Source organism: Miscanthus floridulus, chromosome 12 (assembly GCF_019320115.1).
Source record: "Miscanthus floridulus cultivar M001 chromosome 12, ASM1932011v1, whole genome shotgun sequence".
Taxonomy (NCBI): domain Eukaryota; kingdom Viridiplantae; phylum Streptophyta; class Magnoliopsida; order Poales; family Poaceae; genus Miscanthus; species Miscanthus floridulus.
In genome coordinates, this window is record NC_089591.1 from 46286042 (window position 1) to 46356926 (window position 70885).

Sequence of the window (70885 nt, forward strand, 5' to 3'; positions counted from 1 at the left end):
CCAGAAGCAGCAGATGGCTGTTGAGAAAAAGATAAAAAATATAGTTGTTGCATAAAGTGGACAACAGCTACAAATATGACCACCACACCACTCCCTCGTTCACTAGACACCAGTCCACAACCACTGCCTGATTCACACAAGACACCACTTCCTCATTCACTAGAAAAAATGTCAACTGACTCAGATGATTCTATTGAGTCTGAGCTTGAAGCACAGATTGAGGCTGAGCTTGAGCAGGAGATTGAAGCTGAGATTGAAGCAGAATCAGCTAGGTCCTCTATTCGACGTGGGGGTTATACAAGGAGGTACATCAACAGAAATCATGAAGATGATCACAACAGACTAGTTGGTAAATATTTTTCAGATACTCCCTTGTACACAGATAATCAGTTTCGTAGAAGATTTCGCATGAGGAAGCATTTATTTATGCGCATAGTTGAAGCTTTAGGTGTTTGGTCTCCATATTTTCGTCTACGCCGAGATGCATTCAGCAAAGTGGGTCTATCACCATTACAGAAATGTACTGCTGCCATTAGAATGTTGGCATATGGTTCACCAGCAGATCTTATGGATGAAACATTTGGGGTTGCCGAGAGTACAGCAATGGAGTGTTTGATTCATTTTGTTCATGATGTTAGAAGCTTATTCGGTGCACAATATCTACGCAAACCTACTAGTGAAGACATCCAACGCTTACTGCAAGTAGCAGACCAGCGTGGTTTCCCTGGGATGTTGGGTAGTCTTGATTGTATGCATTGGGAGTGGCAGAATTGCCCTGTTGCTTGGAAAGGGCAATTCACTCGAGGTGATTATAAGGTACCTACCATAATGCTAGAGGCTGTCGCGTCTTATGACCTATGGATTTGGCATGCATTCTTTGGAGCTTCTGGTTCAAACAATGACATTAATGTGCTTGACCAGTCACCGTTATTCACAGAACAGCTACAAGGCAAAGCACCTGAGGTTCAGTACACTGTTAATGGGTCACAATACAACATGGGTTACTATCTAGCTGACGGCATCTATCCAGAATGGGCCACATTTGTCAAGACAATCAACCGACCACTAAGTCCTAAGCATAAATTGTTTGCAAGCTATCAAGAAGGAGAAAGAAAAGCTGTGGAACGAGCTTTCGGGGTGTTGCAAAAGCGTTGGGCTATCATACGTCACCCAGCAAGACTTTGGGAACGGGAAGAACTCGCCAATATTATGTATGCATGTGTTATATTGCACAACATGATAATAGAGGATGAGAGAGGCATCTATGACATACCAGATGATAACACATATGAGCAAGCGCAATCTTCTCCAAATTTAACCGGGCTTGCACATGGACCAATCTATGGATTCACAGATATACTAGACAAAGACAATGAAATTCGCAATCGATCAACTCACGTTCGTCTCAAGGAAGATTTGATAGAGCACATTTGGCAAAAATTCAGTACACAGCAACATGCACCCGGCCAAGAGTAGAGTCTCATCCATGTAAATTTAGGATCGTGTGTTTTCTTAAATTTATTTGTACTCGTATCTGAAATAAGGCAATTGTACTTTTATTTCATTGTTCATTCATACTTTGCAAAAAGAAGTAGTACTATGCACGGATCGGAGGTTACGAACTCAACCTCGTTAGGCTAGTTACGCTACAAACTCCAACTCTCATTTTTACAACTATATAAAAGCTAAAGCAGCTGCTATTACTATGCACGGATCGGAGGTAGGAAATGATTATACCTGCTGCTGAGATGAGGAACGGGTCGGTGCCCCGTGAGTCCTGCTCCCCTGCCGTCCGCATGCCCCAGCTCGGGAGTCTGTGCACGCGCCGACATCCCGGCCAGTGCCTAGCGAGATCTACGAGCCGGGTGTGCACGCGGGTGCCACCGGACGGTGCACGCCAGGTCGCCGTGCCAAGCGTTCATGCGGGTGCAGGCAGTCGGTGGCCTGCGAGGACGCCAGGTTGCAGCGTCGGCCGTCCACGCGGCTCCCTAGGTCGCCGCCCTGGGCGTCCGTGCCCCTGCAAGAAACGTCCGATCTGAGTTGGTTGACGCCCGATCTGAGCACGGAAGTTGGAGATCTGAGGTGGAAGGGGAAGGCCATGGTCGGATTTAGTGCGAGGAAGGAGATCGGTGGCGGAGAAGACGGTGCTGGAGATAGGGGATACGGAGCTACATCGCCCTGGACTTCTCCGTCGCGCGAACAGATGGGGGAAGTTGGGGATGTGGGATATTTTACTGGCTATGGGACCTAGCCTTATGGACAGCCGGTCCAGATACATTGTGACCTCCAACTTAACTATAGACCTCTGCCATGAGACCCATCTATATGGACCGGTTGGTCCATATACATTGACCTTGCTCTAAGCTCACGCGCCCTATTGACTTGTTGACATTGGAACTCTGGAAGTGATGTGTAGTTATGCCTGAGGCTCACTTCAAGTTGCGAGACTATTTGTGGTGGTAATGATGCTTCATTAGTGCACACGTACGATTGATCGCAGGGTCCGGCCATCCTTCCTTGTCGTCCTATTCGCCTGTAGACTTCTCTTAACCAGCCGCTACATGCCCCGTCCTTTTTGCCTGTAGGAAGTTGGAACCGACTGCCGAGCGCCTGCGGGCGGTCCATATCCGCAGATCGTGCACACCATCTTGTGCAGTGTCTCACAAGGGACGATAGATCGCAACCTACTCTAGAAGGGATGTTTTTTCCCCCACCCGGGCTGTAGAGTAAGCAGAGGACGTCCTTGAGAGCTCCGTAAACTAGTGCTGCTTAAGGCTCGGCTTTTCAAGAAAACGAGCTAAAACGGAATTGGAGTTGGAAAATCGGGAGGCAAGGACCACGGCGGGCGTAATGGAGCTTTGGGTACCAGTACGTCCACTTGGACAGTTCGGTCCATCGTTCTTTTATTTCCAGCGCGTGATACGATACCATGCAAAATTGCAAATGGAACGAATTGAACAATATACTAGTAGGGAGTGAGGTGGAGAGATCCAGGTCCTGCCTCAGTACCCAGTGAGTACCACTACCACCACAGCTCTTGCTCAAATCCCTGGTCCTGCAACCGAAAAACGATGCGATTTCGAGCCGTTTTCACTGGAAAACGAAAACGGCCGGAGCCCGGAGAGACGGCAGATGCGACGAGACGAGCCGAATTAAAAACTCTGATAAGTTGGCGAGGGCGACGTTGCGCGCTCTGGTCTCTTCGCTCCGGGAGCAAAAACGAGTGGCCCTGCAGGCTGCCTCCTCCCCGCCGGAGCCGGTTGGTAGATTACGATCCATCGTATACGATTATAAACCCAGCCGAACAGCTGCCCCGGACTGCCGGACCCCTCTCGCCACCCGCCGCACACAGTGATAGCGGGCCCCGCGGAGACACGGCCCCACGACTCAGCGGAGCACCCTGGCCGCCACGACCGAGCACGGGTGCTACTGGAAGACGGGGCCGTCGTCGTCGTCGTCGTCCACCTCTCCCGCTCCTCCTTAATGACGCGCTAATCAGCGAGCTTAACCCACCGGCTCGGGCGAGCGCGCGGCAGTGCTTTGCTAGCGCACACCGGCGCAGGGCGCGGGCGGCTCGTCACATGGGGTGGGGGTGGGCCGGTGGGGCTTGTACGCTAGCCATTAATACGGCAGGTCGCCCATCCCATCGCGGCCGCCGCACCCTCCCGTCTCATCTCTCGGTCTCCTGTCTCCACTCCCCCGGCTTAAAATCCCGCGTCCCGGTCGTCGCACACTGCGCACCCCACTCCGCCTCCGCTCCCCGCTCGCCGTCGCGATTGTTGGATTGGCGGCCGCCAGCGCGCTCCCGTTCCCGTTCCTCGCGGTGTTTGGTGGTGGTCTCTGGAGTCTGGACTGGACTGGACGCCGCGGCCTGCCGCCAGGTCGAAGAGATGGACTCGGTCATGGCCGCCGCCCCCGACTCGCCGCCGCAGACTGTCGTGCTCGTCTCCGCCGGCGCCAGCCACTCCGTCGCGCTCCTCAGTAAGCCATGCCGCCTTCCTAGACAACGCATTCCGTCGAGCACGCACGATTGTCACTTGTTGTTGCTTGCGCTTTTCGCTGACAAGTGGCCGGCCCTGCCTTTTCTTTTCTTTTCTTTTCTTTTGTGTCTGGCTGTCCAGCTTGCCAGCGGGCAATGTCCTGTGCTCGTGGGGCAGGGGCGAGGACGGGCAGCTCGGCCACGGCGACGCGGAGGACCGGCTCGTGCCCACCGTGCTCAGCGGCTTCGACGCGCCCGGGATCACGTCGGTCATCTGCGGCGCCGACCACACCACCGCCTACTCCGAGGACGAGCTTCAGGTCTACAGCTGGGGCTGGGGAGACTTCGGGAGGCTGGGTCATGGCAACTCCAGCGACGTCTTCACGCCCCAGCCGGTCAAGGCGCTGCAGGGGCTCAAGATCAAGCAGATTGCCTTGCGGGGACAGCCATTGTCTTGCCGTCACCATGGCCGGAGAAGTGCAGAGGTGAGCGGGCTACCCACAGTTTTAATTGCCGAGCATGTTATAACTTGTTGGGAGTATATACTATAAGCCTATTCATGAAAAAAAAAAAATTGATAAGCACTGCTATCAAGTTTTACATCATTGTATTCTGTTGTTCTATTTGAGTTCTGTGCATAGCTGTTGTATTATCTGATCCCTATTCCTTTATGCGTACCGTAGTTGGGGCCGTAACCAAAACGGACAGCTGGGTCTTGGAACCACTGAAGACTCGCTGCTTCCACAAAAGATTCAGGCTTTTGAGGTAACAAAGGGGATAACGAAATCTTCATACAGAGTGATCTGGATCATGCTAGGAAAGTCTTAGGACCACCATTTTTAACTTGGACACTTGTTCAATGCAACATGCTATGCGTAGAACATGTGTAAAATGCTAAAATTGTAAATCACGACTATTGAGTTGAAGTGTTGGATTCGTATCTAATAACTACCTATGATTTGGTTCACAACAATATATTACCTAAACTACTATAATCATGAGATGCACCATTTATGTGCTGTCATTATGTTCCTCAGTAATGGTGATGTGAACATTGGCCCTCACCCATCCCACCTTGTTCCTTCTGGAGCAGAATTGTCACTATTTGTCAATGTCCTGTGCACTGCACTTTAGTGCTAATGGTCCTATGTTTGTAGGGTGTTTGTGTGAAAATGATTGCTGCTGGCGCTGAACATACTGCTGCAGTAACTGAAGATGGTGACCTCTATGGATGGGGTTGGGGTCGATATGGAAACTTAGGTCTTGGTGACCGTAATGATCGTTTGCTTCCTGAAAAAGTATCTTCTGTGGAGGTAAATTAGTCTAATTTGGCTCAGCTTGTTTTTTCCAGTTTAAAATCAACAGATCCAAGCAACTGAACGTCTACTAACACCTACAGCACTTGATACTGCATGAAAAATGATCACATGTTACAAAATCTAAATGCACTCCTTATTCCTTACTTAATCTCTGAGACTGTCAGCCAGGCATATGTTTAGCTGTGACTTACTGCTGTGGCATGTTTTTCATTAAGAAGTAGAGTTAAGTACAAGCCTCAAAAGTCAAAACGGTAATCACCTGATTACCGAGTTAAAGGCACACATCAGCGTTTACAGCGGTTTAAATTACACATAACACATTTGTGACCTTTCCGAAAAAGACCCTAGCGCTGAGCCACAATCAGGTGTACTCATAAGAGAACCATCAGCGACCTGAGCTGTTTGAAACCAGCCATTAGCCAAACATTTGTTCTGTCGATGATCAGTTGCGTGAGTTCCGCAGGCGAGGCGCTTGAGCCGTCAAACGTCCACATGTTCCTTTCTTTCCAGGTCATCCACCCAACAAGGAAAAGCAGGGAGTCGAAACCACTCTGGATGTTGTCATCTTGAAACATCCCTTAATTTAAAAGTGTTGGGGGGTCAATATTTTTTGCCCTGATAGAAACCATCAAATGCATAAAATTCTTTCAGCTGATTGAAATACCCTCTGTTCTTCTCTATACATTATGCTGGTGATTTTCTTGAAATCAGCATGGAGTGCATCCATTTTACCTTTTCTAGTCCAGACAAAGTAAGAAGGGCGGGCCTGGTGCAAGCGGTAGAGTCTTACTGCCTGTGACCGGAAGGTCTGGTTTCGAGTCACGGTCTCCTCGCATTGCACAGGCGAGGGTAAGGCTTGCCACTGACACCCTTCCCCAGACCCCGCACAGAGCGGGAGCTCTCTGCACTGGGTACGCCCTTTTTTAGTCCAGACAAAGTAAAGCACTAGCACTAGCCTGACATCATCCAAGCACAGATCAGATGTCTGCCATCATCCAAGCACACATCAGAGTTTAAATATTTGATTTATGGTTCAGTTGTAGGTGAAAAGGGAATTCCTTACTCTAATAATTAATAACAACTTAACAGTAATCAGATGTGAAATAAGATTCAGTTTTCCCTGCAGCTTTATCTTACTCCTGCTTTAAATAAGTTAACGGAACTGTCACAAAGATATGGCCATTTTGGTCCTCTTCCCATAGATAGTTATTTTTTTGCTGTTATTTCTGTTTGTTCTCTTGTTCCAGGTTTCTGTAATTCTTATATTTTTGTCCTTCTGTAGGGTGAGAAGATGGTGCTTGTGGCATGTGGATGGCGCCATACAATTACTGTGTCCGACTCTGGTAATCTGTACACTTATGGTTGGAGCAAATATGGTCAACTGGGACATGGTGATTTTGAAGATCATTTAGTTCCACATAAACTAGAAGCTTTGAAAGATAGCACTATATCCCAGGTAATACCTTCTAGAAACATTCTGTGACATGGTTTTATGAAGGATTAATGCAATCAAGAACTTCATTTTCACTTTACTGGGATTTAGAAAGATGATGGTTCCATACTTCCATGCACAGGTTGACATAGACACACCTTATACTGATGGTTTGAAGAATCTACTTTTTACATATTGGTATATATAGTCAAGTTTACATTAAAAGTTCAGGAAACTCCCAAACAAACGGGAACATATCCTATGCTACTTAGCCGAGAGCCCCAGACAAAACGTCCCTGTCGGAATAAATTAGCATGTCCTCAAGTCTTTATTACTATTTGACTATTTGAGCTTTGGAATAGAAGGTTTACATACACAAGTTCTGCTGATTTAGATTTCAGGCGGTTGGAGGCATACGATGGCACTTACATCAGAGGGAAAGCTTTACGGATGGGGATGGAACAAGGTCGTTATCATCTTTGTGCCTCTACTTGCTTTGGTACCCAATTATTGGTGTCTGATTCAAACCTGTACATGCAAAATTCTATCATGTACTTTTTATCGATGGATAAAAAAGGCAAACATTGAGCAATGAATCTCTTGCGTGGATAAGAACATTTTTTTTTTGTGTGCACATGTATAGTTGCTTAGGCATGGTGAAACTCGGCATGATGATTGGGAAGTTCCTTTACACAACAGAAACAAGATGGACTTTTTCCTTGGTCACCTTGGGAAATTGAGTTCAGACAAAGACTGTTCTTGTTTCTATGAACATGATTGCTTATTTGCAAAATCACCATTCTTCTCCAGAAGAGGGACATATCTTGTCTACACATATGCTTACTTTGGGCACAACTATGTACAATCTAGGCACATCGTGACTTTCATGCAGAGCTTTGCTTGCGTTCCATCTCTATTGTATTCTATTTTCACTTGCCCATGTGGATTTTTTCTACCATTTTTTACACTGAATGTTTCTCCTATATTGAGGCTGCAGTTTGGACAAGTTGGAGTCGGCAACAATGATGATCACTGCTCCCCAGTACAAGTTCATTTTCCAGAGGATCAGGTATGGTGTGTTCGTGGGAGGGCTAGTGCATAATACTGACTTTTTCCTCAAACAAACCATCCTTGTACTACATGAACCAAAAAGTTATAGCCCCAAAAATGATGGTCACAGTTTGTTAATTGATCCATTTAAATGATAATTGCCAATTTTGCTTACTACTGTGGTTACCGCAGAAAATTTCCCAAGTTGCATGCGGATGGAGGCATACACTTGCCCTTTCCGAGAAGAAAAATGTTTTCTCCTGGGGAAGGGGTACTAGCGGACAGCTCGGCAATGGTGAAATAGTTGACAGGTGGTTCTTATCTAGTGCACGAGCTCAATGTCTTCTCCCTTGCAAAACACTTGTTTATGCTAGTCTCTGCTACTTACTCTTCTGATCTGACAACTTATCGACTTATATCATCCTGAAGGAATACACCTGTGCTGATTGATGCCTTAAGCACCGACGGTTCTGGCTGCAAGAAGTTGGAGTCATCGACGGCAGCCCCATTTGCCGGTTTGTTTCATTTAACTCTAGTAGCTGCAGATGCTTTTGCAAGAAGACAGGCAAGTAACGTGTCTCTATTTTTTGCAGCCAAAGTTTGGGTATCGCCAGTCAGAAAGATATGCCATAGTTCCTGACGAAAATGTGAGTTCAGTTCACCGCAGCGTTTAATTTGAAGCAAATTGCTTAAACTGCAGCATTAGTGACACACAAGAAAAGCTCTTTTTTATAACACCGACATATCCATCTGGTTATTGTCGCTGAATTTTCCTGTGTTGATCTTCAGGTTCCTAAAGCAGGCGAAGGCACAGCACGAGGCAACGGCGCTGACGCGAATGTACCAGAGAACGACGTGAAGAGAATGCGCGTGCAGTCGTAGTTCTACCATCCACTCCACCGACCTCCCTTAACCCTACTAGTAGTACTATGAAGACCGGGTGCCCCATCTAGCGGGCGCCCGATTTTTGTGCATTATGTTGTGCCGAAGTGCTTTCCGCCAGTTAGCAGTAGCACTGCCTCGCATCGCAGCGATGATGTGTGTGTGATGTCATTCACCTCTTAGAGGTGGCTAGCCCAGTCGACCTGCACTTGCTGTGCTGTTAAGATATGTCCTGGATCTTTGACATTGCATGAAGGATACAATAAGTGCTTCATTCCCGTTTCTTCTCACTTGCATGATGGCCAACCGAAGCCATCAGTCTTTTCGGCAGATGCTCTGTTTTTCTTGGCGAGAAATACTATGATAAGTAAACTGAATTTTGGGTGTGAATGTGATTGACTGAGGCCTTGTTTAGTTACTCCTAAAGTTTACCTCCTGTTTCATCGAATGTTTAGATACATGTATGGAATATTAAATATAAACTAAAAAATAACTAATTGCACAATTTGCGACTAATTTTTGAGATAAATTTTTTAAGTCTAATTAATCAATGATTTGACAATGTGGTGCTATCGTAATATGTGTTAATAATGGATTAATTAGGTTTAATAAATTTGCCTCGCGGATTACTGACGAATTCTGTAAATTTTTTTATTAGTATCCGAACACTATTGGAGATATGCTACAGGGGCAATCTGTTCGAGATATGCCCTAGAGGCAATCATAGAGATGATGCCCGAGAGGCAATCATAGAGATGATGATATTTCATTGCATCCATGTTTCATATTGTGTTCCTTGAATATCCATTAAAGGCTACCTTGAATTGATTTGCAATTATGTGAATTGTATGTGAAACTCTTTACTTGTATGGTTATTCTAAAGTTGTCCTTAGTCGGAGTTCATGTGAGGACACACATGAATATTAGACTAGTACATGTATTAGCTGATGACTATGTTTCACAAGTCATGGATATGCAGATGTCAAACTAATAATGTGGGCACGTGTAGAGACATGTGCTAGGACCGACCCAACACGAATATAGTTATATAGTTCTCTTTACACAACGTGTACGCTTTGTCCTTAGTCCTGAGATTGTTGCATGCACTCAAGATGTGAATCGACTTACTTAGGGGCTGTCAAACGCTACTCCGTAACTGGGTAGTTATAAAGGTAGCTTTCGGGTTTGTCAGGAAGCATGCTGTGAGGTATGATCAGTCAAGATATAATTTGCCCCTCTCTACTTGAGAGAGATATCTCTGGGCCACTCGAGTGATCGAATCCGGAAATGCATGGCCATGCTACGCGAGGTTAAGAGTTAACCTAGAAAGGGACTTTGAATCACAGGATCGAGAAAGAGAGGTCGGCTTGGAGCTAGACCAAATATCGTGAGGCAAAGGGAATATCATGTACATGATGTTATGATGGTTCGTCTGATATGATCTTCGTGTGCATATAGGAGTTGGCATGTCTTGCTAGAGGCCGCTACCAACTATTGACCGAGTAGAAGTACTCACGTCATGTCTATACGTATGTGAACCTATAGGGTCGCACACTTAATGTGCTGGAAGCCCAATGAGGATCTGATCCGAATTGGACCAGATTTAGGAGTACCAATGGGCCTCGGACCTAGAGGCCTGTTAGGGACCTCTATATATTGAGGGGATAGGGGCGGCTTAGGGTTTGGACCTTTTTGGCGCAGCTGCTGCTCTCCCACGCCCAGCAGCTGTCCATCTCCCACGCCCATCAACTGTCCATCTCCCACGCCCTCATCGAGTTGCACTCGCGGATCTAGCAGTCCGGTTTGCTGACGCTTCCTCCCCGCACGTGTGGATACCTTGGAGGTGTTGCATCTGCAACACTTGGACGAGCCGCTGCACGAGGAGGACGCCGTTGAATGTTTGACGTGGTGGTGATCGACTACACTGCCCCGACACGCTTCATCAACTTCCGCATCTGTGTGTCTAGTGATAATCCCGTGATCTATAACAACAGTGTTCCTATTTTACGCAATAGAATTTTTTTTGTGCTAGCGTAGCCTACCTCGTATTGTTACAGTGGTATCAGAGCCGATGCTGTTTAGTTATGGATTTGGGATGTGTGCATATGGAGATATGCGGGTTTTCAGATTGATCTATGATCTGGTTTCGTGATCTTGCTGCAATGGTCGTGTAACGACGTACTCCTACCGGTCAAAATTCCGCCATCGGAGTTAAGTGATACACGTAATGCCAGTTGCAGCGAGCGAAGATCAATGTGATTGGTCGAATCGAAACCTAGATTCATACGCCAGACGCATATGATGCGCAGTAGTCGATTGGATCTACTACTGGATCGGATAATTTACCATGGTCATGTGTTTTGGTAAAACAGCCGTAACTTTTCGGTACGATCTCGGATCTCGGCGAATTTTATATGAAAATTGATCTACAGAAAAAATTACACATGAAATTCAACCCTTTTGGTGTTTTTGGCGAAATTAGATTTCCCAAAATCGGCTTGGAAGATGGAGTTTTGAGCCTTTTAAGTTTGGACGTTAGAACGCCTAACTCTATTTTCTAGGATTTTGTGATCAATATGGCCCCTGCATATGTATTGTCAAATTAATGTAATTGATGACCTGTGTGCCAATCTGTGATGATCCAAGCAACTATGTAACCTTGTTTACTAGCTGATTAGATGTAATAGCTTGTATTAGTTCTTGGAGGACTCATCACTAGGAGGATGGCGCACATAGATCATGGAGATGGAGATCATCATGGTGAACAGGTTCTATGGAGATGGAGATCACCACTAGAAATCGGGCCATACTGTGTCACAACTATGTGAATGCTACTCTTTTGTTTTACTCTACATGATGTGATGTTACAAGTAGAATGATCCCTCGCAAATTTTAAGTTATGTATGCCCTCCCAACTAAAACTTGCACCATCCCATGTCTTGTACAATTGGTGGTGGGTCTATGAAATTAGAGTATCACTAGCTTTCCTTGACTAGACGGGTTTGTATCGGATACTTACACGCATAAGGGTTGGTTTGCTTAATAAGGTCATCTTAACGGTTAAGGAACTTTGGGGCATGAAGGTTGGGCGTCGAGACATGGAGATGTCACCCAACAACAGGAGTCATATGTGATATGATTAGCAAAGAGTTGCTTACCGATCTACCTTGACTGCTAGCGGTGATGCTAAAGTTCACTAGTAGACTTGTTAGTTGTGGATCCTGAATCACTAAGTATCAATAGAGGGATATTGATTTTAGTGGGAGTAGAGTCTGTTAAAAGTTTAATGTGATTTACTCTATCATGGATACTTTTGTCTTAGTATTTTGCATTATTATTTGTTGTAGATAAATGACACCTAGCAACACCACACCGTTTGCTTTGCGTTCAGTCCTTGAGAAGGACAAGCTGAATGGAACAAACTACATAGATTGGATCCGTAACCTAAGAATTGTTATCAGGGCTGATAAAAAGGAAGATGTTCTGGACACTCCATTACCAGAAGAACCTGCTGATGATGCACTTGCTGCCGTTAAGAATGCTTACAAGAAAGCATGTGATGCTAATCTTGAAGTAAGCTGCCTTATGCTTGCTTGCATGGAACTCGAACTACAGATGTAGTTTGAAACAAATCATGAGGCGTACGATATGATCGTGGCGCTTAGAGACATGTTCCAGACACAGGCTAGGACTGAAAGGTTCAATGTGTCTAAGGCTTTTGTGGAAAGCAAGCTAGCAAAAGGCGCAGCAGTAGGGCCACACGTAATCAAGATGGTTGGTTATGTTCAACGGTTGGAGAAGCTGGGCTTCCCACTGGGCCAAGAGTTGGCCACTGATTTCATTCTTTCGTCTCTTCCGCCTAGCTATGGGAACTTCATCTTGAACTACCATATGCATGGGGCGGAGAAGGGTCTAAATGAACTATGTGGCATGCTTAAAACAACAGAGGGTGACATTAAGAAAAGCGCTGGCAGCAGCCATGTGATGGCAATACAGAACAAGCCTAGCTTTAAAAAGAAGGGCAATTCTTGGAAGAAGAAAGGCAAGGCTGTGAACTCTAAGCCAAACCCAGCGCCCAAGGTTAAAGCTGGACCTGCTCCAAACAAAGAGTGCTTTTATTGACACGAACTTGGTCACTGGAAGAGAAATTGCAAGCAGTATCTGGCTTCGTTGAAGAATGGCGGAAGTAAGAGTACTTCCACCTTAGGTACACTTGTTATTAATGTTATAGACAACATATTTCTCGCTGATACAATTATTAATTCTTGGGTATTTGATACCGGATCAGTTGCTCATATTTGCAATTTGATGCAGGGACTGATAAAAAGTAGAAGCGTTGAAAGAGGAGAAGTTGATTTTCGCGTGGGCAATAATGCAAGGGTTGCTGCGTTGATCGTCGGGATGATGCAACTTCACCTCCCGTCAGGATTTATCGTGGAGTTGAATAATTGTTATTTCAGTTCCTAGTTTAAGTCGAAACATTATGTCTCCTTCATGCTTGATGCAGGATGGTTATTCATTTGCGAGTGAAAACAATGGTTGTGTGATCTCTAAGAATAATATGTTTATGGCTTTTGCACCCATTGTTAATGGATTGTTTGTTTTAAGTCTTGATGATTCACCTGTCTATAATATAAGTGTTAAAAGGCCTCGGCATAATGATTTGAGTCCTACCTACATGTGGCATTGTCGTTTGGGTCATATAAGTGAAAAGCGCATGAAGAAGCTCTATTCTGATGGACTTTTAACTTCGTTTGATTTTGAATCATACGAGACATGTGAGGCTTGCTTGCTAGGCAAGATGACCAAGGTGCCTTTCATAGGTTTTCCTGAGAGAGCATTAGGCTTGTTGGAACTCATACATACCGATGTATGCGGACCAATGAGCATGATAGCTAGAGGAGGGTTCCAATACTTCATAACTTTTACTGATGATTTTAGTAGATATGGCTATGTCTACTTGATGAGGCACAAGTCTGAAACCTTTGAAAAGTTCAAGGAATTTCAAAATGAAGTTGAAAATCAGCGTGGCAAGAGAATTAAGGCCTTATGATCTGATCGTGGAGGCTAGTATTTAAGCCACGAGTTTAGCAATCATCTGAAGTGCTGCGGAATTGTTCCACAGCTTACGCCGCCTAGAACACCTCAGAGAAATGGTGTATCCGAGCGACGTAATCGAACCTTGTTGGACATGGTTTGATCAATGATGAGCCAGTCGGACCTACCGTTATCATTCTGGGGATACGCTCTAGAAACAACAGCTTTCACACTTAATAGGGTACCATCTAAATCCGTAGTTAAGACACCATATGAGATGTGGACTGGAAAGGCTCCTAGTTTGTCTTTTCTAAAGATTTGGGGATGTGAAGTATTTGTCAAACGATTTTAGTCGGACAAGATAACACCCAAGTCGGATAAATGCATTTTCATGGGATATACAAAGGAAACTTTAGGATATTATTTCTATAACCGATCAGAGGGCAAAGTGTTTGTCGCTCGAAATGGTGTTTTCCTAGAGAAAGAGTTTCTCAAAGGGGAGAAGAATGGAAAGACAGTGCATCTTGAAGAAGTTCGGGATGAGCCAATTAGGGCAAGAATCAAGGAGTGATGCTAGCGTAGCTGAACAAGTTGAGATACCCATGGCAAGAGAAGCACCACCACAACCACGAAGGTCGGCGAGGCTCCGCTGAATTGCGGGAAATATTACTGTTGGACAATGATGAGCCTAGCGACATATGTAGAAGCAATGATGGACTCAGACTCTAAAAAATGGTAGAGTGCCATGCAATTCGAAATAGAGTCCATGGGAGACAATCAAGTTTGGAATTTGGTTGACCCGCCTGATGGTGTTAAAACCATAGAGTGCAAATGGATCTATAAGAAGAAGAAAGATATGGATGGAAATGTTCACATCTATAAAGCTCGACTTATCGTAAAAGGTTTTCGACAATTGGATGAGTCGTTGCACGAGGAGGACGCCGCTGAACGTTTGACGTGGATACCTTGGAGGTGTTGCATCTGCAACACTTGGACATGCCACTGCATGAGGAGGACGCCGCTGAACGTTTGACATGGAGGTGATCGACTACACTACCCCAACGTGCTTCATCAACTTCCGCATATGAGCGTCTAGTGGTAATCCCGTGATCTATAACAGTAGTGTTCTTGTTTTACGCGATAGAATTTTTTTTGTGCTAGCGTAGCCTACCTTGTATTGTTACAAACACCCCATGCGATATCTCTATGTGACACCCTAAAACTAGTCGGGTACCAATAGTAGGGTACCCGAAGAGGAGGAGCTAATGGCCATCAACGTTGATTCATCTACGCGATCGAGAGCACGACTACACCGCTCACCAGGTCACTCCTCGTCCGTCGACCGAGACCATGGGTCTCGCCTCGAGTTGGCTCCCAAGGGTTGGCTCCTCTTTGCCCGATGTCTAAGGGCAGGCTCTGTCTTGCCCAAACCCCAAGGGTCAACTCTACCTCACCTGAACGTTTGAGGGTAGACTCTGTCTCGCTCAACCCCCGAGGGCAGGCTTCGCCTCACCCGACATCTGAGGGCAGACTCCGTCTCGCCCGACCCCTAAGGGCTAGCTCCACTGTGCTCGACGTTTGAGGGCAGACTCAACATCGTCCGATGTTCGGAGGCTGGCTCCTGCCTCACCCAACGTCCGAGGGCTGGCTTTGCCTTGCTCGACGTCCGAGGGCTAGCTCTGCCTCGCCCGACGTCCTAGGCTGGCTTTGCCTCGCCTAACATCTACACACTGCTCCTTCATAACTATGCGTGCAGATAAGGCAGGGCAATCAAGTCAACCGCAATACTGAGGACCATACCCTACACGCCTATAGGAAAAGTACCGTCAAGATATAACAAAACATGTGCTTTAAGCCATTCTAGGCATGTTAGAGCCTAAACAGTATTGTAGGCGCCGACATTTGTCTTACAATGTTGTGAGCGCCGTCATTTGCCCTCGGGCGTGGATCCTGACGAAAGCATACGACAACTACTATGGTCTAGGATGAAACTTGGATTATCTACAGTAACGAACGTGTGGTCACTATGTCGTCTGCTCCACGTAGGGTTATGGTTCAGCACCCTGGTCCATCGCGTCGCCTGCCGGGGCGGGATGGGACATAACCACTTGCTGACAAAACCTGAACATGGCATCATCAGCGGGCATGCACCCAGCATGGAGCTAGCCCTAACACCGTCTGCCATGTCAGCAGGACTCGCTTAGAGGAAAAGGAAGATCCAGCATCTTTCAAGGACCTCCCTGGCCTATGGTTTTCCTTCTTTCTCCTATTTGTAATCCTTTCTTCCCCTTGGTCTATAAAAGGGAAGGCAGGGAACCCTGTTAAAAGGGGGGATCGAGAGAACACACCACTGCATCACATAACACACAGCTCACCCTAGGCATTTTTTTACCGAAAACCAAACACCGAACCGAACCAAACCGAAACCGAACCGAATAGTCGGTAGTTTGGTTTTTCGGTTCGGTTTTGGTTTCTAGTTCTGTGAAGTTCAGGTGTTCGGCTTTGGCTTCGGTTTCTATGCCATACCGAACTGAAGTACCGAGAAACCAAACCGAACCCTATTTTTTTCCTGTTGTTTATCAAAACTAATGGAGTACTGTGGTTTATTATCAAGAATGAACTGCAAATTTGTAATATTTGATTTAAGCATTGAATTGTTAAGTTTATAACAGTCTTGAGTCTTCAAATAATATACTGTGTTGTGCAAGTTTGTACTGTGTTGTGCTGTCAGTTCTAAATCCTGTCTGATGTTTTCTTGCATCGGTTTATTTGGTTTTAACCGAAAAACCGAACTAAAAAACCGAACCAAAATTGGTCGGTTTTTGGAATTTTAGCAAACCAATCGGGGGTCATTTTCTGGAAACCAAAATTTTGGAAAACCGAAGAAACCAAACCAAACCATCGGTTAAAATTGAACGCCTAGGCTGACACACAGCTGAGCAGCAACCAAGCTTGCAGCGCCCTTTCAACCTTTTCATTAGAGACTTGGGATCTGTCCCTCTGTTCCCCGTTTGTAACCCCTACTACGAATCTTTCAGTGCAAATAACACGAGCAGCAGCTACAAACTAGATATAGGGACATTCTACCCGAACCAATATAAATCTTGTGTCTTATTAGCACACCATCCGTGCCAAATGCGCAAATAAACAAATTTACTCATTGGTGTTTACTCGAAACACCGACTATTGGCGCGCTAGGTAGGGGCCCTTTGCGCGTTCCGACATTAACATTAGGCCACGGATGGCTAGCCACGGAATCGGCTGGGTCCCGGGTGCACACGTGCGCTTCGGTGACCTGGACTTCATCGTCATGGTGAGAGGAGAGTTGGCATTGGCTCACGCCGCCATCCAACCTCTCCCCTCCATTAGCCTCAACTACGGGAGGCTTGAGCGCCGGCTTGACGTCTTCCTAGGAACCTAGCCGTCCCAAGAGGACCCGCGCCGCCTCATCTTCTCTAACGCCACCGACATGGTGTGGCTCATCAGAGGAGAACCCCTCTCTTCGAAACACTCCACATGGAGTGCCCCGATAGCACTTCCGTTCGGTCTCCATAATGCCACGGCGACCGTTATCCACCTTGTGGCACGATGCATGGTTTCACCACCCACGAACAATGAGTTTGTGGGGACGATCGAACATGTTATGGAATCTTTTCATGACCTCCTAGCAGAAGAGCTAGAGTTGCCCTCTGGCTCTGATTCTAGTAAGGGGAAGCCACCACCCCTATTGTGAATGCTTCATGATGGGTACCCCCGAGGGGCACGTCGAAAGAGAGCACGAGAGGGAGGCTACCCCAACAAATGGCCTCGACGATGAGGCCGAGAGGGAGGCAGCGGTCCCACCATGAATGCTAGTGGAGCAGCTGAAAGCCCGACACTGAGAGATCAAGGAAGAGCGACTCTAGCTCGAGCAGGAATGCACAGAGCTTGATCGGGAGATCGAGTGCCGTGGAGACGGTGGGCGCGCTCCGCGCAATGGCCCACAACGTGAACTAGAGGATCATCACCGACGATGAAGCCTTCCTCACTTCGCCCGAGTGAGCTAGAACATTGCTGCCATGATGGACTTGCTCCACAGCCTTCTAGAAGCCACAACGCCCGAGGATCATCGTGCCCACCACAAGATTCGCACACTGCTCGAGCGTATGGCGGTGCAGTAGGCTAAAAGCTCGCTATCTCGGCGATGCGAGCTCGATGCTAGCCAACGCATGCCCTCGGAGTGACCCATCAGGGATGCATTGGTCCACCAGGAACCACAAGGAAGTAGGAAGCACACCACGATCTCGGTGCGTTAGCGTCTTAGCCACAACCGTCATGCGCGCAACACCCTCGATACTCGTAGATGCGCCTACGATGACTCGAGAAAGGGAGCAAGACGTGGCTATCACCCTTGTCATTGTGGATGCTACGACAGCTGTGAGGACCGAAGCCCGAGCCCTGGCCTACCAGAGCCTCAGGCCTTCGGCCGACACATCCTCAATGCTGCCTTCCCACCAAGGTACCGACGACCAACCAATATATCAAAGTACTCTGGGGAAACAAACCCCGAACTATGGCTCAAAGACTATTGGCTTGCCTGCCATGCCAGTGGTGCGGATAATGACAACTTCATTATCCGCAACCTTCCATTATTCTTGGCCGATTTGGCAAGAACCTAGTTGGAACACCTTCCACCCAACAGAATCCAAACTTAGGTGGACCTAAGGAGATCTTCGTGGAAAACTTCCATGGCATATACAAGCGCCCTAGAAACCCATGGGACCTCAAGAATTGTCGGTAGAAGGCCCGAGAAACCCTCCATGGGTACATCTAGTGCTTCTCCCAGCAATGCAACAAGCTCCCTAACATCGCCGATGCCGATGTTATAGGAGCTTTCCTATCTAGGACCACCTATGAGTCTCTGGTTCACAAGCTAGGACGTAAGGGCCCGCGAACCACCAAGGAACTCCTAGACATTGCCACCAGCCATGCCTCGAGTGAGGAAGCGGTCAGAGCCATCGTTGATCGCCTCGATGGCAAGGTGAGGTGAGATAAGGACACCGGCGAAGGCACCTCCAATCGTCTCGCCAAAAAGAAGAACAAGAAGAAATGGTGCGAGGGCTTGCTCGTGGCTACCGCTAATCGGAGAGGTGGTCGGAAGCCAATGGAGGGCACTCCAAACCATTTCAAAAAACTACTCGAGGGGCCATGCCCAAACCATGCATTTTTGGTCAAGCATCTGTACAAGGATTACAGCCTCATGCGAAGGTTCTTGTCCAGAGGCTCCAACAAAGGGGAGCACGAAAAAACCCTAACCCCACCATAGACAACGCTAAGGAGAAGGACGACAGCTTTCCAACACCGGATGGCTGCCTCATGATCTTTGGAGGACCGGAGGCCAATGACTCCAAGCACTGCTAGAAGATCGCACGCCGCGAGGTCTATGCGACTGAACCGGCCACACCCACCTTCCTCCGATAGTTAGAATCCACCATAACCTTCGACTGGACTGACCATTCAGAGAGCATCCCACAACCAGGGAGATACCCACTAATGGTTGACCTAATCATCGGTATGAAGCGCCGCACCAAGGTACTGATGGATGGGGGCAGCGGCCTCAACATCCTGTATGCTGGGACGCTCGACGCCATGGGCATCGATCGATCACGTGCCTGGCCAATTGGAGTGCCTTTCCACGGTGTCGTGCCTAGAAAGTAGGCCTTGCCACTTGGGCAGCTCGATCTGCCCATCACCTTCGGGGACCGTCCAACTATAGGATGGAGACCCTCACCTTTGAAGTGGTTGGGTTCCATGAAACCTACCATGCCATCCTGGGATGACCATGCTACGTGAAGTTCATGGCCGTTCCTAACTACACCTACCTCAAACTAAAGATGCTGGGCCTAGGTGGGATCATCACCGTCGGCACCTTCTTTTAGCATGCCTATGGGTGTGAGGTTGAGTGTTGCAATCACGCCGCAACAATCATCGCCTCCACAGAGCTCGCGACCCTCAGGAAGGAGGTCGCCGAAGAAGCACCCAACCCCAAGTGGTCAACCGGGTCCTTTGAACCAGCGGAGGGTTCTGAGGAGGTCCTCATGGACCCAAGGAGCACCAAGGACAAAACAGTGCACATTGGTACCACGCTTTCCTCTGAATAGGAAAGCACGCTCATTGGCTTCCTCTACGCCAACAAAGTCATCTTTGCGTGAAAACCCTTGGACATGCTAGACATTTCGAGGGAATTCACTAAGCACACCTTAAAGATCTGCCTAGGCTTCAAGCTGGTGAAACAACGCCTACGTCGCTTCGACGAGGGGAAACGCAGGACCATCGGCAAGGAGATCGCAAAGCTTTTGGTGGCCGGATTCATCAAGGAAGTGTACCACCTAGATTGGTTAGCCAATCTCGTTCTTGTATGAAAGAAGAGTGGGAAATGAAGGATGTGTGTTGACTATATGAGTCTCAACAAAGCAAGCCCAAAGGATCCATTTCCTTTGCCACGCATAGACCAGATAGTTGACTCTACTTCAGGGTGTGATACCCTTTGCTTCCTTAATGCGTACTCCGGGTACCATCAAATTGCGATGAAAGAATCCGACCAGCTCGCGACATCTTTCATCATCACCTTCGAATCATTCTGCTATGTCATAATGTTGTTCGGTCTAAAGAATGCTGGGGCTACATACCAGCGCTATATGCTCAAGTGCTTCGGGAACCTCATCGGGTGGACCGTTGAGGCCTATGTTGATGACATCGTGGTCAAATCTAAACAGGTAGACTACCTTGTTGCTGATCTTGAGCAGACCTTTGCAAAACTCCAAGCGAACGGCATCAAACTCAATCCCAAAAAGTGTGTTTTCGAGGTCCCGAGGGGCATGCTGCTTGGTTTCATCATCTCTGAGCGTGGCATCGAAGCCAACTCGGAGAAGATCTCAGCCATCATGAGGATGGGACTGATTCAGAACATAAAGGGGGTATAGCGGGTTATGGGGTGACTCGCCGCGCTCAACCGCTTCATCTCACGCCTTGGCGAACAAGGTCTCCCCCTTTATCAACTTCTAAAGAAGGCCGATCACTTCGAATGGACTTCTAAGGCCCAAGAAGTACTTGACATGGTTAAGCAGCTCCTGACAAAGGTCTTGATCCTGGTTCCTCCCATCGAGGGAGAACCCCTTCTGCTATACATCACGGCCACCACACAAGTGGTCAGTGCCGTCCTGGTAGTAAGGCGGAAAGAAGAGGGGCACGCCCTCAAAGTACAGCACCATGTGTACTTCATCAGTGAGGTCCTATCCAACTCGAAGACCCGTTACCCCCTATCAACACAGAAATTTTGTCTTGTGTCGAGGGCACATGAGCAAGCCAGAAGGGTCTGCTCGATGTAGTTGTAGATCCGCCTGACTTCAACATAGGGGTGGTCGATCCTGCGCACTCCTCCCGAGACGTGCCAGTTAATTTGACCCTATAATTGACAAGGAGATAAAGCTAATCAGTAATTTAAGGCGGAATATGCCAGTGTTGCTAGACAGTTCTGAATGTGTGGCTCTGAGAACCGATATGGAAGGAGATCGACTAAATAGTCGATTCCAGCATATTCATAAGAATAAATCAATTAAAGCTCGTGAGGTTATGAAAAAAAATCAGTTATCATTCAGGATGAATCTCGTTATTTAGACAAATATTAATTAATGGCAATAAGATGTCAACAATAATCAGTTTATGCTAAGCCAATGACTGCAAGTAACTGAATCCCTTTTATATAAAGAAGCAGCTCATCATCATTTAACCATTTAATAAAGATAAATCAAATGAACATATTAGATCTCATCTATCGCTATGACTAGTGGGGCATGAGACAGAATCATATAGGCCGTAGAGATAATAATAGATTTGACGACCCTAACTTATTACTAATATCAGTGGGGCATGAGCTAGAATCATGCAGGCCGTAATATAATAATAAGATCATGGGGCTAACACATCTTCCCACCTATCTTTACTTCAATGATCTCATGACGTGAACTGCGTATGTGAAAGCACTCGATATCGGCTAAAACAGTCGATTCGGGCATAGCGCACAGTTAAGGTCATGCCCTATCAGGAACAAATCTACCAAATAACGATCCCCACTCTACAGTGCTAACAGTGGGGTGTGAGACAGAATCACACAGGCCATGAAAACGGGCCATGGAGCGGTTTTTGTTAGCCAATAGATCTATTCAAGACAAAACATGCCTTAACCGCACACTATGCACGATCAAGATTGAGATAAAACAACCGATAAAACATAATTCATCGTTTAAGGTGTAGATTAGATCAATTTAGATTAACAAACGATGGGTTAAACATGATATAAGGCCAATCTAGATCAATCCCAATCGGGTGAAGTGATATTGCTGTAATTAAACAAATAATGGAAGCAATAAGCAATATCAGTAACTTAATGAATCTATCCGAAAGAACGCCACCCTTAGATAGAGCCAATAACTTGACCTTAATCTAGTTCGAGGAGTGGAGGTCGACCAGATCGATGTAGCCATACCTGAACTAAACAAGAGTCGATAACTAGCTTATACCAAAGTCGTAGTGGAGGTCGTCCGGATCGATACAGTTATACGAACAGAAGTATAAGCCATGATGGTACTTACAGACAAGCCGGAGGTCGGCCCGACCGATGTAGCCCTGCTTGCTGAAGAACTCGTCGAGATCTACTCTACTCCTACTCCTAAGAGGTGGCCAGAGCCGAAAAAGTAAGGAACTTATATTTGATTGATTGTCTATCTTTTACAATAGCCGAGGTCCAATATTTATACCCAGAGCCTAAACATGAACCCTACTCAAGGACGACTCATTACAATTTTCGGCATAGAAGAAAATATTCCTAATTTAAGATAACTTAGACACTAATCTTTCCCTTTTTGTAGAGTCCGATATGTAGTTTCCTGGCGTCAACTGTAGCTCATCATCGTTATCTGCTGACATCATCCAAAGAGATCTGATTCCAGAGTTGTATGTGAATCAGCTGGCTCATCTTCACCCGACGTCTGAGGGTAGATTCCGTCTCGCTCGACCCCCGAGGGCTAGCTCTGCCTCGCCCGAACATCTAAGGGCAGACTCCGTCTCACCTGACCCCCAAGGGCAGGCTCTGCCTCGCCCAACGTCTGAGGGCAGGCTCTGTCTCGCCCGACCCCTGAGGGTAGGCTCCACCGCGTCCCACGTCTGAGGGCAAACTCTGTCTCGCCCGATGTTTGAGGGCAGGCTCCACCTCACCCGACGTTCGAAGGATGTCTCCGCCTCGCTCGACATCCAGGGCTGGCTCCGCCTCGCCCGACGTCTACGCACTGCTCCTTCATAACTATGCGCGCGGATAAGACAGGGCACTCAAGTCAACCGCAATACCAAGGACCATACCCTGTACGTCTACAAGAAAGTACCATCAGGATATAACAGGACATGCACTTTAAGCCCTTCTAGGCATGTCAGAGCCTGAATAGTATTGTAGGCTCCGACATTTGTCTTACAGTGTTGTGGACGCCGCCATTTGCCCTCGGACGTGGATCCTGACGGAAGCATACGACAACCGCTATGGTCTAGGATGAAACTCGCATTATCTATAGTATAGATGTGCGGTCACTGTGTCGTCTGCTCCCCATAGGGTCACGGTTCAGCACCTTGGTCCATCGCACTGTCCGCCGGGGTGGGATGGGACATAATCACCTGCTGACAAAGCCTGAACATGGCATCATCAGCGGGCATGCACCCAGCATGGAGCTAGCCCTGACACCGTCTGCCGTGTTAGCAGGACTCGCTCAGAGGAAAAGGAAGACCTAGTATCTTTGGAGGACCTTCCTGCCTATGGTTTTCCTTCTTTCTCCTATTTGTAATCCTTTCTTCCCCTTGGTCTATAAAAGGGAAGACAGGGAACCCCGTTAAAAGGGGGGATCAAGAGAACACACCACGCGTCACATAACACACAACTGAGCAGCAACCAAGCTCTCAGCGCCCTTTCAACCTTTCCATTAGAGACTTGGGATATGTTCCTCTCTTGCCCGTTTGTAACCCCTAATACGAACCTTTCAGTGCAAATAACACGAGCAGCAGCTACGAACTGGATGTAGGGACACTCTATCCGAACCAGTATAAACCTTGTGTCTTATTAGCACACCATCCAGACTAGACACGCAAATAAACAAATTTACTCGTTGGTGTTTACTCAAAACACCGACAAAAACTCTACATCCTGGATTTAATCCAGGCCTGATTTAGAAAGAAGAAAACATTACGGATGCGACATCTGCTACTGTTATCCTAGAGATGAGACATGAGAGGCAGAGAAAGGGATAGCAGGTGGTACCACGAGGTTGACAAAGCAAGTCACGCCCTTGTGATTTGTGAATTATGATGCCTGAACGTCCGAATTTTTTACTTTTTAGCTTTTTTTTGAAAGTTTTGCACAAATACGCTCCTGACGGAAAGATTTCAGAATCTGGACCCTTAGCTCAGCGCCATCGATGCTGGCGCCGAGCTAACACATCTCGGCGCCAGCGTCCCTGGCGCCGAGATCTTGGGCTCGACGCTGACGTGGCCGACAGCTCGGCTTCATAGACGCTGGTGCCGAGCTCGGAGCCATGCTCTATGGCGCCGGTGTCGAAATGTCAATTTGAGATCCATCTGAGAGGACGGTTGCTCTGACTTCTAATCCCTGGTTTCTATTCTATCACAAGCCTAAAGATGTAGTGGCCACCAGTACGTTGCTACTTGCTACTCCCTCCGTCCGCTAATATTTGCACGTATCTGATTCAAAAATTTTCCCAAAATGATCGATCGAGATAGCTGGATGCAGAGCATAGTCTGACATAAAGTTTGACGCCCAACACAGCTGTAGAGCTAATAGAATAAAATAAAAATAAAAAGCAGATCATTCCACCACTTCCTGGCCACTCGTTCTCTTTCTTAAAAAACGGACGCTCAGCCTTATTTGTTCGCTCCGCCTCTCGATGGTTTCCGTTGCTGCTGCTGCAACTGTTCCTCTTCCCGTCGCCCGGCTCTTTATAGGGGCAGAATCGTCGTTTTTACATCTGTCTTGGTGTGCGTGTCCAAACCCAGAAATGCAAATACTGTGGGACGGAGTGAATACACACAGACAGAACCATTCCATTAATATACACGTCATATCGGTTGTCAATCATAAGATCGTGCTGACAATCAATATATAGCTAGTGCAAAGATCGCTCCACAGTTCCAATGTAGGAGTAGAATCCACAGACACGGTTGTTGGCGATCAATAAAATAAAACACGCACGAACAGGAACACGGACAATAAAATAAAACACGCACGAACAGGAACACGGACGGTGCGGGATGCGCACGTCGCGATGTCGTAGGCTACAGCTGAGTAGTTGACGGCGGCCTGTGGCGGGATCGCTCCGAAGCTCCTGAAATTGGTGTCGGCGAAATTGGTGGATACTAGTATTGCATAATCAAACACAGGCAACGCAGCTACTACTAATATATAGCTAGTGCAAAGGTGTGCATATTCTATTGGGCGATGTACTTGTACATACCATACCTGGCTACGTCGTTTAGCCAACAAGTTTCCGTCCTAAAACTTTCCACGTCGAATATAGACACATGTGCGAAGTATTAAATATAGATTAAAAAATAACAAATTACACAGAATATGACTAATTTACGAGACGAATTTTTTAAACCTAATTAGGACATAATTTGACAATAAAATGCTACAGTAACACATATGTTAATGATGAGTTAATTAGGCTTAATAAATTCGTCTCGCGGTTTACTGACGGATTCTGTAATTTATTTTATTAATTAGACTTAATAAATTCGTCTCGCGGTTTACTGACGGATTCTGTAATTTGTTTTTTATTAATATCCAAGCACCCAATGCGACACTCCATATAATATTTGATGTAACAATCTAAAACTTTACACCCAAAACTAAACCAGGCCTTAATCAAATGGGTGGTAGGATCATGGGCAGATCTTGACGAGTGCGTGTTCCTTACTGACGCATCCCGCACCGTGTCTGTGGATTCTACTCCTACATAGGCCTTAATCAAACCAGGCTAATGACGCATCCCGCACCGTCCGTGTTCCTGTTCATGCGTGTTTTATTGATCGCCAATAATGTGTCTGTGGATTCTACTCCTACATAGGAACTACGGAGCGATCTCGGGTGCTGTATATTGAGATATATATATATATATATATATATATATATATATATATATATATATATATATATATATCGCCAGCACGATATGACGTGTATATTAATGTAATGGTTATGTCTGTGTCTAGCAAGTAGCAACATACTGGTGGCCCCTGCACCTTTAGGCTTGTGATAGAATAGAAACCAGGAATCAGACGTTAGAGCAACTGTCCTCTCAGATGGATCTCGAAATGACATTTCGCACCTCTGCGTCAGCGCCTATGGCGCCGAGCTGCCTGCCACGTCAGCGTCGAGCCCAAGATCTCGGCGCCAGGGACGCTGCCGCTGAGACGTATTAGCTCGGCGCCAGCATCGATGACGCCAATCTAAGGGTTCAGATTATAAAATCTTTCCATCAGAGACATATTTGTGAAAAAATTTCAAAAAAAAAAAGACTAAAAAGTAAAAAATTCGGCTAGGACGTTCCTGCCCTTCTCGGCACTCACGATTGCACCAGATTGACCGCCGGGCCTTGTTTAGTTGGCGAATTTTTTAGCGAAATGGTACTGTAGCACTTTCGTTGTTATTTGATAATTAGTGTCTAATCATAGTCTAATTAGGCTTAAAAGATTCATCTCGTGAATTTCGTCTAAACTGTGTAATTAGTTTTATTTTTTATTTATATTTAATGCTTCATGCATAAGTACAAAGATTTGATGTGACGGAGAATCTTGAAAAATTTTGGGAATTAAACAGTACCCAAGCAGGTCACGTTTTGCGAATTCTGTTCCTGGATGCCTGCCGCCTGCGTTAGGTGCGGCGGAATGTACTGTACCTAGGACTCTAGGAGGAACCCACTGCAGGAATTCAGCCAGCCACGTCACACCGCTATGGCCCACACTCCCCCCATCCCCACAACAACAGAACACCGTATTGGTCTTTCCCCTTCCGTCGACCTCCACTTCGCACGATCGATTCCTCATTCCTCTGCCACAAGAAACTGTTACTAGCGCACCATCGATTCCTATACCACGAGGAACTGCCAGTGCAAATGCAGGCAGGAGAAAACGAACCATCGTTGCCGCACTCGGGTTTAAAAACACTGCTCCGCCTCGGCCTCAATCGCCGGCCACCCCGCTCTGGCTCGGCTGCTCGGCCATGCCCTGCCCTGCTCAGCAGCGCCGCACCGCACCGCACCGCATCACGCCGCCTCCGTCAGGCTTCTCCCAGCTCAACCGTCACGACATCCCCAGCCGTACGCCGCGCTCTGCCTCGGCCGTCGCGAGTCTCGTGCATAGGTTCACCGAAGATGGACCTCCACTGGGTTCCGCCCCGCTCGGCGGTGCCGCGTTGCCTCGCCCGTTCGCCTGCGAAGCTTCGCCCGTCACGGCTCCCTCGCTGCGCCCGCACTCCTGTCGGCGGCAGAGCCCCGGTCCCCAGCCCCGGGCGGCTGTTCGCCTGAGGCCTGAGCTCGGCGGAGGAAACTCGGAACGTTGGTTTGCTTCCAAAATTTGCTATGTCAATAATTTGACAAATCATAATTTTGCTAGTATTTAGTTTGCTACCAAAATTTATCAAACTCTTATATTAAGCTTGCCAAATCTATAGTAATGTTTTTTTTTCCAACTTTTGGCATGACAAGTATCTATCATGGCAAATTTTAGATGTCAAAGCCCTTCATCCGTGCCGTTGCCTCCATGCACGCGATGAGCGTGACATCCCGAAGGGGAAGAAAAATCGAGAAAGAGGATATGAGCGGACACGCGGACAGCAGAGGTCCGATGCGGAACGGCCGCTCCGTGGGGGAAGAATGAAGGGATGAGAGGCCATCAGGGGCGGATCTAGCGGTGGGGCGGGGGTGGCTCAAGCCCCCCCTACCCAAATCGAAACAGTGCAAATTATTGTAGAGCTCTTATGAATTTTTAGGCAAAGTTCTATAGCGTAGAGGGGGCTGAGACTTAAGATCGAGCAGCAGTATTGTTCAGTCCCCCTAGAATATTTCCTGATCCGCCGCTGGAGGCCATCCGTTCCACGCCTGACGACGCGAGTGGCAGTTTCTGAATTTTTAATTTATTTTTTCATAGGAGTGGTCGTTTCTGAATTTTTAATTTATTTTTTCATAGGAGTGGCAGTTTTGTTTTAGTGTGAGATGAAAGATATTTATTTCCTGTATTGGAACGATAATGATGTGCTGTGCTTTCTTCTTTTAAACTGGAGACCAAGCCTGTACCCAAGAAACTGCAGAATGTGTTCTTTTGAGTTACACGTGAGTAGGTATCTTGCCTTCATCTTTTGTCATATATATACAATATACGTGTTTTTTCTTTACCAAGGTATGTATTTGCTTGACAAGAGTTTAAAACATCGAGTTTTTGTTAGGTTTTACTAGAGATGAATCATTTTCTTCCATTAATATTTTGAGCTACCACGCTACAAAATCCCTCCAGCCAGGCGCGGGGGTGTTAGGTATTTTCTAGTTCAGAGAATTGCGTGACTCGGTTGCGCACGCCCTCGCATTGCGGCCTTGTGGGAATGGGCGGCCCTGCCGAGGCGGGGCCACACGGGGACAGGCCGGCGGCCCAAGTGAGCGGACATGTAGCGCGAGGCTAGCCACCCTGGCCCAGTCGCAGGACAGGAGTGCCCGGGCCCGGGGCCGGGTAGCCCGTAGGCCGTAGTGGCACACTGGCGCCGTGGCGCGAGCTCGGCACGTTTTGTCGGTCGTCGACGCATTCCGCTTGGCGCGCCTGGTTTGCATCACCAGCCGACAGCCGTGTGCATCACCAGCACGCTCCTTCTGGCTTTCTTCTGGTATGAAAAAAAAACCCAAAGGAATTGTGGTACCACTAAGGCACTAACCACTTGATGACACGAAGCCCGCACGCCGCCTCTGCAACGGCAACGTCGCACGCCGTGGGACTTCCGGTCCGGTCATGTCCGTCGTCGTCATTCGTCAAAAGGCAAGAGACCTCTTCGCCGGCCGTCGTCCCTGCCGCCAGCCGCACCCACACCTCACCTGTCCTGACACACACACACACCTCACGGCCGGCAGTTCGTTCGGTCGTCGCTAGACGCTAGCTGCACACACACACTGCAGACTGTCCAGGTGCAGTCACCGCAGCGGCACGTACGTACGGCCCCGGTGGATCCGGGTTACATATGCCACGCGCATTTCGTGTTACCAGCCAGAAGGTTCAGTACAGCGCCACCTACCTACTGCTGGGTGCTGGCTACTGGGCGCGCGGGGCAGGGGACACAGGCGCGGCACCAATCACAATCAGGCTTCGCCCAAGGGAGCGCGCGCGCATCATTAAACAGCGGCAGCGACGTCATCTATATCCCTGGCTACCATACCCATAATAACACATCGTGTTAAGAATGGACACGGACTCCACCTTCCCTGTCGTCGCAGGCCCACTCCCGGCGTCGGCGTGCCGCCAGCTCCCGTTCCACCGGTTCGCGGCCGCCTCGTCGTCGCCACCACCCTGGTTCCCTTCCTCTCCTTCTCCTACCGCCGCCACCGGTGCGCCGCCGGTGACGACGAGGAGCCGAGCGCTCACACTCACCTCCATGCCCGCCGCAGCGCAACAACAACAAGGGCCGCCGCCGGGCGCGGGAGGAGACACTGCGGCTGCGGCTGCGGCGGCGGCGGTTGCGGAGGTGGAGGACAGGATGGACCTGCTGTGGGAGGACTTCAACGAGGAGCTGGCGCGGGGCGGCCGCGGCTCCTGCTGCCGCGCCGGCAACGCCGGCGGCGGGCTGCAGCAGGCGAGCGACCTGTGGTCGTCGGGCTCGTCGGAGCCCGCGGCGGCCCGCGGGTGCGCGCCGGTGCTGCGCCCCTCGTCCAGGGCCGGCGGCGCGGTCCGGCACTGCCGCCGCCGCGCCGGGACGTGGGTGCTGCTCATGAGGATCTTCACGAGGCTCTTCGTCATCGAGAAGACCGTCTCCGCGTCCGCGGCCGCCGCCAGGCGGCAGCACGCCGCTGCCACGGCGAGGGCGAGCTGATGCCAGCATGCTTGCAGCCAATCCAGCTCCTGCTCGCGCAGGCAATTGCCTCCATGATCATGAATGCTGCGCTGAGCGTGAGCTGCATCCTGCACTGCATGCATGCTTGCTATGCGAACGTACGCCGTACGGCCACTAGTAAATTATACTGCTATGCTACTCCATTAGACATACAAGTAAGGGGATCTGTTCTTGATGCTGTAAGTAAATAGGGTTCAGTGGTTCATCATCAGCAGATACAGAGAAATTAGAGCAATGCCATAGCAATGTCGCTCCATTTATTATTTCTTCGTTCTCCCGCTGTTAATTAGCACTTCATTTTTTAATCATGTTCTATGAATTCATCAATAGTAGAAATGTAAAGGAAAAAAAAAAAGAAAGGTCAATGCATTTGCACATTCTTCTTTCTGTGCCCTTTATTTATTAGTCACGAGACGCTGTCTTGTGATTATTGGTATCATATCTGCGGATCTGAAGAAAGAAAGAAAGGTGCACGGCTTTCTCAGGACAAAAAAAATTTGGTGTGGATGTTGTGGATTCGTGGGGATGAAAGGTGCTTGTGCTGTTTACTTGGGAGAGGATGCGTGTTTTTATTTGGGCGGCTCACATAAGGCCAAGGGCATTAGCTCGTAATAATGAACTGACTAAAGGCAAAAAAGAGACCACGGACAGGGACATCCAACCTCCTCCTGCCTCAGCAGTAAGAACCCTTCTGTCCTTTCCAAGCTAACTTCACAATGCAAACTGCCTAGGATCACCAATTCAGCATAATGGCAGTGGGCACTATGACTGTTTGAGTACTTGCTGTACTTCTATTTTCAAGGCTGCGAAGTGGCACTGCGGCTAGAGAGTAGAGACTCACAAACTTCCCTTTTTTTTAAAAAAAAGAAGAGACTCACAAACTTCATCACAGCAAAGAAACTGACACTTTTGTCTCATTGCTTGTACTATTTACTTGCATCCAAATTCAAAAATCTGCACGGGCATAGATAGGAAGGGACAATTCTTGCAAATTATGTTGGGATCCTACCATAATTAAGTCAATAACAAATTGGGGTCAACTAATAACAGCAGAATAGACACGAGATAGCCCACAAGGACCTAGGGCTGTACACACATAAACACAGCGTGGTGGCAGCTGTGCCTACTTTCACCAACTATCTCAGGCCGATGTGTGCACCAGATTAATACCATGCTTTTTTCTAGGCCAATAATAGAATGATGCAGCAATGATCAATTCTTTTTAATAACGAAGAGATTCTCTCAAGATGATGGCAGACCGGGCCAATGCAACAAGAACTGAAATTTCCTGCGAAGTTACAACCCAATGCCTTTGTCGAAACATACTATCTGATCATGGCTGTCAACTGAAAGTAACATGACTAGACCAATATGCATTACCGAGGCACCAATGATGATACTTGAAATTCATACATATATAGTATATACAGCAATTTTTTTGACAAAAAAGATATACCACAAGCATTGTATGGTTTCTGCCTATTAATAATGGCACCAGTAATGGATAGTTTGGGCGCAATTATGTTGATATCTTGTTAACAAAAGGGGAGCGCCTCACAATTTGCTTGATGCCACAAGATACTTGGTATGACGGGCCTGTGCCATCAATTTTCCTGTCTTTTTCTTCCTGAAATCGACAGAGACGACACCAACTGACTTTCCAGCACGCAACAACTTCCCCTCAATCTCTATTTCCTCCTGGACAATTAACCCAAAAAAGTTAACAGTATTGTCGAAAAACTTTGTAAGGAAACATAGCACTGTGGAGACAAAGAAAAAGTTGAAAATAAAACTATTTTGGCAGTTCATCACCACCAAGGGCAGTGCAAAGAGAGGACTAACAAAGTAAGAAGTGGGGGCTATGGGCAAACATGTCAAAAAGTGGTAGATATTTAAAACCTACATAGAGAGTGGCATTTTGAAGTGTTGCACGTCTAAAGTGGTGGATTTTTTAAGCTGCACTTGGCGATGGCAAATTGGCAATTTTCACTAGCCGAAGCTGGCTTCATTTTTGTTTAACTTCCAGTAGAACAACCAAAGGACCATTCAGTACAATGCGACATCTGATAGTATCAACTACCAAGATGGCTACTTTTTATACCTACCAGAAAATTTTCCAGATATAAAGTGATACAATCCTACACTGTTCAATAATGTTATCCAAAACATCGCTCATTTATGTAACCATCTTTTCTGCTTACACACGCAACACATCCATACGTTAGGTAAGAACATAACCATTAATTCAAGTCGCCAAAAGGTAAGACGCAAAGAAGTAAAATAACCATTTCATCTTGGCAATAGAGCTGTTGTCATGCAATGTTTACTTACTGATGTTGGGCACGTTCGCTGGTCTGGTCCGGCTGACCAGCCGGCTGCTCCTCCTCACAACAACCAGCCAGTTTCAGCCGCTACAGTGTTTCTCTCTCACAACAACCAGCCAGTTTCAGCCAAGTTTCAGACCAGCGAAGTCATAAAAATGTAAGCATTCAACCTTTCTAGAGGACCACGAAGCAACACTAAAGCTTCTAGAAGAATCTGAAAAGATGGGTATTTATCTATTCTAAACAAACAATGTTAAGACCTAATGATACTGGCCTGGCAACAGGCACATCTGTTATGCATGAGCATAAAAAACAATAAAAAGTATGAAACTATCAGCATTGAGTCATTTATTTGGCAGCAATTAGGAAAAATATCTTAATCACGCTGAAGACGGATTTCTAGTATAAGAAAGATGGATAACTGAATTAGGATTTAAATAACCTGTTGGAAAATTAAACTAAAGACAATTTCATAAGTTCTGAAATTATATTATCATGAATACATCAAATTGTCTAGAACAGACAGATAAGAACATATAATGAACTCTTTGCCACATCCTAATAAACACCCTGTTCGCTTGTTGGTTTTAGCCAGCCCAAACCAGCCAGCTAACAGTGTTTTCCTCTCACAACAAACCAGCACCAGCCAGCCCAAACCAGCCCAGAAACCAACCAGCGAACAGGCCGAAAATCAAATAACTTTCACTATTGAAGTTGTACCATCATTAATTACCACAAAATGCACCCTCTAGCCTCTACTAGAGACAGATATACTAATAAATTATTTCAGAATGCTAGAAAATAATTAAAACACAAATCCAACAACTTCCATCAAGTTAGAAGCAATTTCAGCATCCAATCCCAGCTCATCCCTACAGTCCTACTCCTTATCTGCCAACTTCACAATACAGCACATTGACTAGTATCCAGTATATAGCAGAGAAGATTTTTTTTAGAAGGGACAGCAAAAGCTTTGCCGCAATTTTTATTAGACGGAGAAAATAAAAATACAAGGGTCGGCCCAGTTTTTTGAGTGGAAACCAGGCCCAAAAACCACCAACTGGGAGAGTCCACCACTCATTCTGACCAACTTTTGAAAACACCGTCCAAACAACTAACGACTATAGCAGAGAAGATCCCTGAGGTATTATAGCCATAACAACTATGAGTGTGCCATTGAGATCCAAGCCCACAGCTTAGTGACAGTTTCTGACAGCCAGAAATCCATGCACAACAGCAAGCAGTAGAATTGTACCAATCATGGGCGATTACAATTTCTAGGAGACAAACCACAACATGCTAATCTGACATTCTCCTTAAACATGCTAGAACCACGACACAGCCTAATTGTCAATAGAAAGTACAAACCTTCAAATTATCAGAGAGCAATTACTGAAAGTGAATACCATTTCTTCAGGACAAAAGGATTTCCCAATGGACTAGCTCTAGCACTAGCAGGCTAGTAGCATAAGTGCAAAATCGATCCAGTTCCCATCATAAATCCCGATCCCCATGAGCTATTTTTTTAATACCATAATCGAACACAACAGGAAATGTGAACCGAGAGAGGGTGGGTCTCAGTCTCACCCCGACTGCAGCCGCGTCGACAAAGGAGACGCTGATCTCGATGGAGACCCCGCTGCTGGGGAGCCCGCTGCAGAAGAACACGGCCGATCCCAGCTGGTCGGCGAGCGTCGCTGTGACACCGCTGCGGAGGTACCCCACGGGGCTCTGCAAGGGCACCACAGATCGAACCAAGCAATCAAGCAGCATATGTCTCGTCAGTCACTCCGACTCCGTCGACACAATCTCAAACCGAAGTCGGAAGCGAAAGGGAGTGCGAGGCTTACCGCAAGGCGAGGTGTTACGACGAAGGAGCAGAGGAGGCGGCCGTGCTCGGCGGCTTCGATGCTGACGCCGCTGAGGACGAATGGGTCGTAGAAGTGGAGCCGCGCAGGGGTGGAGCCGGTAATTTTCTCGGCGGTTGCGGTGGGCTCCAGGCTATTCCGCACCGCTTCCGGGTCCATGGTGGTGGCGCGCCGGGCGACGAGGAGGGGAGGCCGCGCGCACCTGATTCCGACGTGGTGTCGTGTCCGCAACCAAGACGCACGCAGCTCCGTCGAAAGGAGGCTGCTGCAGTCCTGCAGAGCGTGGTGGTGGGGGTCGGGGAATGTGGGATTGCTAGGGTCGAGCCTGTTCGCTTGATGGTTAAAGTCAGCCCAGATCGGCTAGCCAATAGTGTTTTTTTCTCATAAAAAACCAGCACCAGCTAGCTTAAACCAGCATCAGCCCCAACCAGCGAACAGGCCCATAGGCTGACAGGTGGGGCTACAGGCGGATAGCTAGTACGAGTACAAGGAGCCGCACTGAGGCCAAAAAGAAAAGAAAATAAATTCAATGTTGAGCATATGCCTACCCAGAGGCCAAAAGTGCAGGCTTTTATCTTAAGCCATTAAAAAAGTTTGTAATTACGTATAAATTATTAAAAAAGTTGAACTCACATGAGTGTTATCATTATGAACTTCTTTACTCTCAAAACCATTTCGTCGATGGTAGCTCTTACATATGAGTTCAGTCAGCGTAAACGTCCAAAATACCCTTCTCTGGTTCCCCTTGTTTCTCTTTGCTTAGTGGGGTCAAGCTTCACGCGCCAGCCTCGCGCCGTGGCGACGCCAGGGTGGAGCTCGCTCGCCCGCGCCCGCACCGCGGCGGAGCTGACTCACTCGCTCACGACGGCCGGGCAGAGCTCGCCTGCGCCCGCGCTCGCGGCGGCAGGGACGGAGCTACCCTCCACGCGCAACCATGGCGGCTGTGGCGGAGCTCCGCCCTGCGCGCGCTCGCTGTGGCCGGGCAGAGCTTGCCCACTCCCGCGCCCGCGGCAGACAAGGTAGAGCTCCTCGGCGCACATGCTCGTTGCGGCCTGGCGGAGCTCGCGCGCGCCCGCGCCCGCGGTGGACGAGGCCGAGCTGCCCCCGCGCACGCGCCCGCGGTGGTCGGCGAAGCTCTCCTGCACCCGCACCCGCGGCGAACACGGCCGAGGTAGTTGGTGGCATCGGGCCCATTGAAGCCGTCGTAGATGCCGACGAACATCCAGCCGTGTTCCTCCGACACAACCACGTGCACCCTCGCCGCGCCGCCGCAGTCGTCGACGTCCGGTGCGCCGTTGCCGACTGTCACGGCGTGCTCCTTCCCGCCACCGGGGGACACGCACGACCACGCGCACAGCACCGATGCAACGGCCCTGCGGAGGCCGCCAAGGAGCGGGTTGGCCTTGCAAGACGCCTACCGCCGTCGATGCCGCGTGGCGTAGAGATCCGCGAGGATCTGCTCGTCGGTGCACGAGGGGAGGCGCGACACAGACGACACGCCCGAGTTCGTGTCCGACGTCGATGGCGACGCGATGCTGCTGCTGCCGCCGTAGCTGTCCAGCGGGCCCGAGTACTGCCGCGGCTGGAGCGTCCGGAACGAGGAGTTGGAGCTGTCGAACGACGACAAGCCGGAGATGGACGTCCGGTCGCTTAGGAACAAGGAGCTGCCCACTGTGGACTAGTTCAACGGCAGTAGCACGCCGTGGATATGCCCCTCGTGGACGGCGCAAAGGTCCTCGACCCTTCGTGTGCACAGGAAAGAGAAGAGAAAAGAGAAATAGAAAGTTTGGGAGGCTGATAAACTGGATCCACTATAGGATAAAATAGTTATTTCACCTATATGTTTGACATTCATTAGATAGAAAAACATACGGAATGGCTTGGAGAGAAAAAAAAGTTCAGAACGGTGGCACTCGTGGGAGCTCAACTTTTTAATGGCTTGTGCTTGATTATAAACTTTTTAATGGCATATAGGTAAAAGCCTCTCAAAAGTTCTGTATGATACTCGCGCAATTGAGCAGGAATGATTCTCTTTGATTGGATTCCCGTCCCTAAAAGAAAGTCACTGTGGTATACGTGAATGTCAAACTTTCTCAACTTTGACTAATTTTATAGAAAATACGTGCAACATTTATATCTCCAAATAAATATATTATGAAGCTATATTCAACAATCTATCTAATGATACTAATTATGTATTGTAAATTTTAATATTCTTTTATATATAATTGGTCAAAGTTAAAAAATATTGGACTTCTCGGAAAGCGAGAATGACTTCTATTTTGGGACAGAGGGAGTATGCAAAAACATACCGCCTCCATAAAAAAGTATATAATTCTAGATTTAGATTGAGTTAAACTTCCTTAAATTTAACTAAATTTATATAAAAAAAATATTATTAATATTTATGACTCCAAATAAATATACTATAAAGATATATTCTATGATTACTCTAATACTTTCTCCATTTCAATTTGTAAAGATGATTTGGCTTTTTTAGATACATATTTTTTTGTTATACACTTAGATATACGCTATAGCAAGATACATAGTAAAAATGATTTATCTATAAAAGCCAACACTTTTTAGTATCATTAATACTATTTTTTCATAAAATTGGTTAAGTTTAAAACTGTTTGTCTCGTTAAAAAAATTAAGAATTGCATTCTTTTTATGACGGGGTTAATACTTTGAAGCTAATAATAGTATATCGACACAACCTCCTGTATAGCATTTTAGCTAGCAATATCTATAAAATATAGGAATATTTATATTACTTATTTATAATAAATCTAATATGTCAGCCTTGTTTTATGAACCTATATAAATTTTAGATCTTAATATTCAAAAGTATAAGCTAAAGTTTGACTTATAAAAACCTAGAAGCACTGAAAAGGACTATTTTGCATGAATTGGGCAGAAACAACAAAAAGGTTAGTGCTGCCTGGATTACAATGGCCTTATTCAAAACAGTAACGGCTTATGACAGCAAATTTCAACCAAATAAAACTAGCAACCTCAGTGCATTTAGTATAGCAATGACTTATGAGAAATGCTTTCCAACTTATAACTGGTTATTTTCTCTGAACCTCTCTGTATGTGCCTCACTCTCTCACTGCATAGCTACATATGGCACCTCGATCAGAGTTCGTCTTTCGGAAGATCTGACGGCGATGAAGGTGTAATGCCCTCTTCTACAGCACCAGCACCCGTCTGCGTCACTTCGTCCATGGCACCAGCTCTGGGGCCCTTGTTCTCCTTGATGAAACTGATGATGTCCTCGGTCGTTCTTCCACCATTGTAGGAATAAAGGTCACCGGTGGTCGAGTAGAAGTAGATCGTGGGATATCCCTCCACCGCCAAGTCGGTAGGGATATCGTTTGCAGTGCCATCCTGAGAAAACCAAAAGGGCTTAATGATAAGTAATGCCTTGTATGAGCAAGATCATACCATACGACAAAAAAGGAAACAAAGAGAAAAACGATTGAGCATCAGTCGCAAAATGGCTCACCATCTTTGCAATGACGACTTCTTCGTCGTCTTGTAATGCGACTGCAACTTCCTCCAAGATTGGGGCCAGCTTCCGGCAATGGCCACACCAAGGTGCATAGAACTCGAGCAGTACTGTGAAGAAAAGATCATGTCAAGCATGATGTTGTAAAACAAGTTGAATGCTAAACGTAACTGAAATCTGAATGTAACCACTAATACAATCATATTGAGCTAAGGCCTAAGGGGCACATATTACTCAGACAACCGATGGAAGTGTGAAAAACTAACCATTTTTGCCAGAGTTGAAAACAATGTCATCAATACTGTCAGCCACAACGACCTTAACAGGTTGGTCATTCACCTTTGGGATTGGCTCCGACTTAACATAAGGAGTCAAGTTTCCATACTGCATGAACCAACACAAGACAGAACAAGATTGAGCAGGAAATTATTTGCTAATAAAGTACTGTAAAACAGCTCAGTAACTAAGAAACATAATAAAGTAGAAAAGGCCTCAACTATATACTCCTTCAACCAGGGGATGATTTGATCAGGGTCGATAGTTGGATTGAGATATTTCCCACCCTGTGCAATCACAAAAAGGAGGGGCACATCGTTCTCTTTAAGCCCAAAGTACTGAAACCATTTGCATGAGAGCTTGTTAGGCATCTAACCGTAGAAATTTTTGACAAACAAATACTCAGAGAAACTACAAATAGCAACCTTGAAGGCACGGTCAGCAGATTCAACATCGCCAATTAGAAAACTTATGTTATTAGCACTGAATTTCTTGGCAGCTTCTTGAATCTGACTCTTGAAGGCCTCAATTCTGTCGTCACTGAAGTTCAAGAAAAGCATCGCCTGTCCAACCATATTTGTTTTCAGTGCATATGAAAATTAGGTCGATGCATTCACGAAAGCAGAAGTGTCAGTTCAATGTGGATAATATAACCTATTACCTATACTTATGCAGAGGTAAATGAATTACCAAAACTTAGCTCTTCTACCCAACATACAACTCATATATTCAAACTCTGAAGGTAGCAAACAGAACATAATCACAATTGTGTTACTCACTTTGGCACTAGGAGTGCTGTAGTATCTCTCAAGAAACTTATGGTTGGTTGGATCAGCATCGAATGTAACTACTGCAGGGAAACCAGACACCTCAATGAATTTTTCAAGAGCATCCGAATCAAAATCCTGAAAAAGATCAAGAATGGTGTTTTAGTGCTAGTGTGTTCAGTCATGAATTAGCATCAAATGTATACATGAAAAAGGAATGTACCAGTGAATCAGCAAAGAGCTCGTCGAATGGTTTGAAGAGACGAACAACAGGGCCCTTGATGGCCTGATCACCACGTGGCAGAATGCTTGCGTCTGACGTGTGAAAGAAATCATAGTCTGACCGTTTTTTCTCTGCCACGGCCATGAAATTCTCATACTCCACACCGGCAAACTCAGGGAAAACTCCAACCTGCAGCAAAATGTTTCACACGCATGCATCACATTCGCATCCATCACTCTCCCATGGCATTCAGGAAACAGGAAACTTTTTTTTTTGAAAGAACAGGAGGCATCATTCTTAACGGTAGTAGAAACGTACAAGAACCACCCCCTTGTCACCGATGGACGACTGAGCAGCCTCCGCCGAACTGAGCTCGATGGAAGCTGGGCCGACCTGCTTCTTGAGGTACTCCACGATGCCGTCGGCGTCCCTCGGACCACCATAGCCACGCACGTCCTTCCCTCCATTCTCTATGATCTTGATGGTGGGGTACGCATGCACCTGGTACTTGTCCTTGATCTCCTTGTTCCTCTCATCGTACGCATCCACTTTGGCGAGCACCAACGGCGGGTCGTGATTCCTCAGAACGGCGGCTGCCTTCTCGTACTGCATGCATGGTATCACGGACATGGCACAAAACAAATTAAAACACACATGTCCCTGAGTTGCATCCTCCGGGGCAACCAGGCAAGCCCGGCAGTCTGGCACAGCGGCCCGTATGAAGGGAGCAGCGAGTTGTTACCTCTGGAGCGAGTTGCTTGCAGTGGCCACACCTGCGGATAAGTTACCATTACTCCATTAGCCAGGAGTTGAGACAGAGCACGGCTGCTTAGATAATGGAGTCACTGAGCCGTACGTACCATGGCGCGTAGAACTCGACGACGATGAACTGTTGCTTGGCCACCACCTCCGAGAAGTTACTGGCGTCCAGCGTCAGGACCACCTCGCCCAGCTCCACGGCGGTCTCCACCTCAGCCAAGACAGGTCCAGAGAGGAGAACGCCAGCGAGGAGGATGGTGAACGGAAGCACCAGGGAGACAGCCATCGCTTAAGCTGCAACTAGAAGTGCCCTGCTGAGGGTAGAACCCGAGTTAATATATGCGAGGGTATTGCATTGCGTTTGCAGGGATCTCGAGGAAGTCAATGGGAGCTTTGTTTGCTAGCTTCTCTTTGACTCCATGTTTCTGAACTTTGCCTTCAAAAGACATTAGCTCGTTCTTCTTTTTTTCTTCAGCAAATGATAGCCTGTAGCTTGTAAGTGCTATCAAATATTGATAGTCCTGTAGCTTGTAAGTGCTATCAAATATTGATAGTACAACACCTTTTCTGTGCAAGTGGCATATCACCTTTGTAAATTAGAGTTATGCGCTAGAAGCACACCAATTTTTTTTGTAAGTTTTCCAAGTACAAGTACTTGGCGTTCTTGCCATCCCTAGGAGACTAAGAGCAATTTACAGAAAAATACATAACACAACATTAATCTACGAGTAACTTCTACCACGAATGCTCACCATCTGGCAATGCCGGCAGTAACAGCTCCAGCTTCTTATTCCCACCAGGCACCAGCGGCGGGTGGGCTTCATCCTGAATTCCAGAGAGGATTCCAGACTCAGAGCGGCTCTGTCTACTGAACACTCTGTTCTTCCTTTCTTTCCAAATTTCCCTGATTGTGAGGATGATCAGGGACCTGAGACCCAGCACCAAGGCTGACTTTGCTTGTTAACTGAATGTTTGAATGTAACAATCCTGCAGGGAGGTAGCCGACTGCTAGGTGGAAGGTTGTAGCCCCTCATGCCACAGTCAAATCACTGCCACCGCCCATGCCATCTTTATTACTGGACGCTCATATGCTACGTGCGTCGCCGTCTCCAGGTTCCTGATACATAATTGGCAGAAATATGAATTCAATTTTTTTTTTCAAATCAAAAGGAAAAAGAAAACGAATTCAGCCATTTGCATCCGTGCTGCTGTCCATACATATTCTTGTAGGGACTAGGGACATCCTCACATTTACGCCTTGGCATCGCTGATGGCTTCCGGATGTGTGTAGCTATTGCTGAACTTACCGCCCCCCCTGAATTTCAGCAAATATGAAGAGCGTGTGGCGTACTCACCATTTTCATTTGCAGTCCACACACTGTGGTCAGGCTGGTCAGATGCAGGATCCATATTAAAATCTTGCTGCAGGACGAAGAGCTTGACAAATTCCTCAAATAAAGGAAAAGTCAGGACATGATCCAAATCTGGAAATCCATCTATCATTTATGCGAGCCTCGGCCATTGTATTCTTTCTTCTCCGTGCGCAAACAGGGACAGGAAGAGTGCCGACAGTGTGTCTTCTCGAACCCAACTTGATGTCCAGAAACATGCTGTGGCCTGTGAGGCTGCTGTTCAGTTTGACAACCATAGCTGCATTAATGCTCTAAAGGCAGGGGCATGCCAATCCAAGGGCGGTCTAGTGCAACCCATTCAAACCACAGCCACCATAAGCATTGAGCTCGCGCATAGCATTCAAGGTCCAGTATGCCAAGGCCGCCCATTTCTAATAGCTGACACATTGTTGTCCAAGGCACCTTGTATTTACCCGTGGAGAGTTCCTGATCCCCCACCCAAAGGAAACATCTCTGTAGCTTATCCCATTCTTTGAAAAATCGTTTTATCTGGTTGAGGACAGTGACCAGGTTGGGAGCTTAAAATCGATCTGAAAAACTCCCTTCTCTTTTACTAGGTAAGAACACGATCCTTTCAGTCAACCAACATGCTTTTGGCCCTGTCCTGTAAGTATGGATGTACTAACCTCGCCAATATAATATCAAGTTGTCAACACCTACTTCTGAAGTCATCTGACTTTCTACTTCTATCCACAGGCTTCAGAGCAGTAATTCATCAAGCCATCATCAATTTCATCTATACTCGTTCTGCCCATCTCCATCTGAATTAGTCTTAAAGTACTGTGTATCTCATTCCTGCATGGATGTCGATTATCTCGTGCCAGAAACACATTCATTTTCCTTCCTATCTCAATCCAACTACACCCCGGCTGCTTACTGACACCCCTGTCCTTCATGGATCTCCTCACTCTAAAAACTTCTGCCCATTTCCCCATCTCAGCGTACATATTCGAGAGAAGGACATAGGGTCCAGAGTTCTGAGGATCAAGCTCAAACAATCTCCCAGCTGTCCATTCCCCCAACTCAACATTCTTATGCAGCCGGCAAGCACCTAGCAGAGAAGCCCAGAGCACAGAGTCAGGTTCCATTGGCATGTCCTTTATGAGCTCCTCAGCTTCTTTGAGATGACCAGCACGACCAAGCAAGTCAACCATGCATGTGTAATGATCTCGAGATGGTGTAATCCCATGATCCTCAGTCATGGAATGGAAGTATCTCCGGCCCTCATCCACCAATCCAGAATGGCCACAGGCTGACAAGACCCCTATCATGGTGACAGAGTCTGGGTTCTCATTGCTGCACAGCATTCTCTCAAAAAGATGCAATGCATCTTTTGCACGGCCATTCTGTGCATAACCAACAATCATCGCATTCCACGACACGTTATCTCTGGCTGCCATTCTCTCAAATACCTTAGCACCATCATCGATGGAACCTGTTTTCAGGTACATGTCTACAAGGGAGTTCCCAACAAACACATCAGATTCTGGCCCAAAGTCAAAGCGAAAACCTTCCTTGAGGACATGCACATGAGCTTGCTGACCAAGCTGAAGGTCAGCAATATTCCCACATGCATTCAGAACATTTCCATACGTGTAATGTGTTGGCCAAATGGAATCTCTTTTCAGCTGGACAAAGAGCCTAATCGCTTCTTCCTCCTCACCATTCTGGGCATATGCTGCAATGAGCACATTCCAAGCAATGACATTCTTCTCGACCATCTGCGAGAACACCACCTGAGCATCCTCCACATTTGCAGACTTTGCATACCCAGTGATTATAGATGTTTCCGAGACAATACTCCTGGAAGGCATGGAATCAAAGATACACCTTGCTTCCCACGTCCTCCCACACTTTGCATACATGTCCACCAGAGCATTGTTGAGCACCATGTCATCCCTAAGTCTATTGCACTTCACCATATGGGCATGGACCTGCCGTCCTTCCCTGTCTGCAGCAAGTCCTGCACATGCGCTCATGACACTTGAGAGTGTCACCTCATCCGGAAAGAAACCAGCAGTCATCATCTCGACGAACAGCACGAGCGCCTCACCCACGGGACCGTTCTGCTCGTAGCAAGTGATCAAGCTGTTCCAGGAAACGACGTTCCGCTCTGGCATTGCGTCGAACACCCAGCGCGCATCCTCCGGGCGCTCGCACTTGGCGTACATGTCCACGAGCGCGCTCCCGATGTGCACGTCGTCCGCGTGCGGCGACCTGGCGACGAGGCCGTGCACCTGCTCCCCGGTCCTCGAGTCCTTCTCAGCGGCGCACGCGCTCAGGGCGCTGGCGAAGGAGTAGGCATTGAGCACGAAGTCGTCGGCGTGCATGGCGGCCAGGAACCGGAGCGCGTCCCCGGCGTGCCCGCGCCCGTGCCGCGCGAGCGCCGCGACGACCGCGTTGTAGGAGCACTGGTCGGGGTCCGGGATGGCCTCGAAGAGAGCCCGCGCCTCGTCGGGGCGGCCCAGGCGCGCGTACGCGGAGAGGAGCGCGTTGTACGAGAAGGTGTTGCGGACGGGTATCTCGTCGAACACCCTGCGGGCGTCGCGGAGTCGGCCGAGCCGTGCGTACGTGGACACGAGCGTGTTGAGGAGGAAGGTCTCGCCGGCCAAGGGAGACTTCAGAATGCGTGCGTGCGCGGCTCGGGCGCCGGGGAGGTTCGGCGCGGAGCGGAGGAGGTCGGCCAGCGGCGACGACGCGCGAAGGTGCGCGACGAGCTCTTGGCCAAGGTGGTGGTGGAGGTGCCGCGCCATGCCACCGAGAGGCACGCCGTCAGGTCGCAAGACCCACACTTGGACGGATCTCCTGGCGTATAACGGCCAGAGGATCAGTTGCGATCTCGAGAGAAACAGAGGTGTAGGAGAACATTCTGTGTCATCGAATGATGAGACTGTCTCGAGAGGGCATGCACAACGCGACCTATACTCAAAATACGTGACGCACAGTACCGGTAAAAATACACGCTCCAACGGAGTATGCAATGGCATGACCCATTTTGCGGCAGAGGCGACGCGGAAGGCAAATAAGCGTCCTCGCTCGGTCTGTTTGCGTCTCCCGCAACGCCCGGCCCACCACCACGACCGGAAGGAGAAGACGGCGTACTTGTCAGCCCCCGCGGGCCCGGACCTCGTGGCGACGCCCGTGGTGGCTGGCGAGCGCGGCATGAGGAGGAGGACGAGGGAGACGAGCGCGAGCGGGGCGAGGACGACAAGCAGGACGCCCCGGTAGCTGTGCGCGCGGTCGGCCAGCGTCTCCTGGCGGCTGCCGTTGGGCAGCGCCGAGTAGCGGCGCATCTTGGCGGCGTCGGTGGGGAGGAGCAGGAGGTCCGGGGACGAGGGCGTGCGGTAGCGGACGCCGCGGCCGCCGCTTGCGGTTGCGGTGGGTGTGGGGACCGGGGGCGACGGCGACGGGTTGGACGCCTCTTGCTGCGCAGGATCCAGCGCTCCGCGTCGGGGCGCGCGTCGGTGGTGGATCTGCTGCTGCTGCGACCGCGTCGTGGCGGGGTGAGCGGGGTCGGCACGGGCGCAGCGGCGCTGCCGCCGTTGGCGAGCGGTGCCGACGCGAGCAAGCGCGGATGAGCGGGGCCAGCGGCTGTTGGAGAAGGTAAGTTTTGCATCCGTGACCTTTCCTCTGTGCTGTAACCCAAAGATGGAATAGGTGCCGCGTTTAGGTGGTCGTTGTTGGAGACAGTCTGAGGGACGAACATATGCGAGTCCTGAGTCACATCTTGCATGAGGACACATACTATTCCTCATTTCCTCAGCAACATCCTCAGAGATCCTTTTGCTGAAAAGCATGAAGCGAAACGTTTTATTTTCTCTTTTAAGTAGGCTTCGTTTGTTTCAGAGCGCTCTAGCGTTTTCTTCTGTGAACTCTGCTGTTTACTTTTTGCTCAAACTCTGTAAGCTGGCAACCCCAGCAGTTACCTTTTGCTTTCAATATAAGCAGGGCTAAGGTCTATGGTCTAAAAAAAAACATCCTCAGAGATGTTAAAAAAACATTCAAATTAGAGCCCAGTTTCGAAATGCGTTTATAAAAGCATCACAGTTTCGTTCACACTTGCTGATGCATTTTTTAAGGATTGAATTGAGAATGCTCCTTGCCACCAACCATCCTATCATCAATTTCATCATCCATGTCTTTCATAAAAAAAAATGTTCATCATCCATGTCAGTACAACTGCATTGCAGCCTCGGGGTTTCAGCTAATGCTGCATAGCACATTACAATCATGTCCACTTCATACAGAGATTCAGCGTTGGGACACCAGTTAATCTTTGTTTTAGGTATTTACAGTTAACATGCAGGACACCAGATGTAACTAGAAACTAGTGGGTAAGCGCGCGGGTATCCGGGCACGAAGCTGACAGTGCACACCATATCCAACAGGTTTAGGTACAGCAGCAGAGGTGGTATATATATACCAGGCGATTGTGATTCAAACATAATATCTATAGTTGTCTGCTTCTCTTGCAGGAGGTGGGTAAATTGAGTAATACTTGAACAAAATATATCAAAAAAGAGGACTGAAATGAGCTGGCTAAGGGCACACATAAGTAGAGGTACATGGAACCATGTATAACCATGAAGACAGGTGGCACCATCAGAGGTAGTCGTACTATCAGGATGCATTGCACGACAATGCCTCATTGCTTCACGGTGGGTTATATGGGATCCTGACATTGGTCTCCATGGGCAGAGGTGAAGGTAAGCTGTAAGTAATTAAAGGATCGTAGGTAAATGCTGAGAAGATAAATGCAAAAGCAAAAAAAAAAAAGATGATGGTCGGTACCAGCAAGAAAAGCGGAGCATAAGGTACATTCGTATTTGGTGGGCGTAAGAATCAGCAATCCTAGGATTAAGGATGCAGAACCATAACAATTTAGAAAAGTATTGAGACGCTAAGATAAGCATCATTGCCTAAGCACTGACCAAACTGGCACACTGAAACCATTTTGCCAACACTGTTCTATTCCCCAAAGACAGCAGACATCAGACAACCAAACAATCGAAGGCAAGAAAAAAAAAATTACTGCTATCACTGCTATAAGCACTGACCAAACCGGTTTTACGGAACAGTGAGAGGATATTTCTTCCTCAATGGCAACTAATTAACTGAATAGGAAGTCTGCCTAAACCATATTTCTTTTTTGATGATCTCACTGCAGTAAAGGGTAGCGTGCTTCGCTGCGCCCACCCTATTGCAGGCAATGATGTGAGCCAGTATGTTGTGGGTGCCAGATTGGAGTATTAGACATTTCATGCAGAGCATTTGATATTTTGTCAGCGGATCATTTTGTAGTAATAAGGTTTTGTTAAATTCCTTATTAGAGAATGAGATTCTAAGATGCATAACGATTTTAACTGAGTTAGATACACCTTGTGACAGAAGGGAAAAATGGGGAAAATATCAGGCAGCAAATAAAATCTTCAACGGTGATTGTAATTGGAACAAAAATTTGATGAACTCTAATAAGGTCAAATCAGATAGACATAGACCAAATATTCTCGTATGAAGTTTTGGTAAAATCCTTTTACAGAAAAATACAATTGCAATGAATTATACATTGAAATAGAGGAAGTGTGGCATGGACCACTACAGTTAAAGCAATTAATAAAACATCCTAGAGACTGGCTACAACAATATACATGAACAGAGTGACAAAAGGTATATAGGTTCGACTTGAAAACATCAAAACTTGATGGATAAAGTCAGATTCATCATTTTCCTTTTAGAACTCCTACAAAGCATGGCCATTAACAACTCTATAATATAAGTAATCCAAGGATAGAAGCACATAGATTTTAAGTTCACAGTATGGATGCATTATTTGAAAAGAATGAAGCAATTTTTTGCAAAAGAAAAGTATGTACCTGCTGTTATTTTCAGTACTTATTATCAAGTCACAAATGGGGAAAAGAACAGCTATACAACTATCAGTCCACAGCTACATACATGAAGGTGTGCCATTTTGTTCAGAAGCCACCAATTCAGATAACCTGAAATTTTATCATTTTATTTTACTGCATAAGGTTAAGGTACAGCTAGAACTGACACCACATAGTTACATACCTCGAGGTCCACCATTTTGTTCAGAGGCCACCTGATAGGACTTGATGCCCTACCAGCTAGGATTGAGAGGGAGAGAGTTGAGGGAGAGCTACTGTTCACACGAGGGAGAGAGGGCAGGGACGGCTGGCTTCCAGGGGAAGCCAGTAACTTAATTGTTGCTTCTTGCTTGATTATAACTGATACAGGGTTCTTTTTATAGAGATAACTGACTTGACCCCTAAGGAAACATCCTAATCGAATCAATCTATCTTATTCCTTTCCTAACAAACCAAACCAATCGAATCTAATCTAATCCGGTACTGTTCACGATGTTATGTTCACGTGCTACAGTACCACATGGGTCCCTGGTCCAGCTCCACTTGCCATAACACTACTCCGCCCCTCCAAGACAGCTTGTCCTAGAGCTGTGGCGATTGCTGGAGCAGAAGACCTTGTAGTCTATAGAAGATCGCCATGACAGCTCTGCTCAAGGAGTCCTATGTTGCAGTTGTAATCGAGGCAGAAGACATATGGCTCCCCAAAATCAACTCCGTCCCATGGGGTCTGCTTCTGTAGTGGTGCACGATCCATACCTTCCTCCTCGAGGTGCCAAACTTGGCTGCGCCATCTGATCTGCCTGGAATCGAATCCGCCCGGCTCGAATCCATGGAGCGCCTGCACGTGGAGTCGATGGTGCCCTCCACGAGCAGCCACCCCCGCTATGGGTGCAGCAGAGTGGGGCTGTGCTGGAGGTGTACTCCAAGCGACCGATGGAGCTTTTGAAGGCCTGCTACTGAGCCGACGGAGAATAAGCGTATGCAAACAACCACGACCCTGCTCGACGGATCGGTGTTGCGACTCATAGAGGCAGCGACAAAGGCACCATGTCCGCCAATGTCGGTGCATGGATGATCGCCTGCATTGGTGACACTAGTGCCGGCGGGGTTGTTGGCGAAGCTAGTGATGAGACTGCCGGAGTTGTGGCAGCCGGGGCCTTCATTGGTGATGTGACCATGGCGGGGGAAGAGGAGCGCAACGACATAGCTGACACCGTCGTTGTTGGTGATGGCGCCGATGCAACAAGTGGCGTAGCAGTGTGGAACTGCACTGGCACCACTACGGCTGCCGATGGTGCTGCTGGCGATGTCGTTAAGGATGGCGGTGCAGCAACCACAGCAGAATTGATCCGATCCAATTCGGCGAAGTGGACGGCCGCTGGTGCCTCGTCGAAGCTGCGCAGCTGGTTGCAGTCGGTGATCTGCATGAGCTCCTCCATGTGCAAGGCGTGCTCGAGAGTCTCGTCGGCGGCGGTGGCATCGACAAGATCATGATGATCTATGCCATCCACAGCCACGGACCCCCTACTGCAGCACAGGGTCCTCCACCACGGCTGCGGCTGGGGTGCATAGGGCCCGACGAGGAAGGCCCTGATGTCCGTCACGGCCTGCCCTAACTCCAGGATTGCGGCCGTCATCTGCTCCGGGGTAAGGACGAGGGCGGCGGGAGACGACGGCGCCGGGGCAGAGGGCGCGATCACCCCTGAGGACGCCAGCGCGCCCAATGCCGGTGCGCCTGATGTGTGGGGCAGCAGCGTCGGCGAAGACGTTGGTGGCGATGGGTGGGTGTGCGGCGGCGGCGGGTGGGAAGAACTCGGTAGAGGGCTGGACATGATCGAACCAGAGATCTCTGATACCAGATTGTTATGTGGTTGCTAGGATTGAGAGGGAGAGGCGGCGACAGGTGGCTATAGTACCCGTGGCGCTACAGTAAAGCGTGTACTGTTCACGCCCCTAATTGTGGCGGCTGGGGCTATGAGGGAGGCCGGGGGCCTTGCCCACGGCCGAGCAAGAGGGAAGGGATTTCCTTCTTAATTCTTGCTTGATTAGATCGATACATCTCCTCTCCTTATATAGAGAGGTTTACTTGACTCCCAAGCAAGGCTTACTTGACCCTTAAGTAAGCGACCCTTATCTCTAATTAACCCTAACACTAATGGGCTATACAGCCAACCCAGGCCCAATAGGCCCCTGACGTACTCTAACACCACCAATTCAGATAGTTTGAAACTATATCATTTTATTTTGATGCATAAGGTCTTCAAGCCAGCGTGAGCAGACAAATAATCTAATTGAACAGGCACATATCCATGATACACGGTAAAGTGAGATGAACAGGGAATTGTGAGGGGAGGACGGGATGGCACTATTCATAAGGTCACCATGTTTAAAGACTTTTATAGATGCCTCAGCACCTTCTTATCTCTTTGTAGAGCAAGATTCACCTCGATGGTGATAGCCGTACTTACCAAAGATGCAGATGAACTGCTGAAAGTGAAGTCTGCAATTGGGAAAATCAGCGCTATATGATTGTACACTTCTTAACTACATTGTGACCCAGTGCAAACTCCCAAGGCAGGAGAGGAGGTTGGGCCCTGATAGACATCAATTATCAGGTCAATCAGCACATGAGCCATGAGGTCAGTGTTCAGCCTGAATTCTTGTCTTAGCAAGGTATCATAAGTGCTGATCCTACCCGTTTATAGGCAGCAAATAGGTCAAATTCAAGTTTGTGACATCTCAGACTGCCCCATTCAGCTTCTCAGTCACTGAAAAACCCTCATGACTCAGCAAGAATCTCAATCATCACCAGTTTTGTCCGCCTCAGCAGAATGGCATGGGCTTCGCATCATCACTGCCACTGCATTCGTAGTCAGGAGTGGACTCAACAAATATAACTGGAGTCAGGGGTTTGCTGTCATTGATACGCTGCGCAGCCCTCTCCCCTAATTTTCTGTTTCCATATTCCCTGCAGCAGTCAAAGATCCTGTCAAGGACGTCGGCGTTAAGGGTAGCAGGACCCCGACTACGTAGTTCGTAGTCGCGATCCGTGACTAAGGCGAGGTTTTACCCCTCTGCGCTTAGTTTGTTTGGAAGAAGAGAGAAAGAGAGATTAGATGACAATATCTTGCTTATCCCTTCCATTGTCACCGTACCAGACTAAATAGGCCTTAGAGGCTAACAAACCAGAAGCTAATTGTTCCTTAATCTAAGGAACTGACTTGATACTCTTTCTATCCTAGCCACTAGATGGCTCAACCTGCTCTGCATGCCCAGAGGGCGACGGCGCGGCCCCAGCAGCGCGCTTGACGGCGCGGCGTATGTCTCGGGCGCGCCGTTTCCTTGCATAGGGGTGGCCCCACATGACATCTCTCCCCCCCTCGACGAGCAGCTTGTCCTCGAGCTGGAAGGACGGAAACCTGTCACGAAAGGAGTCCAGGTCTTCCCATGTAGCAGAGGCAGCAGGTTCGCCTTTCCACTGGATGAGCACCTGGCGGATCCCACGGGCTAGGCGAGCGCACACCGCGTGTTCTGGCTCCGGCTCCACCACACCGTTGTGCATAGCTGGGAGAGGTGGCGGAGCAGCTGGAGGGTTGCCCACCCACTTCTTCAAGAGGCCGACGTGGAAGACATCATGGAGCTTGGCGCGCGGGGGTAAGGCGAGGCGGACAGCCACGTTGTTGATGAGCTCCGTGACGCGGTAGGGCCCGAAGAAGCGTGGCTGCAGCTTCCCTTTGGGCGCCTGGGACAGCGACGCTACTGGGCGATGGCGTAAGCGGAGCAGGACCCAGTCGCCCACGGCGTAGGAGACGTGCCGGTGATGGAGCTGCATGGTGTCATTGAAACGAACGCCCGCGACGGCGTGGAGAGAGAACATGGGCGACTCCTCCTCGGCGACCGCCGGTTCGGACGACTCCGGGGCCTCCTCCGTGTCATCCACCGCGATGTCCAGCAAGAATAGACGTTTGCAGACCTTGTTATGACCCCGTACGAATTTCTCGTCGCAGGTTGTAGCAGAGGCCCAAGCGGCGGCGCTCCTCCTGCTTGATTGTGGTCAGGCGCTTGATCGACCGGCCCTCCACGGTAACGATAGCCGAGGTGGATGACGTCGTCGCGGGGGGCGCTGGAAGGGCGAGACGCTGAACGGGCGCCGGTAGGAGGCCGCGCGTGGCAGCGCGGGGTACTGCTCCCGCAGCTCCAGCTTGCGGGCCAAACTCATCGCGCCGGCGAGGGTCTGCGGGTTGTGGACCTCGACGTCGAAGCTGAGCGGCGGTAGCAGGCCGTCGGTGAAGAGTTGTACCAGCTGAGCCTCGTCGAGGGGCCCCGCACGGGAAAGGAGCGCCCGAAAGCGGTCCTGGTACTTGATGACGGTGTCGGTGCGCCTGCAGTCCGCTAGCTCGAAGAGGGGGTTGGATCGTAGGGGAGGGCCGTAGCGGAGGTTCAGCAAGTCCGTGAAACGCCACCAGGACGGAATGCCTTCGTCCTGCTGGACCTGGATGTACCACATCTGGGCGCCCCCCTCCAGGTTGTAGGAGGCCATCCACACCTTCTCCTCCTCCATGATCCGCTGCTGATGAATATACGACTCGCACCTATTTGATGAAGATGAGAGGATCGGACTTGCCATCGTACCACGGGAAATCCATCTTCTGGAACCGTGGCGGACGGTCCTGGTGGTGCTCGCCGGCGCTGGACTGGCTGGAGGACGATCGTGGTTCGGCGGCCAGGCGTTCAATGGCCCGGGAATTGGCCTCGACCGAGGTCTGCAGGGTCTTGAGGGTGGCGGCCAGGGTCTCCAGGGTGGCCTTGAGGTCGGCGTTGTCCCCCATGGTGGAGGCACTGCGAGCGACGGGCGGTGAAGGTGCAGAGTACGACGGCGGTGGAGAGGCACCACGCACAGGCGAGGAACGCTGGGATCGTGATACCAGGTTGTCAAGGACGTCGGCGTTAAGGGTAGCAGGACCTCGACTACGTAGTTCGTAGTCACGATCCGTGACTAAGGCGAGGTTTTACCCCTCTGCGCTTAGTTTGTTTGGAAGAAGGGAGAAAGAGAGATTAGATGACAATATCTTGCTTATCCCTTCCATTGTCACCGTACCAGACTAAATAGGCCTTAGAGGCTAACAAACCAGGAGCTAATTGTTCCTTAATCTAAGGAACTGACTTGATACTCTTTCTATCCTAGCCACTAGATGGCTCAACCTGCTCTGCATGCCCAGAGGGCGACGGCGCGGCCCCAGCAGCGCGCTTGACGGCGCGGCGTATGTCTCGGGCGCGCCGTTTCCTTGCATAGGGGCGGCCCCACATGACAGATCCTGAGCCATATCGCGGTTGTTGGCTCAAAGGGCATGTGGTCCACGAAATCCTCTAGCTCAACCATGTATCCGTGCTTGCCCAACAGCTCGATCATGCATTCATAGTGTTTGATGCGTGGGACGATGCTATACTCATCAGTCATCAGAGTGAAATAACTCCTCCCCAACCCGACATGCCCTTCATAGATACATGAAACCAGAGCACCAAGGAAAGTGACAGAGTCTGGCCTAATCCCCTGCTTCCGCATTTCATCGAACAATTCAAGCCCATAGTCACCTTTGCTATTGTAAGCACATGCAAAGAAGATTCCACAGGATGACATCATCAGATAATCCCAACTCAAAGATCCTGGAGGAATAATCAAACAGCCTACACTTGGAGTACATATCAACCAGTGCACTTCGCAGTATATCATCAATATCATACCCGTTTCTGATCATGTATGCATGAATCTGCTTCCCATGATTAAGCAGAAATATATTTGCACAGGCTGCAAGGGCAGAGCTGAACGTAGACTGGCTAGGTTTTGCCTCAGATTGCATCTCACGTAGAGCATGCAGAGCTGCTTCACTCATGGAGTGGCGTTCGTAACCTGAGATGAGTGAGTTCCAGGAGAATCTATCTCTCTCTGATCCCATCTCAAATAGAAGAAGCCGTTCTGCATTCCTCAGGCATCCACATTTGGAATACAACCTCACAAGTGCATTCATCATAAAGGGGTAACTGAACAAACCACACTTGAGAGCGAGTGCATGGAGCTCCTCACCTTTCCCAAGGTCAAGCGGCCCTGTACAGGCATTGAGCACAGAACGAAGTGTAACGACATCAAGCTCCTTTATCTCGTGCCTCATCTGCTGGAACAAATCTAAAGCACCAGTCAGATCCATGGACTTGACATAACCGGTCAACGTAGCATTCCAGGATACCAGATTGTGCTGTTCCATGCCATCAAACACCCTTTTTGCATCAGCAATCCTCCCACAAGCAGCCAATCCTGACACAACTGAAGTGGACATCACCACGTCCTTCTTTGGTGCCAAGTTGAAGAGCCTTTGTGCTGCATCAATGTCACCACACTTTGCATACATATCTACAACTGAGCTCCGCACGTGTATGTGGTGTTCATACCAATGTCGGAGCACAAAAGTATGTATGCACCTCCCTTCTTCAAGTGCACCGTTATCCCGGCAAGCAAGCATTGCGTGTGTGACAGTATATACCAGTGGCCTAACGCCAGCCCATACCATCCTGAAGAACATATGAACTGCCATGTCGCCCATACCAGCGAGAAGATATCTCCGGATGATTACATTCCATGAAATGTCATTGGGTTGCAGGATACCATCAAATGCCCGCCTTGCATCTGTAAGCAAGAGGCACTTCCCGTACACGTCAACCAGTGCCATGCCTAGAATCACATTGGACTGGAAGTCTCTCTTTGCGATATGACCATGGAGCTGCTGTGCACCACGCAGGTCAAGACACTCAGCACAGCAGGCAAGCACTGATGCCAGTGTGACGTCCATGGGGCGAATGCCAAGAGATTCATGTCAGCGAAGAGGGAGAACACCTCTGCAGGGTGCCCAGCGCGGGACGAGGCGGAGATGATGGCGTTCCAGGAACCGCCGTCCCGGCGTGGCATTGCGTCGAACATCTCCCGCGCGTCGACTCGATGGCGCGGTTGAAGAGGAATGTTGGAGCGAACGAGGTCGAGGTGGAAGGGGAAGATGGCGAAGAAGAGGCGAGGTGGGAGGCGACGCGGCGAGCGGCGGCGAGGGAGCGGCGGGAGGTTGCCAAGCGGAGGAGCGAGGCGTAAAGAGACGGCGGGAGCAGGGAGGAAGCCGAGCACGGGGGGAGGGCGTCGATGGCGGCGAAGAGGTGCCCGGCGGCAACGTGGTTGGAGATCGCGGACACCGTTGAGGCGGCGGCGGACGCGACCGCCATGTTGGCGGGAAGGCAAAGGATGGGTCTACGCGGGTTGTGGGCCTAAATTGAGGGGTTTTTTGCGATTATTATTTTCCTATAAGAAAAGATGTAAATGTAGCGTGACTTGGTCCTGTAAGACTGTCTCCAACAGACTACCCAAACCGCGACCCATCCGCATTTTAGGTAGCGCACAGTGCTTTTACGTAGAAAAATCATCCTCCAACGGACTACCCAAACACGGCAGCCATTTTGCCTCCGACGAAACACGGGACGCAAATTTGCGTCCTCTCTCGTTCCTTTGCGTCTCCTCCGGCGGGTCCCACCACCACGAGCTCGGGGATGACCGGAGCAGGGGCGGAGCTCGGGGACGACCGTTGCCAGGGCCGAGCTCGCCCGCGCCGGGACGGAGCGCGCCGGGGCGGAGCTCGCCCGCGCCGGGGCCAAGCTCGCCCGCGCCGGGGCCGAGCTCGCCGGGGCGGAGCTCGCCCGCGCCGGGGCGGAGCGCGCCGGGGCCGAGCTCGCCCACGCTTGCGTCTCCTCCGGCGGGGTCCCACCACCACGAGCTCGGGGACGACCGGAGCCGGGGCGGAGCTCGGGGACGACCGTCGCCGGGGCGGAGCTCGCCCGCGCCGGGACGGAGCTCGCCCGCGCCGGGACGGAGCGCACCGGGGCCAAGCTCGCCCGCGCCGGGGCGGAGCGCGCCGGGGCCGAGCTCGCCGGGGCGGAGTGCGCCGGGGCCGAGCTCGCCGGGGTGGAGGTTTGCGTCCTCGGTTGGAAAACGGGAGTTTTGTCTGCCTATCCATTCTACTGTGCGTGACCCAATCTACCGAATAGGTCTCACGTTTAGGTCTTCGTCGTTGGAGACAGTCTAATGGCTTCAACCATGGTGCTCCTCGACATATATTCGGCGTGTTCGCTGGTTGGTTTCTGGGCTGGTTTGGACTGGCTGGTGCTGGTTTGTTGTGAGAGAAAAACACTGTTGGCTGGTTGAATAAGCCTGCTGAAACCAATAAGCGAACAGGGTAATTATGTCATGGCCCATGGCTAGCTTTTCCCCAACATCAGCTCTTTTGTCCACTTTGAAGATAAGCTATTAGTTGGTTTTCTAAGATTTTGGTGATTGGCCTCCCACTGTGTTCTTTTGATGTTTCTTTTTGGCAGAAGATTAGGGCCATGTTTAGATTGCAAAAAATTTTAACCCGATAAATAGTAGCACTTTCGTCTTATTTGATAAATATTGTCCAATCGTGGACTAATTAAGCTCAAAAGATTCATCTCGTGATTTCGAACTAAACTGTGCAATTAGTTATTTTTTTTACCTACATTTAATGCTCCATATAAGCGACTAAAAATTAATATGATGGAGAGAGAGTGAAAAAACTTGGAATTTGGAGGTAATCTAAACCAGGCCTAGGAACAAGAAAACGGCCTCAACAAAGGGAAATAGCAGCCATGGACCCACGCTTGACAGGTATCTACTATAGGTCCGGGAGCAATCTGGGACAGCATGATGCCTTTTGGCATCTGTAGAGCTTCTACACGTATATTTGGTATGTTCTTCTGTATTACTTCTAGAAGTACTTTTCAACGAATGAATAATATTTTTTTTTCACAACAAATCAGTATAAGCATCAACATAAATCAAATTTTAGCCAAACGAATTATTTCTCTATATTTGGTTCATATAGTATATTTTAAATTTGGTTCAGTCGGCCTCGGATCTACTCATCTTCATTACTTTTATTTCTGGAACTTGGTTCATGGCATTGATTAAGATGTTGTTATTTGTTTTCTATTCTCATCTCTGATCAGCCGTAATGAAGATGCACATTAGGTCCTTTGTACACGCCATTCCTGCGTCCTGCCATGTATCTTCATATATAGGCATATAATACCGTCAATAGAGATGTAATTCGACTCCTTTTGGATTTTGGTATTGTAACATGGCTTTAGCAATCATTCAAGAATAAATCATAAACATTATTTAAATATTTTTCTATGTTACTATCATCTTTATCTTACGATTTGTAGCAACGCGCGGAGACTTCATCTAGTTGCTATATATATTGTTGACAAATTGATATGTCTCGTATCTATTAGATTTCTCAACCACGTTGATTTTATATCTAATGGTGGAGAAATCTATCAGACGTATAAATCTATTGAATACTGGAATGTTTATTTACGGAAGAAGGTATGGCGAGAGCGTAGCTGCATCCAGACTCTCACGAGAACAAAACATCCATGTTCCATCCACACGAAAATAAAAAAACAAATCTTCAAAATGTTCCTGTTCAGAAAAAAATCCGGATGGTTTTGTGTTAATTTTAGGATTTGGGCTAAAGCAACAGCAGTACATGTCTGCATTGCAAATCCAGCTCTCGCAGTCTCGCTGCATCGCTGGCCCCACCTCAGCGCAACCTGGCTGGTTGAACCGGACCAGGTGGCTCCTCACCTCTCGTGCTCATCCGTCCCTCACATCACAGTCACACAATCTCGCTTCGCTTCTTTTCCCCAGTGAAGACGAAACCCTCGATCCCCGCCGGCCGCCGGACGCCGGAGTCCGATTCCTTCTCATCAGCATGGCGGCGGCGCCCCGCTCTGTTGGACGAGCTCATCGAGGAGTTCCTCCTCTGCCTCCCGCCGGCCGAGCCCGAGATCCTCGTCCACGCCGCCCTCGTCTGCAAGCCCTGGTACCGCATCATCTCCGATCCCCGCTTCCGCCGCCGATTCCGGGAATTCCACCGCGCGGCACCGATGCTCGGATTCTTCTGCAACCTCTTGGATGCCCAATTCATCCCCACCTCCTCTTTCCGCCCTCCCCACGCCGGCAATTTCCGCGCTTTGGATGCCCGCCACGGCCGCGTCCTCCTTACCTCGTGGGACGACATGGACGAACGCTTCGTCGTCGTCTGGGACCCAACCACGGATGAAAGGTGGGAGGTGCCAGTACCACCCCCGGACGTCTGGGATCTACACGAAGAATCGTACGCGACTGTGCTCTGTGCAGCCGCAGCAAGCGGCACCTGCGAGTCTGCGACCACCACGACTGCCACGGCAAACCCTTCACCCTTGTCTTCGCGGGCCCTGGCACTGAGCCCGAGCACGAGCACACGTCCTTCTTGCATGTCTACTCATCAGAGGCCGCCTCCTGGAGCGAGCCGATTCCGGTCCCAAGGTGCTGTGTCGATGAGGTGCTCACTGCAATTGTTGGAAGCACACTCTACTTCTCGATTGACTGCGGCAGTCGAACTCTCAGTTATATAATCTGGCTACACGGCAAACTTCTGTGATTCACCTGCCTCCTATGCCTGATGAGTGTGCTACTGCGCTCATGGGGATGGAGAATGGTGGGCTTGGAGTCGCAAGATTGGACAAGGCTGCCAAACTCTCGGTCTGGTCAATGGAGGTGAATCCTAACGGAGACATAGGATGGACACAAATCAAAGTCGTTGAGCTTGACAAGTTGCTTCCTGTCAACGCTTGCTCCATATCTTCTGAATTTCTCTGCTATGCGCAAGGTGTTGGAGTATTTTTCGTTGGGACCTATGATGGGTTATTTAGTTTTGATTTAATGTCTGGCAAGGTGAGGAAGGTGTTTGAGGAGCCATGTGATCAAATTGGCGTCCTCGGTGCTTTTCCTGGTGTTGTTCCCTATGTGAGTTTCTACACTCCAGGTACTTCTTCGTGTTTGGTTTATATCGTTTGCCATTTTTTGAACTTTGATTTTTCAGTTGTTCACATGAAACCATATATGGACAAATAACATAATATTTATTCATCTGTTCTGCCTACCTACACCTCCTATTTTGGTCAGATAGATGTATAACTCTGGTACGCCTACCTACACATTCTGTTTTGGTTGCGGATCATCCTTGACACATGTCTTTAATTTATCCATATGGTACATATCTTATGATAAACATATCGGGGGAGTATTGACAAGTTTAGGTACAAAATACACAGTAAAGTGAAGTCATTACTCTAACCTCCAGATGCCTGACTTGTGTCTGTGTTTAATGCTGCACATTTCTTTTGCTCAGATCAGTCATCAGATAAATATCACTTTAATAATATAAAACACAGAGTGATGATATGTTTGTTAAACAAAGGTAGGTTTTCATCAGGAGGTTTGAGTTGATCTTATCTTAATGATTTGTGCAAGTATTTGCTGTTAACTAGTTGAGCAGTGTTGCGCAGTGGTTAGTAAGCTTGTGGTGCATGGTTAGCACGCAGCTTGTTGGAACATATGCTTGGTTGATGAGAAAAAATTTCACTGGTGGCATATCAATTCCTCAATCAGCATTTGTCATTTTTTTCCATGTTTCTTTGGTGCAGCACTAGGATCGACCACTAAAGATGAGGAACCTGGATGCTACAACTGTATGAAATAAAAAATTCTAGCTGCTGGAGTAAGGACTTCAAATACAAGAAGGAAGTGTGCTACTGGTGTGGGATAGCAGTAGTACTGGTGTTAAGTTTTAGTGACTAGTACTGGTTGCCTGCTGCCTATTTGCCATTTGTGTGACTGTACCTGGAACTTGTTTTTTATATTGACACAGTGCTACAAAATTGATTCTTAGAGGCACCATATAAGAGTGTTATGTCTGAAAATCACTAGGAAATCCAACAACTAATAATTGTCTCTACAAATCAATTTTCAAAGATGATGAGCTCAAGAAACTCATCTCTATAAATCAAGTCATTTTTAGAGTACAGCTAGGATTTGGCCGTGCCATTCGAGGGCTGGTCGTAACACAACTCAAAGCACGGCACGGTGTGAATGCAAGGGATGTGTCGTGCCTAGGATCTCGGCATGATAGGTTGTACAGCCTGGTCCGCATTTTGGGCCGTGCTTGTGTCAGCACGACACAAAAATAGCACATAAACAAACATACAATGCTACAATGCAATTTTCTAATATTTACTATACTACCTCCCATCTAATTCTTAAATAGATTATAAAAATCATTAAATTTTCATAAAAATTGTCACGACCTAGTGGTTGTTTCAACTTAAACTTTTCAAAAACGCCCTTGGAAGGTTGGAACCCTAACCTATATCTCCCTTGGACTCAAACCTGAACTCCTACACACCGTAAGCATATGGATCGCGAGTCCCTGTTAACCCTAGCACAAGACCTTTATCTTTTGGACCTCTTCCTACAATGGACAACCTCGCCAACCCAGTGGAAGCCTTCCTATCTCAACTCTCGATGGACAAGGACCCCAAATGTAGCTAATAGACTTCACAACACCCCTTGGTCAACCCGATCATTTGACCTAGCTAAATCTCGACGTTATCACCCGGGGAGTGATCTTTGAGCCTCAAGTGATTGCTACAACCTTTATGAGTTGTATTAGAATCCTAATTTCAATCCCTTTATCTTAAAATCCAAAATTCTCAAAATTCATGTCCTGCCGGACTGTCCAGCGTTCTAATGGACTTTTCACCAGAACACTTATGCAATAGAGTTAATCTAGCTAAGTTGTCCTCTCTCCCTACCTCTTGGACCCACCTGTCAGCACGAGGTGGAGACTTCAAGGCACCTGCATCAGATCACTCTCCATTCATCTCATCACTCTCATCGCCCTCACTCTCTCTTCAAGGTGGAGGAAACAAGGGCTAGAGAGAAAGGAAAGAAAAATAAGAAGAGATCCAAGTCAAGGCCAAGAATCACCGGCTCAAGGAGAAGATGAAGATCATCATCTCTATCTCCATCCTTTGAGTGAGCTTAAGAAACATCCCCTTTTCTTCTCAAATGCAAATCCCAACCCAAAGTCTTGATTTTATCTTGCATGAGATGAAGATGAAGATGCTAGCAACTCAATCCATCTCAAGTGTAAGCCCTACTCCTATCACACTAAATCATCTCATGGATTTCTCAAATCTCCCTAAATGGAAGTGTATGTTCTATGCAATGAAATCTCAACAATTCCTTAATCCATCTCTCTCACTTGGAAGCGAGAAGGAGCAAGGCACAAGCATGAGCTTGGTGACCCAAGGGTCACCAGTCCACCAAAATTAAGTTACCAAAGTTCAATTACATGAATTATCCCTCTTTATTGAAGTTTTGTTCAAATCTTAACCACTAGTTTCACCCTCCATATTGTAACACCCTAAAATTTGACCTAGATTTAGAAATCACTAAAAATGTGAACTTTTTCAAAATGTGCATAGGAGATAACATATATATCTAACCTAGATAATTTTTACAAATAAAATAACATATGAACATAAAAATATATGTGTGAAACTTCATGTGTGAATGATTGCTTGACTTGTTGAACTTATGGTGGCACCTTTTTACACACTCATGCATTGAAATTTAAATTTGAAATCATTTAAACATATGCATAGTTGAGTTAGGAAATAGAAAAGGGAATTAGAAATTGGAAAAAGCCTCACGGGGCCATTCTCTCCCTCCTCTCAGCCCACCGCAGCAGCCCAGCCCATCCCCTCCTCCCTCCCTTTCTCTGGCGCGAGCCGACCCAGCAGCGCCGTGGCCCAGCTCGGCCCAGCCTCACCCGCTCCCCCTTCTCCTCCCTCTCTCCCACTGACGCCTAGGCCCCACCCGTCAGCTCCGTCGCCTACCTCGCGGTAGGCAGCCGTACGCGGCATAGCACCCGCGTCAACGCCCTACCAGCGCCACCCTGGTGCCAGCGGAGCGTTAACGGCGACAACGAGACCCCACGGCGCCCCCTATTTTCTCCTCTTCTCCCTCTTCCCCCTCACTATGAACACGTCAACGGTCGGCGCCATGGTCGTCGCCGTGCCAAGCCGCTAGAGTAGCCACCAAGGCACTCCAGCGTGCGCATGGGCGAGCGCCAGCCATCACAATGTGACCAGATGAGGTCAGTGGTGCGCCCGCGTGCTGGATAAGGATGGCCATGAGAAATATGGCACCGCCGGGACACCGGCTAGCCGGCCTATAAATAGGCCCGACCGGCGACGCTCTTGTCTAGCCCTCTCCACCACCAGCTCCGTCGAGGGCGGGAACACCTCATCTCCCCCCCCTCTTCTCCTTTCCCCTCCCCTTTCCCCTTTCCTTCCACTTTTCCCCAATTCAGGAGTCCGCCGGCGCCATCAGCGCCGTCCCCTCTCTTCTCCTTCTCCGCTACGTCTCCGACCGATTGGAGCGACCGGTGAGTCCCTAAGCTTCTCCTTTTCTTTTTTTCTATAGATCGTTGGTAGCCTAGGTCTCTGTAGTGTGCTACCCGCGTGAGCCCTGCTCCATCAAGCCGCCATGGCCGTCGGCCATCACCAGCGAGGCCACCCTAGGGCACATCACCATCCCCACTTCACTTCTTGTTCACCCGCACACACGTACACATAGTTAGCTGAGTAGTATAGGGCCTCTAGGGCCGAGTCTAGTGCACAGCACCATCGCTACCACTCCGGTGAGCTGCCACAGCCACCATGGGCACTCAATGCCAACGGTGACCCTACCACAGGCTATGGCATGACCCCACAGACCCCATCCACCTTTCATCCACCAACTCTGAGGGCCAACTGAAAGGTCCTAATGGCTAGAGGGGGGGTGAATAGCCTAATAAAAATTTCTACAACAACACTTAACCAAATGGTTAGACAATTATGAGGCGAAGCAAGTGTTGCGCTAGCCTACTCAAAATGCAAGCCACCTACCACAATTCTAGTTTAGATAGTATCTATTCACACAATAGCTATGACACTACCCTATGTTAGTGTGCTCTCAAAGGCTAACTAAAGAGCCACACCAACCAAGCAAGCAAGCTCTCACAACTAGCTACACTAAAGAGCTTGTCAACTAGTTTGCGGTAAAGTAAAGAGAGTGATCAAGAAGGTTATACCACCGTGTAGATGAAGGAACCAATCAATCACAAGGATGAATAACAATGAAGACCAATCACCTCTTAATCAATGATGAACACAATGATTTTTTTACCGAGGTTCACTTGCTTGCCAGCAAGCTAGTCCTCGTTGTGGCGATTCACTCACTTGGAGGTTTATGCGCTAATTGGCTTCACACGCCAAACCTTCAATAGGGTGCCGCACAACCAACACAAGATGAGGATCACACAAGCCACGAGCAATTTACTAGAGTACATTTTGGCGCTCCGCCGGGGAAAGGTTAAGAACCCCTCACAATCACCACGATCGGAGCCGGAGACAATCACCACCCTCCACTCAACGATCCTCGCTGCTCTAAGCCATCTAGGTGGCGGCAACCACCAAGAGTAACAAGCGAAACCCATAGCGAAACACGAACACCAAGTGCCTTTAGATGCAAACACTTAAGCAATGCACTTGGATTCACTCTTAATCTCACTATGATGATGAATCAATGATGGAGATGAGTGGGAGGGCTTTGGCTAAGCTCACAAGGTTGCTATGTCAATGAAAATGGCCAAAGGTTGTGAGCTACAGGCAGCCATGGGGCTTAAATAGAAGCCCCCATGAAATAGAGCCGTTATACCCCTTCACTGAGCATAACGTGGGCTGACCGGATGCTCTGGTCCAACTGACCAGACGCAGCACCGGACGCTCCGGTCATGAATACCGGACGTGTCTGGTAGCCACTAGACTGCCACGTGTCCAGTTCAAAAAACAGAGCCATTGCTACCTAATCTGCCAACGACCAGACGCTCACACCGGATGCTGAGTCACAAATGACCGGACGCTGAGCCGTAGCGTCCGGTGGAGTACAGTAAGCATCCTTGCTCGACCGGATGCGTCCGGTGATCCTGGACCGGACGCGGTCAGCGTCCGATCAACTGTTCTACCGAACACTGTGTTTTTTGATTCACACCGAACGCGTCCGGTGTGGCGACCGGACGTGTCCGGTCACTGAGTCTGTCGCCAAAATACCGGACATGTCCGGTCACATACCGGACGCGTCCAGTCACTCTGTAACCAGCGCGACTAACTCCTCTTCGACTCTATCTTCTTCACCCTTACTCAAATGTGCCAACCACCAAGTGTATCACCTTGTGCACATGTGTTAGCATATTTTCACAAATATTTTCAAGGGTGTTAGCACTCCACTAGATCCTAAATGCATATGCAATGAGTTAGAGCATCTAGTGGCACTTTGATAACCGCATTTCGATACGAGTTTCACCCCTCTTAATAGTACGGCTATCAAACCTAAATGTGATCACACTCGCTAAGTGTCTTGATCACCAAAACAAAATAGCTCCTATGGTTTATACCTTTGCCTTGAGCTTTTTATTTTTCTTTTTCTTCTTTTCAAGTCCAAGCACTTGATCATCATCATGGCATCATCATCATGTTATGATCTTTATTTGCTTCACCACTTGGAATGTGCTACCTATCTCATGATCACTTGATAAACTAGGTTAGCACTTAGGGTTTCATCAATTCACCAAAACCAAACTATAGCTTTCAATCTCCCCCTTTTTTGGTAATTGATGACAACCCTTATACAAAGATATGAATTAAAATTCAATTGAATCCATGTTGCTTGTCTAAGCATATTTACCATGTGTAAAAGGATATGGACAAGTTTCATGAACCCCAAATGGTAGCAATTGCTCCCCCTACATATGTGCTAAGAGTTTGGATTGTAGCTTGCACATATGCTTATATAGAAAATATAGGAGACAATGCATACCAAATGATGCTAAGGTATAAAAGATGGACCTTTGAAGCATGATACCAATCGGAGTGCACTAATATACATCCTTAGCACCCTGGTTAGCTCAATACCACTTAGAAATATTTGGAAATGAAATTTATCTAGTGATTTCATTTCATCATTCAATCTAATAACTAGCATACATCACACAAGCATGGACATTTTAAATTTAGAACGTATGACATGCAAGCAAACATATGAAATGCACCATTCAAGTTCATGAGCTTGCTCCCCCTACTTATGTACTCAAAATTTTAGTTGATCCCTTTTCTTTGTCATATCTCTCCCCCTATGTCATATATCAAGATATCTTTATGTTTCTCTTCCTTTATGATATTTCTTCCCCTTTTTCACTATTTTTACTACCTATCTTTGTTTCTCTCCCCCTTTGTCATCAATGACCACAAAGGTTCAAAACATAGATAGTATTACTTGTAGGGTCGAGATTATCAATGTCAATCAATGGGGTGAGGATCATTTTCCCAAATTTGGTCCAATCTAGATCATGTGCCAAAGATATTTAACTTGGTTTGATCCAAGGACAAGCTTCTTCACACCTCCAAATAAGGGTTATCTTATACCATGTTGAGTTAAACACTTAGAGCTCATTTTCTAGATCAAACACTAGGTTTACAAGCCCATAAACATGTCATATGCTATCACTAGATCAAATCAAGCATAGAAGCAATAGTGATATCATATAAACATCAAAATCATTTCATTTTCATGAATGAACCTAATAAAATAGAACCACTTAAAAGGTCCTAATAAAATTGAAAATGTGACTAGATGCAGTAATCATGTCCTTAGCAAAGATGTATGTCATGCCAATCAACTTTTACCTTGGATTGCTCGAAGGAGAGGCATGTCATATGAGTGAGCGTGCATCAACACATATTTGAGAAATCTAATATGTTCAACTCATTCCTTAGCTTGCAAAACCTTTTCTCATCCAATGGCTTGGTGAATATATCGGCAAGTTGATCTTCAGTGCCTACACTCTCAATGTAAATGTCCCCTTTTTGTTGGTGATCTCTTATGAAATGGTGGCGGACATCAATGTGCTTTGTTCTTGCATGTTGAACCGGATTGTTGGTTAACTTGATTGCACTCTCATTGTCACATAGCAATGGCACTTTCTTGAACTTGATTCCAAAGTCACACAAAGTGGCCTTCATCTAAAGTATTTGTGCACAACAACTACCGGCGGATATGTATTCGGCTTTGGCGGTTGATAATGCAACACTATTTTGCTTCTTTGATGACCATGAAACAAGTGATCTTCCCAACAATTGACATGTGCCCGAGGTGCTCTTCCTTTCAACCTTGCATCCTGCATAGTCCAAGTCGGAGTAACCAACTAGCTCAAACTTTGCTCCTTTGGGATACCACAAACCAACATTTGGTGTATGCTTCAAGTACCTCAATATCCTCTTTGTAGCCTTCAAATGACTTTCTCTTGGTGAGGCTTGAAATCTTGCACACATGCATACACTAAACATGACATCCGACCTTGATGCGGTCACATAGAGTAGGCTTCCAATCATAGACCGATACAACTTTTGATCCACCATGTTGCCACTTGCATCACTATCCAAGTTGCCATTTGTTCCCATTGGTGTGCTAATGACTTTGCTATCAATCATGCCAAACTTCTTGATCATGTCCTTGATGTACTTGCCTTGACTCACAAATGTACCATTCTTCAATTGCTTGATTTGAAGACCAAGGAAGTAACTCAACTCTCCAATCATGGACATCTCAAACTCATTAGCCATCATCTTTCCAAACTCATCACAAAAGTCTTGATTGGTTGATCCAAATATGATGTCATCAACATATATTTGCAATATAAATAGATCTTTTCCAATCTTCTTGATGAAAAGAGTGGTGTCAACCTTGCCCATTGTGAACCCTTTAGAGAGTAGGAAATCCCTCAATCTCTCATACCATGCTCTAGGTGCTTGCTTCAAGCCATACAATGCCTTCTTCAACTTGTACACATGGTTGGGCTTCTTATCATCTTCAAAACCGGGAGGTTGCTCAACATATACTTCTTCATTGATGTAGCCATTTAGAAATGCACTCTTAACATCCATTTGATAGAGCTTGATGTTGTGGGCACAAGCATAGGCTAGCAAGATTCTTATTGCTTCTAATCTAGCAACCGGGGCATATGTTTCTCCAAAGTCAAGACCTTCAACTTGTGTATAGCCTTGTGCTACCAATCTTGCTTTATTCCTTACAACTATCCCATCTTGATCTTGCTTGTTTCTAAAGACCCATTTGGTTCCAATCACATTATGTCCCTTTGGTCTTTCTACCAATTCCCATACTTGATTTCTTGTGAAGTTATTCAATTCTTTATGCATAGCATTCACCCAATCAGCATCCTTCAAAGCTTCATCTATCTTCTTTGGTTCAATAGATGACACAAATGAGAAGTGTTTACAAAATGGTGCCAATCATGATCTTGTTTGTACACCTCTAGAAATATCACCAATAATAGTGTCCAATGGATGATCCCTTGCAATATTGGTTGGTTGGAGGATTGGAACTTGATTGCTTGCACTTGCTTGATCATTGGGTTGAGATGATGTACTAGCCACTTGATCTTGTTCATTGTCATGAGAACCACTTGTACTAACTTGATTTGTATCATCTTGCACATTTGAGTTAGAGAGCACTTGTACTTGATCATCTTCATCATCATTCACTTGCCTAGGCCTCAATTCACCAATATCCATGTTCTTCATGGCATTTGAAAGTTGAATGCCTCTAACATCTTCCAAGTTCTCATTCTCTACTTATGAACCCTTGGTTTTATCAAATTCAACATCATGAACTTCCTCAAGAGTACCACTATCCAAATTCCAAACTCTATATGCTTTGCTTGTAGTGGAATAACCAAGTCGGAATCCTTCATCACATTTCTTGTCAAACTTGCCCAATCTTGTGCCTTTCTTCAAGATATAGCATTTGCAACCAAAGACCCAAAAATATGCAATGTTGGGCTTTCTACCATTCAAGAGCTCATATGGTGTCTTCTCTTTCAATCGATGACAATAGAGGTAGTTGCTACAATAGCACGCCGTGTTGATAGCTTTGGCCTAAAAAGATTGACTCACATTGTACTCACTAAGCATAGACCTTGCCATATCAATGAGTGTTCTATTCTTTCTCTCAACAAGGCCATTTGATTGAGGTGTGTACTTGGCTGAGAATTGATGTCTAATTCCAAATTCATCACATAACTCATCAATTCTAGTGTTCTTGAACTCACTACCATTATCACTTCTAACTCTCTTGATGGTTGTTTCAAACTCATTTTGAATGCCCTTGACAAATGATTTGAATGTTGCAAACACATCACTTTTGTCCACTAGAAAGAATACCCATGTGTATCTAGTGTAGTCATCCACTATCACAAAGCCATATTTATTTCCACCAATGCTAGTGTATTGTGTTGGCCCAAACAAGTCCATGTGCAATAACTCAAATGCTTTACTAGTGCTCATCATGCTTTTCTTAGGATGGGTGTTTCCAACTTGTTTCCCGGCTTGACAAGAGCTACAAAGCTTATCCTTTTCAAACACAACATCTTTCAAGCCTCTAACCAAGTCATGCTTAACCAATCTATTCAATTGTTTCATTCCAACATGACCAAGCCTTCTATACCATAACCAACCTATGCTAGACTTAGTGAACAAGAATATAGATAATCTAGCTTCACTAGCATTGAAATCAACCAAGTATAGATTCTCATATCTAAAACCTTTGAAGATCAAATTAGAGCCATCTACACTTATGATTTCTACATCATCTACCCCAAATATGCATTTAAATCTAAGATCACACAATTGTGCCACGGATAGCAAATTGAAGTTCAAGCTCTCTACTAGCAACACATTGGATATGCTCATGTCATTTGATATTGCAATCTTACCAAGCCCTTTGACCTTGCCTTTGCCATTGTCACCAAATGTGATACTATCATAACCATCATTGCTATTGGTGTTGATTGAGTTGAATATTCTTGCATCACCGGTCATGTGCTGAGTGCACCCACTATCAAGAACCCAATGCCTTCCTCCCGCTTTGTAATTGACCTACAAAAGAAGATCAATTTTTTTAGGTACTCAAACTTGCTTGGGTCCTTGAAGGTTAGTCACTAAGCTCTTTGGTACCCAAATAGCTTTCTTCTTTGAGCCCATCCATGGTTTACCAATGAACTTAGTCTTCACACCATTTGTACCCTTAGTAAGCATATAGCATGAATCAAGCTTAATGGAGGATACATTAGCATTTTTGCTCTTGTTTTTGCACTCTTGCTCTTTATGACCAACTTGCTTGCAACTAGTGCAAAACCAACCATTGTTCTTCACAAAACTAGTCTTGTGAGGAGCAAAGGCCGCCTTGCCTTTCTTGGGGGTATAGCTCAATCCCTCTTTGTAGAGAGAAGCTCTTTGGCTACCCAAGCACATAAGCAAGCGGTCCTCACCACCATAAGCCTTAGCCAAAGTGTGAGTGAGCTTATTGACCTCCTTCTTGAGGTTCTCATTCTCAACCACTAGTGAGGCATCACAAGTGAGACCATCACTACTAGATGAGGTAGAAGTGGAAGTACTACAAGAAGGGTTAGTGGGAGCAACAATGATAGGCATAGATAATGATGCATCAACTAAATCACAAGTTAAACCTACATCACAAGTTTCAACATGCTTCTTTTTATTTTGCTCTTTAAGTGAAGAAGAATGAGCTTTTTTAAGCTTTTTGTGAGCTTTACCAAGCTTCTCATGGGCTTCCTCTAGCTTCTCATGAGTTGCTTTGAGCTCATCAAGGGCTTGCTTAAGGGCTTTTACCTCCTTATTCAAGCTCTTGCATTCCCTTCTTTTAATGTCAAAGTGTTCTTTAGCATCTTCTAGCATGTCAAATAATTTGTCATTAGTAGGTTCATCATCATCACTATCACTATCACTATCATTTTCATTTTCATGTTCATTATCATCAACATGTTCTTCATCACTTTCATCATCACAAGATTGTACCTTAGTGGCCTTAGCCATGAAGCATGATGAAGATTCGAAGAGAGAAGGCTTCTCATTGATAGCAATGCTTGCAAGAACCTTCTTCTTGGTGGTCTTGTTATCATCACTATCATCATCATCATCACTTGAGGAAGCATCACTATCCCAAGTGACTACATATGAACCACCCTTCTTCTTCTTGAATGCCATCTTGTCCTTCTTCTCTTTCTTTTCCTTCTTATCCTTCTTGTTCTTCTTGTTGTCATCATCATTGTCACTATTGAGCAACAAGATGATCTTTGCTTCCACACTTGAAGCACCTTCTTGACTCTTCTTTGTTCTTGGATGAAGACTTCTTTCTTCTAGCACGGTAGCCTTTCTTCACCATGAACTTGCCAAATCTCTTGATAAATAGAGCCATCTTCTCATCATCATCATCCCATGATTCATCTTCTTCACTTGATGTTTCTTGCTTTGCTTTGCCCTTGGATGATGTGGCTTTGAATGCCACACTCTTCTTCTTCTCATCTTTCTTCTCCTTATTTTCTTCCTTCTCATCATCATCTCTATAAGTATCATCAGTCATTATATCTCCCAACACTTGGTTTGGTGTCATGGTGTCCAAACCACTCCTCACTAGAATAGTGACCAATGTACCAAATCTTGAGGGTAAGCATCTCAAGAACTTGTGGGAGAAGTCCTTATCCTTCACTTCTTCTCCAAGTGCTTTAGGATCATTGATAAGCACTTGAAGCCTATGGAACATCTCCGGCATACTCTTATCATCCTTCATCTTGAAGCTTGCAAACTTTTCTTTGAGAATGTAAGCCTTTGCACCCTTCACGGTTTGAGTGCCCTCAAATGTCTCTTCAATTTCTTCCATGCCTCATGAGCCATCTCAATATTTTTGACTTGCTCAAATGTTCTTTCATCAATTGCATCATGAATAACACTTAGAGCAATGCCATTATTTTGGAGAAGTACTTCTTCGGCCATAGTGGGATTCTCTAGATCTTCAATCTCAATTTTTGTTTCTACCACCTTCCAAACCTTCCTATTGATTGACTTGATATAAGTTGTCATCTTGGCCTTCCAAGAGGGATAGTTGGAGCCATCAAATTGGGTTGGCTTCTTGGTGTTGTTGATTTAAGCCATTTTAACACTGAAGGTTGTTAAGCCTCAAATAACGGTGACCTCGCTCTGATACTACTTGAAAGGTCCTAATGGCTAGAGGGGGGTGAATAGCCTAATAAAAATTTCTACAACAACACTTAACCAAATGGTTAGACAATTATGAGGCGAAGCAAGTGTTGCGCTAGCCTACTCAAAATGCAAGCCACCTACCACAATTCTAGTTTAGATAGTATCTATTCACACAATAGCTATGACACTACCCTATGTTAGTGTGCTCTCAAAGGTTAACTAAAGAGCCACACCAAGCAAGCAAGCAAGCTCTCACAACTAGCTACACTAAGAGCTTATCAACTAGTTTGCAGTAAAGCAAAGAGAGTGATCAAGAAGGTTATACCACCGTGTAGATGAAGGAACCAATCAATCACAAGGATGAATAATAATGAAGACCGATCACCTCGGAATTAATGATGAACACAATGATTTTTTACCGAGGTTCACTTGCTTGCCGGCAAGCTAGTCCTCGTTGTGGCGATTCACTCACTTGGAGGTTCACGCGCTAATTGGCTTCACACGCCAAACCCTCAATAGGGTGCCACACAACCAACACAAGATGAGGATCACACAAGCCATGAGCAATTTACTAGAGTATCTTTTGGCGCTCCACCGGGGAAAGGTCAAGAACCCCTCACAATCACCATGATTGGAGCTGGAGACAATCACCACCCTCCGCTCAATGATCCTCGCTGCTCCAAGCTATCTAGGTGGCGGCAACCACCAAGAGTAACAAGCAAAACCCACAGCGAAACACGAACACCAAGTTCCTTTAGATGCAAACACTCAAGCAATGCACTTGGATTCACTCCCAATCTCACTATGATGATGAATCAATGATGGAGATGAGTGGGAGGGCTTTGGCTAAGCTCATAAGGTTG

At 47.4% G+C, this 70885-nt stretch overlaps 5 protein-coding genes and 3 pseudogenes across 10 annotated transcripts; 4 read left to right on the top strand and 4 right to left on the bottom strand.

The window, feature by feature from the left end:
- The first annotated feature begins 168 nt into the window (after positions 1-168).
- LOC136495804 (protein ALP1-like) lies at positions 169-2161 on the top strand. Its single transcript, XM_066491630.1, has one exon. It carries the CDS (start codon positions 169-171, stop codon positions 1474-1476), a length of 1308 nt encoding a protein of 435 aa, XP_066347727.1. The 3' UTR covers positions 1477-2161.
- Positions 2162-3367: 1206 nt separating this feature from the next.
- Positions 3368-8940, top strand: LOC136496596 (ultraviolet-B receptor UVR8-like; annotated as a pseudogene).
- A 3073-nt stretch (positions 8941-12013) lies between these two features.
- Positions 12014-12993, top strand: LOC136495805 (uncharacterized; annotated as a pseudogene).
- Positions 12994-29220: 16227 nt separating this feature from the next.
- On the top strand, positions 29221-30254 carry LOC136498534 (uncharacterized). The gene has a single exon (XM_066494441.1). It carries the CDS (start codon positions 29232-29234, stop codon positions 29856-29858), a length of 627 nt encoding a protein of 208 aa, XP_066350538.1. The 5' UTR covers positions 29221-29231; the 3' UTR covers positions 29859-30254.
- Positions 30255-31226: 972 nt separating this feature from the next.
- Positions 31227-34377, bottom strand: LOC136496744 (uncharacterized). 2 transcript variants are annotated; one of them, XM_066492504.1, is made up of 4 exons: positions 34054-34377; positions 33791-33934; positions 32211-32290; positions 31435-31577 (listed from the first exon to the last, which is right to left on the bottom strand). In XM_066492504.1, exons 1-4 carry the CDS (start codon positions 34228-34230, stop codon positions 31568-31570), a joined length of 411 nt encoding a protein of 136 aa, XP_066348601.1. In that variant the 5' UTR covers positions 34231-34377; the 3' UTR covers positions 31435-31567. The 2 variants fall into 2 exon arrangements, with proteins under 2 accessions (XP_066348600.1, XP_066348601.1); XM_066492503.1 differs by lacking the exon at positions 32211-32290 and having other exon boundaries at positions 31227-31577.
- A 2621-nt stretch (positions 34378-36998) lies between these two features.
- On the bottom strand, positions 36999-43905 carry LOC136497346 (protein disulfide isomerase-like 1-2). Of its 5 annotated transcripts, none has more exons than XM_066493144.1 (12): positions 40829-41707; positions 40363-40727; positions 39712-39921; positions 39594-39624; positions 39170-39457; positions 38852-39040; positions 38641-38766; positions 38287-38424; positions 38083-38199; positions 37852-37969; positions 37583-37695; positions 36999-37464 (listed from the first exon to the last, which is right to left on the bottom strand). In XM_066493144.1, the coding sequence occupies exons 3-12, from the start codon at positions 39894-39896 to the stop codon at positions 37213-37215; spliced, it is 1557 nt and encodes a 518-aa protein (XP_066349241.1). In that variant the 5' UTR covers positions 39897-39921; positions 40363-40727; positions 40829-41707; the 3' UTR covers positions 36999-37212. The 5 variants fall into 5 exon arrangements, 2 of the variants coding, with proteins under 2 accessions (XP_066349241.1, XP_066349242.1); XM_066493145.1 differs by having other exon boundaries at positions 39712-39924; XR_010769281.1 differs by lacking the exons at positions 36999-37464; positions 37583-37695; positions 37852-37969; ... (5 more) ...; positions 39594-39624; positions 39712-39921 and having other exon boundaries at positions 39973-40727; positions 40966-43905.
- Positions 43906-47932: 4027 nt separating this feature from the next.
- Positions 47933-48742, bottom strand: LOC136495806 (uncharacterized). The gene has a single exon (XM_066491631.1). It carries the CDS (start codon positions 48740-48742, stop codon positions 47933-47935), a length of 810 nt encoding a protein of 269 aa, XP_066347728.1.
- A 3196-nt stretch (positions 48743-51938) lies between these two features.
- Positions 51939-54204, bottom strand: LOC136497347 (pentatricopeptide repeat-containing protein At3g26540-like; annotated as a pseudogene).
- Positions 54205-70885: the final 16681 nt, after the last annotated feature.

Excerpts from the sequence above, each read along its gene's own strand:
- LOC136495804 (XM_066491630.1), top strand. The coding sequence starts at position 169 with ATGTCAACTGACTCAGATGATTCTATTGAGTCTGAGCTTGAAGCACAG.
- LOC136498534 (XM_066494441.1), top strand. The coding sequence starts at position 29,232 with ATGGACACGGACTCCACCTTCCCTGTCGTCGCAGGCCCACTCCCGGCG.
- LOC136496744 (XM_066492503.1), bottom strand. The coding sequence starts at position 34,230 with ATGGACCCGGAAGCGGTGCGGAATAGCCTGGAGCCCACCGCAACCGCC. Across the intron at positions 33,935-34,053 it reads TCGTAACACCTCGCCTTGCG|AGCCCCGTGGGGTACCTCCG; the intron begins GTAAGCCTCGCA and ends GTGCCCTTGCAG. Across the intron at positions 31,578-33,790 it reads TCGACGCGGCTGCAGTCGGG|GAGGAAATAGAGATTGAGGG; the intron begins GTGAGACTGAGA and ends TTAATTGTCCAG.
- LOC136497346 (XM_066493144.1), bottom strand. The coding sequence starts at position 39,896 with ATGGCTGTCTCCCTGGTGCTTCCGTTCACCATCCTCCTCGCTGGCGTT. Across the intron at positions 38,425-38,640 it reads ACAGCACTCCTAGTGCCAAA|GCGATGCTTTTCTTGAACTT; the intron begins GTGAGTAACACA and ends ATGGTTGGACAG. Across the intron at positions 37,696-37,851 it reads TTTCAACTCTGGCAAAAATG|TACTGCTCGAGTTCTATGCA; the intron begins GTTAGTTTTTCA and ends TTTTCTTCACAG.
- LOC136495806 (XM_066491631.1), bottom strand. The coding sequence starts at position 48,742 with ATGTCCAGCCCTCTACCGAGTTCTTCCCACCCGCCGCCGCCGCACACC.